Below are 60,948 nucleotides of genomic sequence, written 5' to 3' on the forward strand. Positions count from 1 at the left end.
AAGCAGGAACTGCAACCCAAGAGAAAGGCAAAAAGTTTCAATAATGACAACAAATGCAGGTTCGCAGATGGTAGTTCTGCAGTAGACCTCGGGAGAAATTAGCCCAAATAAGAGAAAAATGAAAGTCTCTGGTAAAGAGGTTTCTGGGAAAAAAAACTGGAGCTGCTATATTACGTTATGAAACTGACCTTGTAGAAATTGTATGGGGGGCTATTTGAGGGTACAGGAAGAATTAGCTATGATAACAATGAAAAGTAAGAAAAAGCAATTATTAACTTTAAAAATAACAAAAAATTATATTCACAATATACAACACTCAACTGTGAATATTTTTATTTCATAATAATATAAACACCAAATGTAAGTCTAACCCAAAATTACAGTATTGTTCTAATGGTATGGGAAATGGAAACAGTAGTGACAGAGGTGTGAGAAGTAAGTCTTTATCTAGTAAGAAGTTAACAGATAATATATCAATTTGTTAAATCAATAGATAGCATTACACAAATATGATTTACTATTATGAATTAAGTCAATGCCAGAAGAAAGAACAAATAGAGTCTAAATCGGTTCCCACTAGAAAGAGAGAAAGAAGTGGCGATGTGTGGAACAGGAAACTCTTTATTAGCCTTCTAGTTCCATTTGACTTTTAAAACTCTGTGCATGTATAATTTTAATAAGAATTAGTTTAGGCCAGGCCCAGTGGCTCATGCCTGTAATCCCAACACTTTGGGAGGCTGAGGTGGGCGGATTCTTGAGCCTAGGAGTTTAAAACTAGCCTGGGCAACATAATGAAACCTAGCCTTTACAAAAAATACAAAACTTAGCTAGGTGTGGTGGTGTGTGCCTGTAGTCCCAGCAACTTGGGAGGCTGAGGTGAGAGAATCACCTGAGGCCAGGAAGTCAAGGCTGCAGTGAGCTATGATCATGCCACTTCACTCCAGCCTGGGCAACAGAGTGAGACCCTGTCTCAAAAAAGAAAAAAAAAGAACCAGTTGAAAATCAATGTTGTATCAGATCTTACTAAAGTTAAGTTCTGTGAAATGCAATTTCACTGTAGTCATTTTGAAATGCTAATATACAAAAGCATTTCAACAAATTTGAGACAAATGATAGACTATCTTGAGAAACACTGAAATGATATTAGCTAGGAAAATCACTGCATGATGAGCATTGCTCAGAGAAGACTCCCTGGAAGAAGTACATTGTAAACTGGGATGATGTGTGTGCATAGAAAAAGGCCTTGGACAAAAACTTCTAAAGGCAGAGTATGAAAATCAAACCAGATTTTCCAAGGCTATCACTGTAGCTCTTTCTTAAATGTCCCACCAGGAACACTTATTCCTATTTCTCCACAGAGCTTCCTTGGGCTCCTCTGGACAATACTGGCATAGTATAAAAGGAATTTTTTCTTAGGTGATAGATTTATAGTCAAGGCAGGAATTTATGCTCGAAGTTATCTGAAAAGCATCATATATCCACTAATTCATCAACTCAACACATACCCACTGATAACTACAACGTGTCAGACCAGAGCAAGGCACCACAAAGATGATGATGAAAATAAGCAAGGTTTCTGGCCAAAGGACAACAGCTTGGGAAATGGGATTCCTACAGCAGCTGGCAGGACTATCATGGAACCCACCAAATCTTCCTATGCCATGAATCTTAGAGTTCCAAATGTTTCCTCAGCCTGGGAATGTGAACCCCAGAAAACACTCATACCTCCCTGGCCCCCAGGCCAGGAAGTACAGGAAATTCTACTTTCACCATGATTAATGTGGAGGGTGCATAAAAAAACAAATTGATGCTTGCAACAGGGAAATTAAAATGTGTTTGTGAGGAGGCAAGGCTAAAATGAAAGCAACAACATTTAATCTAAACCATTTCCTGTGACTTGGATTTCTTTTTTAAAAAAATTGGCCGCCTTATCACTTTCTTAGTCACCTTTTCTCTAGGCTTATTGGAGGCGTAGCCCCTCCTAGCAACTTCCCATCTGCTGGAAAACAGAATCAAGAGAATGAGGAGTGTGATGACGCATCCTTCACTGGATGAAAATATTAGGGGAAAAGCAATAAATGCACTACCATTTGCATAAAACCTATTAATGCCCTCTTCAGACTAATGAAATGAATTTTACATCACCAAGAAAGCAGCTGTGACCCACTGCTCCTAGTAATGAGAAGTATTTAGAATGATCTGCAAACCACTGCCATTCCTAAAAGCAACATCATTGACTTTAGTACTCTCAAATTAAAATACTTTCATTCTTGGACAGAGAAGACACATCTTGATCAAAATTCAGCTAACAGGTCTCCTCTTTGCTCAAAACTCTGTTAGGTTTCTTGTGTTCCTGTTTTTCTCATGCTCATGCAGATCCATGGCATTTCAAACCTTTAAAATCAAAACTAATGTCTTTTCTATTTTTTTCCTACTGGCAGTCACATTGGAGTGGTGGGGGCGGGTGGTACAATCTCAGTCAAGAGGTCCTCTCTCGTGTGGGTGCTGGGATAACATTGGCCGTATACAATGATCAAGCAAAGCGACCTTCTGTCCTGCTGTGTTCTACACGTAAATAGAGAACGGATGAGGTTCTCAGAGCCCAGGGGTCCGCGGCTTCCGCGAGGGTAGCGTCGGGGGACACTGCAGAGATTGGAAGAGTATCCGCCGAGAATGGGAGGGAAGACGCGGAGAAGGTGGAGAATAGGAATCATGTGTGTTCCTCGAGTGTACAACCCACATTTGAGTGACAAATGACGAGGACAATCGACAAAAACAACTAAGCGCAAAGCCGCCCGAATCCATCTCCCTCTCTGTGCGTGTGCCTTTTCAACTAACTTTGGGAACTCGTAGACCTAGCGTCGCTCGCCGCGCCGCCTCGCCTCCACTTTGGTTTCCCGCGTCCTGCCCGCCCTCTTCGGTGCCTCCTCTTCGTCCGGGGCAAGGATGGAGGATCTCTTTAGCCCCTCAATTCTGCCGCCGGCGCCCAACCTCTCCGTGCCCATCTTGCTCGGCTGGGGTCTCAACCTGACCTTGGGGCAGGGAGCCCCCGCCTCTGGGCCGCCCAGCCGCCGCATCCGCCTGGTGTTCCTGGGGGTCATCCTGGTGGTGGCGGTGGCAGGCAACACCACAGTGCTGTGCCGCCTGTGCGGCGGCGGCGGCGGGCCCTGGGCGGGCCCCAAGCGTCGCAAGATGGACTTCCTACTGGTGCAGCTGGCCCTGGCGGACCTGTACGCGTGCGGGGGCACGGCGCTGTCGCAGCTGGCCTGGGAACTGCTGGGCGAGCCCCGCGCGGCCACGGGCGACCTGGCGTGCCGCTTCCTGCAGCTGCTGCAGGCATCCGGGCGGGGTGCCTCGGCCCACCTCGTGGTGCTCATCGCCCTCGAGCGCCAGCGCGCAGTGCGTCGTCCGCAGGGCCGGCCGCTGCCCGCGCGTGCCCTCGCCGCCCTGGGCTGGCTGCTGGCGCTGCTGCTGGCGCTGCCCCCGGCCTTCGTGGTGCGCGGGGACTCCCCCTCGCTGCTGCCGCCGCCGCCGCCGCCACCGTCCTCGCAGCCCGGAGCGCCCCCGGCCGCCCGCGCCTGGCCGGGGCATCGTCGCTGCCGCGGGATCTTCGCGCCCCTGCCGCGCTGGCACCTGCAGGTCTACGCGTTCTACGAGGCCGTCGCAGGCTTCGCCGCGCCTGTCACGGTCCTGGGCGTAGCTTGCGGCCACCTACTCTCCGTCTGGTGGCGGCGCCGGCCGCAGGCCCCTGCGGCTGCAGCGCCCTGGTCGGCGAGTCCAGGCAGAGCCCCTGCACCCAGCGTGCTGCCCCGCGCCAAGGTGCAGAGCCTGAAGATGAGCCTGCTGCTGGCGCTGCTGTTCGTGGGCTGCGAGCTGCCCTACTTTGCCGCCCGGCTGGCGGCCGCGTGGTCGTCCGGGCCCGCGGGAGACTGGGAGGGAGAGGGCCTGTCGGCTGCGCTGCGCGTCGTGGGGATGGCCAACAGCGCTCTCAATCCCTTCGTCTACCTCTTCTTCCAGGCTGGCGACTGCCGGCTGTGGCGACGGCTGCGGAGGCGCCTGGGCTGTCTCTGCTGCGCGCCGCAGGGAGGCGGGGAGGACGAGGAGGGGCCCAGGGGCCACCAAGCGCTCTACCGCCAACGCTGGCCCCACCCTCATTATCACCATGCTCGGCGGGAACCGCTGGACGAGGGCGGCTTGCGCCCACCCCCTCCGCGCCCCAGACCCCTGCCCTGCTCCTGCGAAAGCGCCTTCTAGGTGCCCGGTGGTCAGAGACGGGTCATCTGTCGCTGAGGCGCAACCTCCAGAGAACTCGAGGCCTGCCAGGGTCTGTCCAGATCACAAGGGGCAGGAGAGTCTGTGAGAGAGTGACACTGAAGTTGTCCCCTTCCTCCACTCTCCTATTCCGTTCTCATGTTTACATTTCCCTACGCTCTTCCAGTTTCTCTTCTTCCCTACAGTTCCTCTCATATCTCCCCATTTGGAGGCAGCGAGACACTGGGAAGTTGTAAAAATAAAAAGTTATTTTTGCAGTTTTCTTTCACGCATTTATAGTGCTCTGGATAAGACCATTTATTTTTGCTAAATTACCCAACTTTCAGTATTTGCTGTGTTATCATCTGTATTTACTTATTTTGAATCGTGCTTAAATCAAATGTACCTTCGGCACCTGCAAGTTTGCCTTTTCTTTCCAGGACGAAAATCCCCACATTGCTCTCCTTGGGGAGGCTGAGAATTATACCAGTGCTGTCAGAAATGTAATCATGCTGTCATTTTAGAGCCACAGAGTATTTGTAAAATAAAAACCTTCCCAACGGAGCAATTGGGACTTTTTTTTTTTTTTTAACATGGTAATGTGTTTTCTCAGAAGAAAATCACTGTGGCCTTTATTTCCAGTCTAGTTTCCACTTCAACAGAAGCTGAGGGTGTAGGAAGGAAACATAAAAGCTTGACTTTGTGTCTTTCAAATATACTTGGTTTCTGTTGGAAATCGTCCCTGTGCCCCCAGCAGCCTCTAAAGGTATAATGCTGTGCCCGGATGTAGGCTCTCCATACAAAGTCCCCAGCAAACCAGAGAAAGGAAGCTTCAAGGTGGTGCATATGGGTGGGGCTCAATGTCCCAGATGGAGCCTCAAAGAGATTTGCAACTAGGAAGGAAGTCTAAACCTCAGAATGCTGCATGCGTATATAAAATTCCCTTGTTAAAAAAAATGAATTCAATGCCTATTGGTGTGAATAGCTGAGAACAAGGTCAAAGAGTGGATTTGATCAGTAACCTCTTCTTCTCAACCGTTCTTGATTCTAGACAGAAGTGGCATCACTTATGAACAATATATCCATGTGTTTATCAGTGACTTTTATATGAGGATCTAAAGCTTTCCATTACAATGTTTCTTGTTCATGCACAAATGCAGGCCTAAGATGCAGAAAGGAGAAATGATTGTTTAAAGCTCTTTGTAGCACCAATGCTCTCTGAGGGCTGTTTTGTTCACTAATATATTCCAAGTGCTTAAACAATGCTTGACATGTAGTAGGCTGTCAGTATATATTTGTTGAATAATTCATCATACGAGTTAGAGATAGAACAGATAAAAGATATACGAAAGAAAATCTTTACTAAGCTTGGTTTACCTTCCTCCAAAATTTTGACAACATACGTTACAGAGTTGTAGCTTTTCCTTCCTCTCTTTGCTCCTCCTTACCCTGTTGAGGATGCAATGGTCTGCAAAATACCAGGAATAAATCAGCCAAAGAGAAGATACAGTTGTTTTCATGAACCCAAGTCTAGATTATAGCATTATTTATTCATTAATAAACATTTATTACCTGCTTATTTTGTGCCAGTTAATAAGCCAAGCATTGGAGATGCTGAGATGAATAAGGCACATTTTTCCCTCAAAGACGTTATAGTCAAATGCAGGAAATTACACAACAGTGTCACCTGTGTTATAACAGGGGCATCCAGTCAGGGTGCCGGAAGCACTGAAAAGGAGAATCTGACAATCTTGGGGGACTAGGAGGGGACATTAGGAAAGACACGCCAAAAGAAGCTCTTGAAGGCTGGTTTGAGGGTGACCCTTCAAGTCAGGAAACATGTTCTAGGCAATGGGAATAGCACTGCAAAGCGTAGGGGAGACAGAATATAGCATAGTCAAGTAATGACAATAGCTTTAGGGTGCCTTTGGGGCCTGACCTAATGAGATATGTGGTCAGAGAAATTCAGCCTGGACCCAGTGAAGACAGGTCTGTGTGCCAAGCCAAGAAAGCAAAAAGTAGCCTTTGAAGAATTTAATCAGTTATAATTTGACCAAATTTGAATTTTAGAAAGGTCATCTCAATGATAGCATGAAGGGTCACCAAATGAAACGGTAGAGGGGAAATCTTAGATGCAGAAATCGAGGCAGAATCTCAGAGAGTCTTCAAAATACGATTCCTAATGTTGGACCGCTTCGAATGCTCTCAATGGAGATAAAAATTTAAAGCAGCTGAGACACATTTTCTGTTTTCTGCAGTTAAGACTACCCTAACAGAAAAGCTGACTCAGCTGGCTCCAACTTATTATTTCACATGACAAGAAGTCTGGTGGTAGGGCTGTGCCAGCGTTGGTTAAGTAAGTAGCTCAACTTCATAATCAAGGGCTGTGATGGTTAATTTTATGTATCAACTTGACTGGGTTAAGGGATGCTCAGATAGCTGGTAAAACATCATTTCTGGGTGTGCCTGTGAGGGTGTTTCCAGAAGTAATTAACATTCAAATCAGAAGACTAAGTGAAGAAGATCAATCCTCACCAGAGGCGGCAAGCATCATCCCATCTGTTGAGGGCCCACCCAAATAGAACGAAAAGACAGAGGAAAGGTGAATCCTCTCTCTCTCCTTGGGCTGCGACACCCATCTTCTCTTGTCCTTGGCAGTTCACTCCTGTTCTTTGGCCTTCAAACTCCAGGATTTATACCAGCAGCACAAACCTCCACAGCCCCCATTCTCAGGCCTTCAGACTCAGACCAAACTTTACCATCAGCTTTCCTGGTTCTCCAGTTTGCAGACAGTATATGGTAGGACCTCTCAGCCTTCATGGTCACATGAGCCAATTCCCGTAATACATCTTCTCTTATATATCTATATGAATGCTATTGGTTCTGTTTTTCTGGAGCAGCCTCACTCATACAAGGGCTCAGATCCTTTTCCTCTTTCCAATATGCCCTCTTGAGTGGTGGACTTGACACTCAGGCCAGTTCCCCTTGAGGTCACAAAATGGCTGCTGCAATTCCAAGCATCACATTCAAATGTAGCAATGTCCAGAAGAAGAAAGATTTCTCTTTTTTGTACCTTTTATAGAAATGAAACAACATGTCTCAGAAGTCCCCAATAGACTCTCCTAAATGACTCATTTGCCAGAACTATATCACATGTCCATATTTAGACCTATCATTGCAAGAGAAATGGAGCCACCATGATTGGCCTGAACATGGAACTGAACATATGAATTGTATGGAGGGAGGGATGAAAAAACTGAGGCTCTACAGTAAAGAAAGGAGAGGAAATGCCAGTTAAAAAGGCAAGACTAAAACTTTTAAACTATTGCAAAAGTGTTATCTAGATTGGTTTTTACAATACAATGGGTATTCAGCTGATTGTTAACTAGAAATTTTGAGAATTCTTCATCTGGGTTGGAAATACAGAATACCAACTTAAGAAGTTAATTTGAAATCCCATTAAACTGATGTTTTCCTAGATTTTGTAGATTTAGTCAAGCCCAATTTATATAGAAATTCTTCTCTTCTATAAATAAGGGACTTCCTCTAATTTTAGCCAAATCTGAAACTTGAATATATAACTAGATGACTTGGTTCCCATCCCTGGAGGCATTTGTAGGTTAGGAAATTTGAGACATTTTCCCTCAGGATGGCCATCCTATTGGTGTTGACCCTAATCTGCATTTCTATAGGCAACACAGAGATTCAGTTGTGTCCTAGGCAAGGAGGTCCCTGAAGGTTATTCAGATTTAGATTCTTGCTAGAGTAGAACATACTATTCACATCACACAGCAAAGGCAAATACACAGGTTGACCCCGAAATTTCCCTCCTTTCTAGGTTATCACCCAAATAGGAAATGACTAGAAGAGAAACTAGATCTACATACTTGCAGTTTGGAAGAAATCAAAGTTGCCCTGTAAAATAGAGATAAACCATCCCTCTATTCTGTACATTTTTTGGAGTTAGATTTTAACCAAACTACTGCACACAGGACTTCAGGGAACACTTTTCATATAGATGAAGATGTGAACATTACCAGCAGAGTTGAACAATGTGGTGGTCCTGATTTTATAGAACTTTAAAGACTAAATGCAAAGAATTCTACATCTTAAAAAAAACCTCAGTAACATAAGGCCAAAATAAGTAAATATGATTTATGATGTAATTTGAAATGGAAAGAATGCAGAAAACACCCAGGAGTAATAAACCACACTAGTGATTAGTTATAAACAATATACAAAAAATAGAATAGTCTGGCTCATTTGTGGAAGACAGATTTAAAGCATTTTTTTCCTAAGTTATGTCCTAAGAAACACAGAAGATGTTAGAAAATTTGAGGAGTTTCCCTCTGTTCCTAAAAATGTTCTAACTTGATCAAAGGGAAAATATTACAATAAAAATGAATGGTCTTCTTAAATTAAAATATATTTTGCTGAGTTGGGAGGCAATATAATATAGTGAAAAGAGTAGAATATTCAGAGTCTAAAGACCTGAACTAGACTTTCGTCTGTACAGTTAGTAGCTGGGGGACTTCAGGTGGTTTGCTGAATATTTTTGAGTCTTGGTTTTCTCATCAAGAAAATGGGAGCTAATACTATGTCCTTCATAGGATAATGTGTGTAAAATAATTGATTGGGTGAAGGTGAGGGGAATCTAAGTTTGTTTCTTCAGATTCCCTCAATACATGATAGCTAATGTTATCTTCTAACACTGGGCTATGAGGGATAAAAATCCAGTTGAATAATATTACATGAAGGAAAGCAATAGATCTTGGAGAATTGTCATGGAAAATTAATGCAGCAACAGTGGTACTTAAAAGTAGGGAGTTGGGCCTTACAGACGAGTAGTGGGCATTGTTCATTGCCTTCCTAGCATTTATTTCTCCTTTTCTGACAGTTCTCAGATTCTTATTAGAATGTCTATATCTTTTACAAACAGTCAGCACTTTGAGAAAACCCCAGTGCTCTCCAACTCCAAGACTGTGACTTGATTAGTCTATGCCATTGGAGTAATTTCTCATCCCTCTAACCACCGTATCTTGCTCAGGAATGGTCATGGGATGCAATGAGAGGGAGAGAAGTTTTTCAGGGAATCTAGGAAGGAACCTCTTAACTCTTCTGGGAAAGCCATAGAAGTTAGCGTGTTCAAGAGACCTTTAGTCTCTTCACACTAAAGGTAAATGAGGGAGCATGTAACCCTAATGGCTGCTGGCAGCCACTTCTCACCAAGAGGGAAGCCAGCCACAAGATGAAGTCAACATCATGGATATGGCAAAGTGGAGAGATGAAAAGAACTTAGGTCCTTAATGAACTCACTGTGGTGACAAGACCAAATGCCAGAGGCCTGGCTATTGGATGTCATTGGAAATAAGCCAATACAATTTCTTATTGCTTGAAACAGTTGAGTTGAATTTTTTGTTATTTGTAGCACCAAGCAATCTCTAACTGAAGTAGAAGTTTGGCAAGAAAAAGAGAGTCCCATTTTAGCCTATTGCATAATGGCTTATGTTCTTTATCAAAAAATAGGAATATTCCAAGTGTACTTTTATTTAGTCCATCAACCAGTATGTACTGAGGCACTACATTGGACATACTATATAGTGAGTTATTTCTCACTATATAGTACCAAGGGGGGATGGCTTTAAACCATTCATGAAAACTCCACCCCCATGATCCACTGGGCACAATGGGGCAAATCAGAGAAGATCACAGTTACAACTCTCACATTTTAAATACTATGTATTCTACAAAGAACCATAATTTTTATGGTGAGCACTTTGTTGAGAAACCTCAATCTACAATTATCATTATTTTTATTTTTAGAGACAGGGTCTCACTGCCACTCAGACTGGAGTGTGGTGGGGCAATCACAGCACACTTCAGTCTTGAACTCCTGGGCTCAAGCAATGCTTCAACCTCAGCCTCCTGAGTACCTTGCAAGTGTGAGCCACTGTGCCTGGCTTCAACCTACAATTATTAAGGTTACAGAATATTATTTGCAAACTCCTTCTATTGCTAAATTTGTTAATTAACTCATTCAATTATTTGATATTTATAAAGATCCATTCTATGCAAAGCACTATATGAGCTTTATTACATACATAGATATATATCACTTACACAGATACATGTTTCATTTAAAATAGCTTTTGAGTGAAAACTTAGGACCAATTATTGTTATTATGCTGCCCTTTTCCATGGATGGATTGGAAAGTGACAATAATAAAATGTGATGGGGTAGTGTATTAGTTCATTCTCATACCACTGTAAAGAAATACCTGAAGCTTGGTAATTTACAAAATAAAAGAGGTTTAATTGGCTCACAGTTCTGCAGGCTGTACAGTGAGCACAGTGGCTTTGCTCCTGGGGAGACCTCAGGAAACTTACAATCATGGAAGAAGGCAAAGGAGAAGCAGGCCCATCTTACATGACTGGAGCACGAGCAAGAGAGAGAGTGGGGGAGGTGCTGCACACTTTTAAACAACCAGATCTCATGAGAACTCATTCACTATACAGAACCAATGGGGGATGGTACTAAACCATTCATGAGAACTCTGCCCCCATGGTCCAATAACCTCCCAGCAGTCCCCACCTCCAACACTGGGAAATATAATTCAACTTGAGATCTGTGGTGGGAACACAGATCCAAACCATATCATTCCACTTCTGGCCCCTCCAAATCTTATGTCCTTCTTACATTGCAAAATAAAATCATGCCTTCCCAATAGTCCCCCAAAGTCTTGACGCATTCAAGCATTAACTCAAAAGTCCAAAGTCTCATCTGAGATAAAGCAAGTTCCTTCTGCCTATGAGCCTATAAAATCAAAAACAAGTTAATTACTAGCAAGATACAATAGTGGTAAAAGCACTGCGTAAATATTTCCCTTCCAAAAGGGAGAAATCAGCCAAAAGAAAGGGACTACAAGCCCTTGCAAGTCCAAAACCCAGCAGGGCTGTCATTACATCTTAAAGCTCCAAAATAATCTCCTTTGACTGACTCCATGTCCCACATCCAGAAGCACATTTGATGCCAGGAGTGGGCTCCCAAGGCCTTGGGCAGCTCTGCCCCTATGGCTTTTCAGGATTCAGCCCCTGCAGCTGTTCTTAAGGGCTGGCATTGAGTGTCTGTGGCTTTTCTGGGCACAGTCAGTGGCTCTACTATCCTGGGGTCTGGAGGATGGTGGCCTTCTTCTCACAGCATTAGCAGTGCCCCACTGGGGACTGTGTGGAGGCTCCAACCCCACATTTTCCCTCTGCACTTCATTAGTAGAGGTTCTCAATGAGGGCTTTGTCCTTGCAGCTTTTCCATACATTGTCTAAAATCTAGGCAGAGGCTCCCAAGCCTCAACTCTTGCATTCTGTGCACTTACAGGGTTAATACCATGTGGAGGCCACCAAGGCTTACAGTTTGCACCCTCTGAAGCAGCAGCCTGAGCTGTATCTGGGCCCCTTTTAGCCACGACTAGAGCTGGAGCAGCTGGGATGCAGGGAGGAGAGTCCTTAGGCTGTGCAGAGTAGGGGGGCCCTGAATCTGGCCCAGGAATTCATTCAGTCCTCCTAGGCCTCTGGGCCTGTGATGGGAAGGGCTGCCACAAGATCTGAAATGCCTTTGAGGCCTTTTCCTCATAGTCTTGGCTATCAGCACTTGCTTTCCTTTTAGTTATGCAAATTTCTGCAGCCTGCTTGAATTCCTCCCCTGAAAATGGGCTTTTCTTTTCTGTCACATGGCCAGGCTACACATTTTCCAAACTTTTACACTCTGCTTCCCTTTTAAATATAAGTTTCAGTTTCAGGTCATTTATTTGCTCATACATATGAGCATAGTTTGTTAAAAGCAGCAAGGTCACATTTCTAAGTTGCTTAGAACTTTCTTCCGCTAGATATCTCAAATCATTACTCTCAAGTTAAAAGTTTCACTGTTCTGTAGGGAAAGGACACAATGCCTCCAAGTTCTTTGCTAAAGTATAACAAAAGTGGCCTTTGCTCCAGTTCCCAATAGGTTCCTCATTTCCATCTGAGACTCCTTCAGCCTGGACTTCATTGTCCATATTACTATCAGAATTTTCATCACAGTAATGCTTATTTAAAAAGTAATTCCTGACCATCTCTTCTCACCTTGAGACTGTAAGCAGTTTTTACTGCAGGTTTCAAATATGGTAGACAGATTGCCCCTGAGGGACTGGCAAGGGGCAATCTCCCAGAGCTTATTTGCATAAGGGACCTTCAGGTCAAAATTTCCTCCTAAGGGAAGAGAAAATAGAGACAGGTAATACGAGGACCCAAGGTTAGAGGAGTGAGTGAGTCTAAATCAGTTCTATGTCTGTTGGTCAAATTGGGCCCATCCAGATCCACCATGGTATCTTCCTTGAGTGTTTTAGTAAAATATCTACAGAACCCCAAGACAACAGTATTAGAGACACACAAGCCAGCCACAGATACATGTTACTCCACCTGAGTTTATCAAGCTATTTTTTGGAGGAATTTAAAGGAAAGCTAGTATTCCCCAAGTGGTGAATTTGGGCTGGAATGGCTAAGTAGATGCTTTAATAAAAATTTTGTTTTTGTTTTTGTTTTTGCAACTAGACTTATAGGGCTGAGGAAACACGGATTAGCTAACATTTACATTGTAAAGTACAAAAAGCAGGATACTTTCTCCTATAAACAGCTGCAAAATTCCATGAAGATTACGTTGGTAATTATAATAATAATGAAAGAACATTATTTTTCCCCCCATAGTGGTCATATTAATTACAGTTCTTAATTCTATGATTTCATCTCTTTTAAATGTTTTTACTATTATCATCACTATTATTTGGCTATTTGAAGAATCAGTGCTTTCTTTTTTAAGTCACAAAAAATACTGACTGATACATTCAAATTTTGTTCTGAAATTGAAAATTTCAAATTTAGTGACTTTTTTTCTAAATAAAGAAATAGAGATGGAGTTTTTCATGTTGCCCAGGCCAGTCTGGGACTCCTGAGCTCAAAGGATCTGCCTGCCTCAGCTTCCCAAAGTGCTGGGATTACAGGCATGAGCCACAACACCTGGCCTATCACCAACTCATGCACCATCATGCCTGGCTAATTTTCTGATTTTTTAATAGAGACAGTCTTGCTATGTTGTATAAGCTGGTCTTGAACTACTGGTTCAAATGATCCTACCACCTCAACTCCCAAAGTGCTGGAATTACATAAGCCTGGCCCAAATTTAATGACTCTCTAAGAGGAAAATAGAAGAGAGTTTTCTATCTCTTCCTAATATATTTCAGGGCTTTTTAGTTGTCATGAACAAAAATCCAGTCAACTTGACTTAAACCAAAAGGAAATTTATAGGTTCTTGAAATCAAAAGGTCCAATAACACAAAATAGCTTCAGGCAGAGCTGGATCCAGGTGCAGAAAAATATGTCATCAGGAATCCGTCTCTCCCCATCTCTTAGGTCTCCTTTGCTCTTGGTTGGCTTAATTCTTAGACAGTCTACCTCCCTAGTGATGAAGGGACTTCCAACAACACATACAACTAGATTAATGAAGCCAGTAGAAAGGAAGTACCTTGTTTCACATAATTTCAGCAAAATATCTAGAATTGACTGCACTGAATTGGGTGCATGGTCAGATCTGCGTTATGTGAACCTCTTTTTATAAGAAAGGGTGGGGGCAGGGGTGTATATGTGGCCCACCTAGACTACGTAGAAGTGTTGCCCAAGAGGAATTCCCTAAAAAAAACTTTACCAGAAAAAGAGAAAGTGAATGACAACAGAGTCAACTATACATCCCCAAATCTCCACTGAAGGAAATCAAATGATACACATTTATAAATGCTATGGATTCAGATTAAAATTATAAATAATAATTTTATTAACCTTATTCTGTGTACTTTGCATCAATTATGCCTGCAAATTTTTCTTTACCTCTCTTCCTGAAAGTGCTCTGAGTGATCTATTATTTCCTGTAGTTTTTAAAGCACAGAGTATACAGATGATTAAAACTTTAGGGCCGGGCATGGTGGCTCACGCCTGTAATCTCAGCACTTTGGGAGGCTGAGGAGGGTGGATCACCTGAGGTCAGGAGTTCAAGACCAGCCTGACAAACATGGAGAAACCCAGTCTCTACTAAAAATATAAAAATTAGCCGGGTATGGTGTGCACCTGTACTCCCAGCTACTTGGGAGACTGAGGCAGGAGAAATGCTTGAACCGAGGAGGTGGAGGTTGAAGTGAGCCAAGATCATGCCATTGCACTCCAGCCTAGGGACAGAGCGAGGCTCCATCTCAAAAACAAGAACAAAAACAAAAAACAAAAAACAAAAAAACAAACAAAACTTTAGCCTGGATCATCATCCTTGAGGTTATACTAAGAGAAACATTTCGGGTTAATGCCTACTAGACATTCAGGAATCATTGAGCAAGCTTTGACCTTCATCTTTCTGGTCAATGAAGTCACACCACTATGCCAAGAGCATTAGACCTGCTCTTTCTGAGTTATTGAGATGGGCTTTTAGAGCGCATTTTGAATTTTCAAGAAGATTTTTATTTTTCACTTAGCATTTATCATTATTGTATATTTTTAAATATAGCTACTAAGAACTTGTCCTAGTCCCAGAGTGTACTCTAAGAAGCAGAAGATGCTTCAGTATTAATGTTATTGTAAGGGGTAAAAAAGAGTTTCAGAGTTAAATGTTTGGAACACTAGGTTAAATATGCTTCTTTAACTTCTTATTATAAAGCTACAGAAAAGCTAAGAGTAACACAAAAGAACACCCACATATTAACCACTAAAGTTCAGCATTGTTAACATTTTGCCATCTTCATTTATATATATGTATATAGTTGTTGGTGGTGGTGAATAACTTGAAAATCAGTTGCAGACTCATGATAACATTACACTTTGCCTCCAAATACTTGAGCATGCATCTCCTAAGACATTCTTACATAACCACAGAAGCATTATAACACTTAAGAAAATTAACAACAATTTTCTATAATACCATGGAATACCCAGTCCATGTTCAAATTTTCCCTTTTTTTCTGAATACTACTTGTATAGATAATTTTTTCTTTTGAACTAAAATCTAGAGTTCACACATTGCATTTGATTGTTATGTCTGTCTAGTGCCTTTTATTTTAAAACAGTCTTCCTGAACTTTTTAAAGAGTACTGTGTTTTTTATGAGACCAAGCCAGTTGTCTTGTATTAATAGAATATTCCACATTCTGGATTTTTCTGAATGTTTTCCCATGACATCTTCTCATTTATTCTTCCCTTCTCAACCAGGTTTCTTTACAGCAGAACCTCTCAGAGTCTTTAAAGGTCAATGGGCAAAACTACTCTCTAAATGAACACCTTCTAGCAGCCTCTGCCATCTTCACAATAACCTTCCACGCTCAATGAAGCACACACACGCCAGAAACACCAGCCCTAGCAGAGTGTCAGATGGAAACACGCATGCCTTACCCCTTGAGTCTCACGTGAAAGGACTTCCATTGGACTCCCGCTCCTGGACACTCTCCTCTGTTGGGATTAGAGGGACCCAGTTAAGAATGAAACAACAACAACTAAAAAACAAAAAACGAAAACATCATATCTGGGCTCTAAACTAATGTCTGGGGGAAATTGAGGCTCAGAGATTAAATTCTCTTGCAAGGTAAAGCCCAAAGCTATCAAAATCTGAAAGGTCAAAGTTCGAAAATCAAAATTTTCTGTACTTCTATGAAAAAAATCAGAGCTCTTCGTATTTCTGATTCTGCACAGCCTCAGCTGGGGGACTCCTGAAGCCTTCAGCAGTTGCATCTACAGTCTATCTCTGAAGCTGTACTTGTTCATTTTCCAGTTTCTGATGAGCCTCACTCTTTTTTTTTTTTTTTTTTTTTTTTTTTTTGAGACAGAGTTCACTCTTGTTGCCCAGGCTGGAGTGCAATGGCACGATCTCGGCTCACCGCAACCTCCGCCTCCTGGGTTCAAGCGCTTCTCCTGCCTCAGCTTCCCAAGTACCTGGGATTACAGGCATACGCCACCATGCCCGGCTAATTTTGTATTTTCAGTAGAGACAAGGGTTTCTCCATGTTGGTCAGGCTGATCTCGAACTCCTGACCTCAGGTGATCTGCCCACCTTGGCCTCCCAAAGTACTGGGATTACAGGTGTGAGCCACCGCGCCCAGCCGAGCCTCACTCTTTTAAAGAGTTAAAAGTCTTAGCAGAAGCCAGAACATTATTGTAGCACTAGCCTCTCACCTACCCACCAAAGTTAGGAAACAAACCATTCTCTGTCCCTGGAGCAACTGCCAAATAAAGATGTACTTCTAGAACCCAAAAACTCTAGCATAGGCTTAGAATCTGAGAGGAGAGACTGTGTCTCAACTTCCTCAGGGTGGCTGTCAGTCACTCAGTGCAGGAAATCCAAACCTATACCCTGTGCAGGTAAACTATTTGGGAGAAATCTTTTCATAAGAGGTTCGTTTGGGCATCGTGCTGAACAAATCTGGGGGACGGAGTGGGCAGAGGGTGAGCCATTCACAGACACAGGCAATAGAGTCATTCTGCCTTCCAACAAGTTTAGAAATTTACAAAGGTGAAGCCCCAGTCTCCACGTGTCTTTCACTTCTTATCAATTAAAATTTTCTTCATCGCCATTTCCATTCTGAGCTCTTGTACTTACTTGAGCAAGAGACATGGAGAGCTCTATTGACATGGAGCTCTCTTGGGAGCGTGTTTTCAATCCTGTGCCTCAGTGGCTGTTTTCAGTGGCAGGCTAAACAATCTGCCTTGAGCTACGCTTTCTCCAGAGCTCTCTTGACTCCATGGATGATGTGGAGTGACTCTGAACATGTGGACGTACTACAGGAATCTAAGGTTTGTCCTTCCACAGTTCCCTCTCTGGCCCAGAATGCAGAATGAAATCTGAAGCAGTGCTGCCTACTCATCCCCACATGGGCAATTTCCAGTTAGGCACACGCGAAGCTCAGCCGCCTTACAGTGTAAATGCAGCTGGGTATAGATTTAGGTGACAATGTGAGGAAGGGTTCTCTTTAAGAAAAAGATACAAAACAATACATTTAAAAATACATATAAAAGCGAATATTTAATTAGAATGATTAATCACAAAAAATACAAATAATTTTAAAACAGCCATAATAGCAAACATCAATTGCCAGACACACCTCTATAATAGCTTTTGCCTACAATCTTGTCTACTTACTCTCTAGCAATCCCTTCACACAATAATTTTATGATAATATTTTATATAAATGGAACAAATAGATAATTCAATCTTTCCTACAGTATTAATCTTTTTTTTAATTGACAGGAAGCATAAAACAAACTTAGTTTGTAGACCCAGTACAGGTTTGTGTACTTTAGACATAGGAATTCTGATAAATTCTATTTCACGTGATTCCCATCAAAAAAGATGTGGTGGGTTTATAGTTTACATGATGTTATTACTAAGCACGTTTCATGTGTACTGTCGATGAGAACAGAATCCCACACTTACAACATTACCGAACATCTGATGATGGAATTTTCTACAGCCTAATTTCTGGCTCCATCCATTTCAAATCTGGCTTCTGCTCTAGGACTCACATATTTCCATGTCCGGCACTGTCCCACCTTCACATTTTGAGAGAACCCTGGCCCTCACCCTCATTTGGGCATGCAGGGAGAGTCACCACAGTGAGCAGTTGGAGAATTATTGGAAGCTATAAACCATACAACTATATCCCACTAAACCCAAACTAAATGTGTTTCCAACTCAGAAGGCCCTTCACCAGGTCCCCAAAATGTCTGAGTGACAGAAGGAAAACAGACAATGGCCTTGATCCACAGAAGTTAAGTTACCTTGCTTTTACACATTTTACAAAAACATTATTATCACTATTCCTCCCTGTCTTCTTTCTCCTTTCTGAACAATTCAGTCCTAAAGTCAGCAGGTAGGACAGAGCGGGGTAGACACACATGCTAGCTAGGGAGATGGGAAGGAGGAGTGACCACAGTGGCTCCCAGAGGAGTGTCAGAGCCCTTGTGGGATAGATGGCAACATGGTGTGGTGATGTAGCGTGGCCAGCTCAAGCCCAGTGGGAAGGGAATCAAGGCGCAACCTACAGAGGCTCAAAGTCCAATCTCTGTGATGTGCTTTCATTACCCGACTCTAATCAGGAGGAAACATCAGACAAACTCAAATTGAGGGACATTCTACAAAATGAATGGCCTGTAATCTTCAAAAATGCCAATATCATAAATGTTAAAGAAAGACGAAGGAAATATCTCAGACTGAAGAAATCTGGAGACATGACAACTAAACATACAATCTTGATTCTGAGCTGAATTTGAGGATTAGATGGTAGTGTGTCAGTGTTAACTTCCTGATTTTGATGGCTGTATCGTGGTTATGTAGAAGAAGGTCCAGATTTGGAGAAAATACATACTAAAGCATTAGGGACTGATGGGGCATCAGATTGGTACTATACTCTCAAATGAGTGTTCGGGAATAGAGTTTCCCTGTACTTTTCTGTATTTTCGTGTATGTTACCAAATTATATATAATTATATATATGAGGGGTGGGGTGAGAGAGAGCAAGAGCACATGACCATGTGAACACATTACTAGTGTCCCTGAGGACCTCAGGATCTTGGAAAGGCCCCACGCAAGTGTGGGAACCTGAAGCTTCAGTTTCATTAATATCATTACCTCTAACTGCAGCAAACTTGACTCTACCCACTACTGTCTGAAAGGCCAAAGTCCTTAAAGACATAATTTAGTCCTTGTCTTCATTATACCTGCTCTCTTAGGTCTTTGTGGCCTCCCTGTCTCTGCTAACACTCAGTGTAGCAGAATGAATATGTTCTGAATGTTGATCAAGGTCAAGGAGCAGCAGCTTGCACCCGAGGCCCACATCACCTAAAAACCTCTGGGGTTTGCCTTTACTGGGCCCACATAGCTCTGTTGTGTGTGTTTGCTAAGCCTGACTTGGTTCAAATGGCCAGTGTTTTGCTTCAGGCTCAATGCAGGGTCAGTGGTGTTTGCTGATCAGACTCTCTTCTCCACACCCCTACTTACGTCAGCTGTGTATCATTTACTTAATGCTCAGGACTTGGCGTCCCACCAGGCAGGTAAAAATCAGGAGTGAACAAGAAGTGTTTCAGCTATTCAAATCGCCAACCTTCACTCACTTCTCCTGGTATGCTCAGCTTAGCTCCTTTCTTCTTTCTACAGATTTGTGTACCCGTAGAGAGGGTACAATCTAGTCTGTCCTCTAGAGAGGACAGTTTTAAGAGAGTTTTGATACATAAGTTTAATTCAGGAGGCTGTCAGTCCCTTTGGCTGGACATTTAAGCCACCCCAATTGAGATATTCATAATTAAATAAAGTTCACACCTTGATCTCTTTCTGTGTCTCTCAATTGGTTCCAAACTCAGGCAGAAAATAAAAGAAAGGTGTTACTGGGCCCTCTCAAAGTCCAACACAAATAAAAGATGATGGCATCTTCAGGGTGGTGATAGCAGATAAGGTAAGAAGCGGTGTAATTTCAGATACATTTTAGGAAGAATTGGCAGGACTCAGTGCTGGATTAGATATGGGGGGATATCAAGGGGTCCCTAAGACCCCTTCACATTCAGAGATTCACTAGATTCTGGGACTCATTACAGTTACGCTATTACAGAAACTTAGTAAGGATACACAGCTGGATTGTAAAGAAAAAGACTCAGGCAGCGCGTGTAAGACTTGTGTGTGCAGGATTCCTATGTGTTCTCCCCCTCACGAGGGGCCGCACAGACTGCATTCTTCCTCCAGAAATGGAAATGTAGAAACATGCCTGCAATGTTTTTGCCCAGGAAAGACTGAGACTCAGCAGCCAAAGTTTTTATTGGGGGTTGGTCACAGGCACCTCTGCTTAGCAGGTACCAAGTTCTAGAATCTCAGAAGGAAGGCAAGTGATCAGCATAGAACACATTGTTTGTACAAATAGCTTAGGCACAGTGAGTCACTTTTATCATTTAGGGGAAGCTTTATATGTGTAGGTGTAGGTGTCAGGTAAACTCACCTGATAGCAATAATTTATGCATACCCTCAGAATGACCCCGTATGGCAGATGCACCTGAATGCATGTTCTGAGCTAGGGAATCTGGGAGTAGCCAACCTGGAGAATAATTCTTTGTCTATGAGAAACATCTAATACAGGGAACTGAGGCCCTGAATTTTGGGATACATGAAGGTTGCCAGGTGGAGATTATTAGGGGGAGGGTATAAAGTGAAAATACCATATAAACTGCATGATGGTTGCAGGCGGTTGCAGTTTTCCTGCCCAGCCCACCACCACTGGACTCTGTAAGCACCTAATAAAACACCATGTTTTGTTTGCTGGCTCTAGGTCTGTTCTTCAGCCTCTTGAACCTGGTTCCTTTCCTACTGAGGTTAATGGGGCTTTGGCACAACAGTAAGAGACTGTTTACCTGCCAAGTTCTCACAAGTCAGCGAAGGGCCAATCTTGCTAGCAGACCTTTTTAAGGATAGCAGTCTCAGGTCAACTATGTGAACTCCTTTCTGTATGGGCGGGCAAGAAGGGGTGCGGTAAGGAAAAGGGAGGAGTCAAGGAAGACATCCAGATTTCTCCCTTAAGCCTGAAGATGGACAGTGTTGTCACTTATACAGATGGAGAAGACAAAGAAATGCAGATTTATGGGAGAGAACTAATATTTCGATTTTGAACACAATGAAATTAGAGATAGCTATGAATTATCAGGTCAAACTATTGTATGTTATAAACAACCTTAAAATTCCAGGGACCTTAACATAATAAAAATTTATTTCTCACTTAAGTTATGTGACTTTCACGGCTTAGTGGAAGTTAGGGAATTGGTGGGGGGATGTGGTCTCTGTTCCGCATAGTCACTCAGGGACCCAGGCCGGTGTAGGCTCCACCATGTAGAATGTTGTTAATTCTTATGATAGGAAAAGAGGCAACTGGAGAAGTCTCATCTCAGCTTTTCTATGCTTCTGTCTACAACCCATTGTTCAAAACTGGCTATGTGGCCGCAACAAACTGTAAGTGGAGCTGGAAAATGTGTGGTAGTTGATGGGATGTCTGGTGAACACCACTGTTTCTGCCACAGTAGCCCCATGGAAATATCAAGTAGGCATCGCCAACAAATGTATGTCTGGAGACATTCATTTAGGAGTCATAAGCACATAGGTGGCATTTAGAGGCACCCTCACGGTCTCATAATCTGAGTTCCAGGGCCTAGTAAGGGCAGTATTATCCCCCTTTTCTGGTGTAAAGGAGTAGGAAATTCAGATCGGCGGACACTCTTCAAACTTCCCTATAGTGAAACTAGCAGCACACAAGTGCCTTCACTAGCAGTCAAAACAGATTTTGGCTTAGGATTGAAGGCAAGTTTTAAACTTCTCTAAGAGGGGAGTCTTGGTACCTGAAAAGTCTGCAGAGAAACAGCCTGATGCTCACGGCAGAGGGACTAGACTCACAGTGTTCAGTTGAAACCATATATGAAGATATTGAGAGCCAAAATCAGGGGGAAAGCTGGCCACAGGTACCACTAGGTGTCACTAATAGGCCAAAGTTAGAAGCGTAGAAAAGGAAAGGCTAAAAGAACAAATGAAGGAAGAAAAGAAAAGGTAAAACATGCCCCAAGTTGGCCACAGGTGAAACTTAGTGGTAGCATTGCTCACATTGTTCTATTGAAAAAAAAAAAAAAAAAGGCAAAATAACAGTAGGAATCATGAACTTTATTCTGAACAATAATGACTTCCAAATAGACTGGATGGGTTCTTGCTGTTACCTAATGTGCATGCCTGTGTGTGAATGGTTTTGTGCGTTTTTGTGTGTGTGTGCTTGGGAAATGAAGAAGGGTAGTTTATTCTGACCTCCATTATAGCTTTCCAAACATCACACGACTAACCATATGAATACTTTTGGTAGAGATAAAAGAAAGTTTCTCTTCTTTCATCCTTCTTGTGTGCATATGCATGTATAACTACTGAGGTCTTCAGTTTATTCAAAATCAAATTTAAGGTCGATGGATGTAAGATGTGTACTTTTTTAATGTCCAGAATATGACAAAGTGAAAAAGGATTTCTAAAATGGCAAACCTTATTTAGTCCTTTGATGACAAGCTGGGGACTGCTAACACCTTCCATGTGCCAATAAAATCATTTGGGATGACTAACAGATAATGGAAATTATAATAAATCAAAATATATTTTATCTCTTTGATAAGTGATAGATCAAAACTAGATAGTTAATTTGTGTTTGGGTCAGTGAAACAAATGGCCAAAAGGGTAATGACCCTATAAAATATTATTGATCACCCTAAAACTATACTGAAAAGAATAGAATCAGAAGAAACTAGCACTGGAGGCAAATTATTCTGAGCTATTCAACTTCTTACAGGTTGAGGCTCATTTTAAAAAATGGCATTTATATAGCACACTGAGGTAAATGGACAAAGTTCCTGGGTTTCAGCTGCCCTAGGTTCACTGGGCCACCCTAGAGCCGGAGATCAATATGTCACCATACTAAATACAAGTTGTAGCGTTCAACCTGGGGTTCACACTGGAATCACTCAGGAAGTTAAAAACATATATTGAATCTGCCCACCTGCCTCCAACCCCAAATAAATCTGTGTTTTATTTTGTTGGTCTGGCATACAGACTGGGCATCACGACTTTTCAAAACTCCCAAGCGACTCTAAGGCATAACCAGGGTTAAAAACCACTGCATTGGAAGGTAGTCAAGGAAACTTTTAAAAACTTAGGCTCATCTAGTTTCCCAGCTCGGAACACAGATATGAAGGTTTGGTGGTTTTCTTTGTTGTTGTTGTCAATTCAGGGAAGTATAATGAGAAAAAAGCAAAATTGCAAAGTTCAAAATATGAAAGTGAAAACTCTCCATCTCCTCCCAAAGCAACCACTATTGTTTCTTTTGATTTTTCCAGAAAAAGTTTATATACATACCTGCATGTTTGTATTTCAAAAAATAATTTTTGTTTACATTAAAGACAGCACACCGCATATAGTATTCCATGCTTTGCCTTTAATATTCATTACATCATGGACCTGTCCTTTGAGTATACAGTACACAGCCACGAAGTAATTCACGTCTGTACTGTTGTGCTGTGTTTTATTGAACCATTCCTCCGTGTTATCACTTTAGTTATTCTGATTATTTCATTGCAAAAAAAATCCTTTTTTTTTTTGAGATGGAGTTTCGCTCCTGTTGTCCAGGCTGGAGTGCAACGGCGCCATCTCGGCTCACCGCAACCTCTGCCTCCTGGGTTCAAAGCTCTTCTCCTGCCTCAGCCTCCCGAGTACCTGGGATTACAGGCATGGGCCACTACACCCGGCTAATTTTATGTTTTTAGTAGAGACGGGGTTTCTCCATGTTGGTCAGGCTGGTCTGAAACTCCCGACCTCAGGTGATCCGCCCGCCTCGGCCTCCCAAAGTACTGGGATTACAGGCGTGAGCCACCACACCCTGCCTTAACATCCTTATACATGGATTACAAGCATCGCGAAGACCTGCAAATATTTGTATAGGGTAAATTCCTGAACGAAATCGCTGGGCGCATCTAAAATTTGAATAAATGTAATGAGACCAACAAACATCTAAAAAGTAAACTGATGCTATCCACATTTGTCAAGCACACGAGTAGGCCTGCCCGTTTGAAGGTGCTGGCTAGGCGCTGCTGGCCAGCGATCTCTATCAACCAGCGTCAGGGTTATCTGCCCGCAATGCCATAGAGGCGGTCCTGGGGGCGGGCCTTCTCCGGTCTCGTGGATGACCTTGCCCCGCCCCGTCGAGGCGCCGCGCGAGTCTGGAGCTCTGGCTCGCGCAGTAGCGTCACGCGGAGGCGGAGCGAGGACTCGGGGACAGTAAGTTCTGTTCTCCCCGCGCAGGGGGCGGGCTCGCGGGACCAGCTGCTTCCGGCTGGGCCGCGGGCGTGGACTCAGCATTCCGGCTGTGGCGGGGTTGCTGGCCTGTGGCCTTTGCTCCGGGCCGCTGCGAGGCCTGAGGCCCTCCTAGGTTTCGGTTCAGCGTTAACTGTTAACCCGCCAGAGCAGGCTTCCGCCCAGGCACAGGAGACCCACTAAGCTTGTTCACCTTGGAACTTGGGCCACACCTGAGACCTGCCACCTCAGGGGGGTATGCGGGTCGTTCTAACAAGCTTTCATGGCATTTGTGCGTTCTAAAGTATAGAAGCTGCTCCAGGCTACCGCAGCCCCGGCCGTCCTGGAGACAGTCTCTCCTGGAATCTTAGTGGAGAATTTACAGCACCTGGACAGCCACGTGCAGTCTCCAAACTGCAGGCCGTCTTTACCGAAATGTTAAACACAGCTTGAAGTTAGGCAGGATAACTGCCAGAGCTGGATGGACCTTAGAGGTGCCAGCTAACGCGCTTTGAGCTTTTTCTGCGTTAGGCCTCCTCTAAACATTTGACGTGTGTTAAAGCATTTATGTGCGTTACCCTATGTGCACCCCGATGTGGCAGGCCCTTCTTACAGTAAAAGAACTGCAGCACAGCGAAATTAAGCAACTTGCCCCAAATCACGCAGAACTGGGATGCAAACCCAGGTCTAGCTCACTCGTGATCACATCTTTGGTGACATACATAAATATCAGTACTATATATATCACCATTTTTTTTTTGCTTTGCTAAAATTTTGCTTTGCTAAAAGGTTTTTGTGTCTTCAGGGTAGTTTACTTGCAAGCCCCATGTTTTTATAAAAAAGTGGGTGCTACCTGAATAAAACTAATGCCTACCCCTTGGTGGTTTTGTGAAGACTGATGAACTATTATATTCAAAGGGTCCAAGCAGTAAGCATTTACTGAAGGACAGCTAGTTTTATCCATTATTATTCTGCCATTGAGAAACTACTAAGACATTTTTCTTCCCTGCACCTAAAAGCAAGGGTGTCAAACTTGAGATAAGCATTCTGATAATGTGTAGGCAAAGTTTCCAGACTTAGTAAAAGCACCTTAGTCATGGCTCAAGAGGAGTGACAAGTAAGTACGTTTCACTTCGTGTCTCTTTTATCTTCAGTGACTTGTGGAAATTTGAGTTACACTAAATATTTTTAAAAATTCAACTTGAATTTATTTCCTGTGTTGGAAAGGGATCTAATAGTGACTGATTATCCATTCAGCTGATTTGTAATTTTATATGGAGTTAAGCACCTTTAGAAACCAATTTTAGGGACAGGCCAAAAATTTTTCTCGACGAGAACATGGAACACAACAACTAAATTTTTCAGGGGGAAGTTTTCATCTAGCCCCCAAACTGGATGAGTCCTTTAATTTTCTGTTTCATTCAGTTAAGATTCCACTATCTTAAAGTAGACTTGAAATACATTGGGAGTTTATGAATAGTTCATCAAAATAACGATAATTAAGGTGAACACATGGGCTTTTCCTGTTGTCTGAATGGTTCATGATATTCACAATAGTAAGAATAATATGGGTGTTAAATGTAAAAAGTCATCAGATATTATAAATAGTACCATTTAAGATACATAGAGGAAACTATTATTTGACATATAAAATAATACTTTCTAAGCAAAATGCAAGGCCATAATCATAGTTCTCTGAAGCCTTTATCGTTTAGCCCCAGTCTTCTCTGCTCCTTTTTTATCAGCCCCTTCAAAGTTCACCAGTTTTTCGGGTTGGAGGCAAACCTTGCAAAGACTGTAAGTTTGTAGTGACTCAAATTTGAGAAAGGCCTGTATTTGGTTCTCATTTATTTGGGAGTTGGGAAAACATAATTAACTTTTGATATTATACTACATCTCTTGTATTTCGTTACTTTTTGATAGTACTTTTCTATTTTTTGCCTGGAAGGAAAAAAAAAGAACTGTTCATTCCTCCTTTGGTGCCAACTTTTGAAATTAGCTGTACAAAAGTCTCAAAATAGTCCATTCATGATCTATGCACAGGCACATTCTCTGAGGATAGAAAGGGCAATTTTATTCCATTTTTCTTGGGTTTGGGGTCATTTGCTACATAAATATAAATTAGGATACAACTTAAGTCTTGAAAAGAGTAATTTTAAATATAAGAAATAAGTATTTTTAGACATTTAAGAAATGTTTATTATCTCCTTGCTTTTCTTTATATATTTACCCTATAGTACATATATCCATGAATAATATACTGTTTTGTTTTGCCGCTTTTGTGATAAAAATGGAAACATACTCTGACTTTTTAAATTTTTCACTTGCAATTATGTTTTTTGAAATTAATCCAACTTGATGTAGAGATACATTTTTCACTGTTGTACAGCATTCCATTGAATGAACATACACACATTCCATTCTACTGTTGATGGGTTTTGTGTTGTTTTTGTTTTTTGCTGTCATAACTATTCTTGTGTATGTTTCCTGGTATATCTGTGCGCATTTCTGTGGCATATACCCAAAGTGGGATTATTATTATTATGTTTAACTTTACTAGGTAATGCCAAACTGTGGTAGCACAAATTTATGTTATCACTAGCAGTTCCGTATTTTCACCAATACTTGGTATAATTTTTTGTCAGCCTGGTGGATAGAAAATAGTATCACATTAATGACTTTGCTTTGCATTTCCTTTGCGTTTTCCTGCTAATGAGGTTGAATGTCTTTACATATATTGGCCATTCAGATTTCTTTATTTGTGAAATGTTTGTTCATGTCTTGCCCATTTTTCTATGATTATTTGTTATTTTTTTTACTGGCCTATAGGAGTTATTCATATATTCTGAATCTCAAGCCTTTGTCGGTTATATGTATTGCAAATTCCACATTTCTTTCTTTTCTTTTTCTTTAGCCTGTTTCCCCTTCTTTCAGTTCATTCCTTTGTCTGTTCCCATTTTTCTTATTATTATGCCTCTGTTCTGTCACAAAATGTGATGAAGGCTGCATGCCCAACTCTGAAGGTAAATACTGCCACCTGAGCAATTTATGTTCTTTGAGTACCTGCCCAAATCAAATAAAACCAGATGACCATTCAGAGACAGTATTCCTGCCTCCTGTCAGCCATAGCTAACCCAGAAAATCATGGCCCTGGTCCTCTTTGCCTTTGCTTTAAAATAATAAATTTTTCTTTTTTATTGTGAGATAATTTTTAAAAACAGCATATGTATTTTGTATCCCCCCATTTTTAAAAAAATTGGTTAGAGCAAGAATTAAAAATGCAAACTTCAGAGTGCAAATTTGACATCCCTATAATTTTCTAAGCTTGATGTGTGTGATGCTTTCCTTTATACATTGAATTTAAAGCCCCTGCCTCTCCCCATCAACACACATGCACACATGCACAAACATGCACACACATACCTCTCTATCTACACCTCTATTTTGGAGCCTAGACTTACAATGATATCGGATATTTGTCTTCCACATGGCTCAGAACTATTTCTCTCAAAATAGTGACCTATAAATTCTCTTTTTCTAAAGCTCACTCGTAACACACTAACATAGAGATTTTACTCTTAATAATTTTTGTTTTATAAACTTACTTTTTAAATGAACCATGCTCTTTTTCTTTTAACATTTTAAAACTTCCAATCAGTTATACAGGCTTAAATAAATATTTCGAGAAGCCATCAGGAAAATTCTCTGCAGAAGGCCTAAAGTCACTTGGCACTTCCATGAAAACATTTTCTCTTTTTTGGGGAAGGGACTGGCCCATAGTGTGTAACCATTCTAAACTAGGTACACTGAGGTACAAATGCCTTCTTTAAAGAAGTTGGATAGGGCCGGGCGCGGTGGTTCATACCTGTAATCCCAGCACACTGGGAGGCCGAGGCGGGCGGATCACGAGGTCAGGAGATCGAGACCATCCTGGCTAACACGGTGAAACCCCTGCCTCCACAAAAATACAAAAAATTAGCTGGATGTGGTGGTGGGCACCTGTAGTCCCAGCTACTTGGGAGGCTGAGGCAGGAGAATGGCGTGAACCCAGGAGGTGGAACTTGCAGTGAGCCGAGATTGAGCCACTGCACTCCAGCCTGGGCTACAGAGTGAGACTGTCTCAAAAAAAAAAAAAAAAGAAAGAAAGAAAAAGAAGTTGGATATATGTGTTTTTATGTAAAATGGTAACCTAAGACTTGAGTGGAATTAAAATGCAGATTCCTGTTGATCAAGAAAAGGTACATTATATTGTTTAACTTCCTGTGAAATACTACAATATTACTATATTTGAAAAAGGCATGGATGATGAAGTATCTTCCGAAAGTTAGAATATTTATTTGAAGTTGACACCTGGTTTGTAATTTTGTTAAATATTTGTAGATAAGTGTGTGTTTAATATCTTGAGCATTTCACAGCAAACTTGTTTCTTAAAAAAATATTTTTAGAGACAGGGTCTCACTCTGTTGCCCAGGCTGGAGTACAGTGGTATGATCATAGCTCACTGAAGCCTCAAACTCCTGGCCTCAAGTGATCCTCCTCCCGGGGCCTCCTAAGCAGCCAACCCTACAGGCAAGTACCAACCCACCTGGGTAATTTTTAAAAAACATTTTTATGTAGAGCTGGGTCTCGGTATGTTGCCTAGGCTGGTCTTGAACTCCTGGCAACTGATCTTCCCACCCCGAAAGTGCTGGAATTACAGGTGTGAGCCACTGGCCTGAGTCATTATTTTGATGCAAGGACAGGATCAAACCTATAACCCTTAAGCCTGTTCCTAAAAATAATATTGAGATATTTCTTAGTCTTGATTTTTTTCCCACCTTTTAATTTCTATATTTGGCCAAAAGGATACTAAAGAGTAGACTAGGGGATAAACTTTAGAAATACAGGGAAAAGAGAGTAGTAATGGTTATATTCTGAATATAAGCTCTTACTTGGATACTAATCAGTATTTGATTTCTAGGAGGGTGGATGTATAGGGAGTAAATGAACTTACAAAGAGAAAAGGGTACAGGGTAGGCCCAACTCTTTATAGAGCAACCATAGTGTCAGGACAGTTTCCTAGGATCCTTGAGTTTTCTTCATGTATTATTTATTGTTTAGTACACAGACATGACCAGCATTGGAATTTATTTGGCCTCATTGCCTGCCTTTTTTTTCTAGGTTACCACCTATTTGCAATTCAAGGAGAATATAAGATAGAGAAGAAAGCTGTGAATGAATTTCATTTGATTAGCAATAGATTGGATACTCTACTGGTCTTGTGTCTCTACAACCACTCTTCCACCTGACCCCTAAATGTTGAAGTGCTTCAAGAATTGTCTTAGACCTTCTTCCTTACATACACTTCCTCTCCAGGTGAGTCCATAGAATTCTATAACCTGGAAACTCCTCAATTTTTCTCTCTAGAAATTCTCAACTTTAGTCTCTTATATCTGGTTGCTGACTTGATATCTCTACTTGGATGTCTCTGTGATACCTTAAACTCAATATGTGAAAAATGTATATAGCTCTTGATTTTCCATCCTGCAAAAATACCATTGATTTCTTGGCCTTTCTCATCACAGTCTTTCGCACTACAGTTCACCTAGCTGCACAAACCTAAAACTTGGGAGTCATTATTTATTTTTCTATAGCATCTTCATTCTAGTTCATCAACCCAACTTCTCTGTACTATAAAATTAAAATAATGATACCTTTTTAGTAACATGGAGGATTAAAGAAGTTAATAAATAAATGTAGCCTTAGAATAGTGCCTGGCACATAGTTAACACAATATAATTGTAGCTACTGCTACTACTGTTACTATTACTTTTTCTCCCCTACAGCGTCAACCCCCTGGGGCAAACCACCATCTTTTTCATGGACCCCTAGCTTTCTGATTTCTGTGCATCCATTGTTGTTTTGCTATAATCCATTCTCCACAGAGCCGGGGCATTCTTTCAAAAAGAAATCAAGTCACACTTTCCTGCTTTATACTCTTTAGTGGCTTTCCTTTGCTCTTAGAGTAAAATCTGTACACAGCACTGCACAACCTGGCTCCTGCCTATTTACCAATCTTGCACATGATGTTCCAGTCTTCTGGAACACATTCACCAAGCCTTTTCTTTCCTTCAGGCTTTTGTATTTGCTATTCCTTCAGTATGGAATTCTCTTCCCCCAGCTGTTGGCATGTCTAGTTCATTTGCATTTTGGGCATTTCAGCTCAGCTGTCATCTCAGTGACCAGTTTTTATCTGAGGTAAGAAAATGAAAAGTTTTCATTCATACCCATCTTCTCTTGCTGTAATAGCTATCTGGTTGTGCCTGTAAGAGCCAACTATGTACTCTAGGCAAAACCAAGTGGACCACCTTAGCCAAGAGGCTGAAGACTATTCAGACAATCAAAGAATCCTGCCTTCAGCAGAAGGCTGAGAACAATGCAGATAAGAACTGAATGTTGTTTAGTGTTAAATTTGATAGGAAATAAAGGGATAGTGAAACTTAAATTTCTATGTTTTACAGGTTCTGAAATTTCCTTCTTGACCTCAAAATGAATCTAATATAACTCTATCCTCAAAGTGAGGAATCCTCCCTAATTTTGGCAGTCTTTAAGAGTCTCTAACGCAAAGTAATGACCGTCTACTTAATGTAATCCAGTATTTATGGCTGGGCACAGTGGCTCATGCCTGTAATCCCAGCACTTTGGGAGGCTGAGGTGGGTGGATTACTTGAGGTCAGGAGTTTGAGACCAGCCAGGCCAACACAGCGAAACCCTGTCTCGACTAAAAATACAAAAATTAGCCAGGTATGGTGGTGGGCTCCTGTAATCAGAGCTACTCAGGAGGCCAAGGCAGGAGAATTCCTTGAACCTGGGAGGCGGAGGTTACAGTGAGCCAAGATCATGCCACTGCACTCCAGCCTGGGTGACAGAGTGAGACTCTGTCTCAAAATAATAATAATAATAATAATAATAATAATCCAGTATTTATAAATGTTTTATGTAGCTACAGAAAGTGCCTTCATTAATCTTGAAAAGTCCAAACTATTCATTCTTATGGTTATCTCCATTAAGTTGGAACCAAATTAGTGAATACTTCTTGTAACTTTCCTTCTTTACGTTCAACTAGCATGAATCTTGATGGCTCTGCACAAGATCCTGAAAAGAGGGAATATTCTTCTGTCTGTGTGGGCAGAGAAGATGACATTAAAAAATCTGAAAGAATGACAGCTGTTGTCCATGATAGAGAAGTGGTCATTTTCTACCACAAGGGAGAATATCATGCTATGGATATTCGCTGTTACCGTAAGATTTTATTTTTCATTTGTAAAACTTTAAACCATAAAACTATCAAAATTTCAGTTTTTTAGTGACTGCAGGTAATATCTGATTCCTTTTCAGACTCAGGAGGACCTTTACATTTGGGAGATATAGAGGTATGTAAAATTAAATTTATTTTCAGCAAATTCAGCATATACATATATTCAAAACTAATTTATAGTTGGTTTGAACTATATTTTAATGCTTTGAGTATAATTTCAAGTATTCTGGGAATTCATAAGATAAATATGAGAAATATGCATATCTTTTGACCTAGCAATTATACTCTATATCTATTCTATGGCCATAATTGCACAGATGTTTAAGTATTTGTATAGGAATGATTCATTGTAGCATTATTTATTATAATGAATTGAAGGCAATTATTCATTATAATGTTTTAACAATAGGAAACTGGTTCAATAAATTATGATACAGCTATGCTGTGGAATAACTGTACCATGCAATCATTAAATTAATGAGGCAGATCTATATGGGTATGGAGAGATGTGAACAATGTATTTGTGGCTGAAAAAAGCAAGTCATAAGATAATAATCTTATGAGATCTCATTTTTTTCATCAAAAAGAATATTCGCTTTTTACTTTATACACTCTACATAATTTGATTTTTTTACAATGAGTATATATTACTTTTAAAACAAAAATATACAGTATAAATATATTTTTAAAGAAATAAACCACACGGTAGTCTTAACTGAGGAAGAAGTTGTCTTTGTGTCCTTGGATTCCAAAGGTAGTCACCTAAATTTCTTCTTTCTTCATGAAATTGGTCTCTCTCTCTAACTGATGCAAAGTACAAACTTGAACTTAGCATTCCACTTTCTCTACACTTGATAAGTGTACACACCTGTCCTCATGTTAAAGAACATATGTGTGTTTATTTTTTCTATTTTTTCCCGTTGTCCAAAACCACATATGTGAATCTTTGCTGACAGTTTTATGTAATGTAAATTATGAAAATGTGAATCTTTGCTGACAGTACAAATCAGTCACCAAATGAAAGTACGAATCAGTATTCCTGCACTTTTGGATATAGAGGGGAAAAATGAAAGCACCCACTTACATTTGTGAGCTGATAATAGTGTCATAGAATTTTCCCTAGTTTCAGTCCATAATGAGAGCTTGAAGACCTTGCTCCTCAAACTGTTGTCCATAGACCAACAACTTTGGTGTCACATGGGAGCTTTTTAGACATGCAGAATCTTGTCACCCCAACCCCTTAGACGTACTACATTTAAACAGAGAGATATACATTGAAACCAGATCCAGGTGCTTCCTGCGTTTGAGAAGCACTTCACCAAGACAGTTAAAAAGTTGAGAATTAACTACTTTGGATCACAGATTGCTCTTCTATTATCATATGCACTCATGCCTTTAGTAACTCCTTTTGAATTTATATCCGAACCTTACAATTCTTCTAGAAGCTAGTGAAAATTCCAGAAGCTAGTGAAAATTCCTATAGAAGCACTTGAAGTCCTTGCCCCATTTCTGTCAAGGAGGTGACATTAACATCTGATAGATAACCGCACAGCTGCAGTCACATGTTTTAGTTGCCTGAGCATGTCAGTCTTCTGATAGAGCTCTAACTGCCTTTCTAATCAACTGTAAAAGAGCTTGATGACTCTTCTCAGATTAGGATCTGCTTTATGCTGTATAATTTGTAAATAGGAGGAAAAAAGAAAAGCTAACCTGTTTTTTAACCTGGTTCTTCTGCAGCAGATTCTCTTCAGAGTCTATGGTGTATCACGAACATTTGACATGTCAGAATATTAAATGAGTTATTCTCTTCCCCAGGATTTTGATGGACGACCGTGTATAGTTTGCCCCTGGCATAAATACAAAATTACTTTGGCAACAGGAGAAGGTCTGTACCAGTCTATAAACCCTAAAGATCCATCAGCAAAACCCAAGTGGTGCTCCAAAGGAGTAAAGCAAAGGATTCACACAGTGACAGTAGACAATGGGAATATTTATGTGACTCTTTCTAGTGAACCTTTTAAGTGTGACTCTGATTTTTATGCCACTGGAGACTTCAAAGTAATTAAGAGTTCTTCTCGATAAAAAAAAATATATAGAAATGAAAAATATTGTGTATGCTTGAAAACATTTTTAGAATAACTGCTTCAGTTTTAAAGGTGATGAAATTTTTCAACATAGGCACAACTATTTAAAACTCATATAAATTTGAGAGGTTTAAGAGCACACATACTTAGTATGATGTAAGGATTATCAGGATCAATAGAATACATTTTATCTAATCTTCTGGATTAATTAGAACCTGAAGGTTATAGGTTTAGGATGTTCTGTTTAAGAAGGATGAAAATAAATTTGGATTAAACAAATAATAGGTAAAAATTAAGGTTTAGTAAGAAAATTTTTTAATTTAATTTTTAAAATAGGAAAAAATCCCTGTTTGATGTAGCAGACTTAATTCTGAAAAAGTTTTAATATATACAAAGTAGACTATATAATGAACTTCCATCACTCAGCATTAACAGTTATCAGCATTCTTCCATTCTTGTTTTATTTATACCTCTATGGATTCCCTACCTCTTCTATTTGATTGTTATTTTTACATTTTTAGGTAAAGTTTAAATACATTGAAATGTTCACATCTGAACTGTACAACTTTCCCAAATAACATAGCAGACTTTTTATACTTTAAAAATACCTCCAAAAATGAGATAAGTTTACCTGCTGAACTTGAAAATAAGAAACTTAACCGCTGTGCTAGACATCAAAACCAAATAAACCTTGGCTTAGTTTCTCTATGATCAAGGCAGATCTTGAAGTAAGGAAGCCAGACACAGCTGCTGCCCAGCCATGAGAGATGTAAAATCTCCTATTCAGTGAGCCAGTGTACTTCGAATGCCTATATGAAATTTTCAAATAAAGGTTTTTAAAATTTTTTTAGAACTTTATGTGAATGTATGTACAACTAAGTGTCTCCTATAAATATTATAGAGAGGAGATCTAGGGTTTTGTTCCTTGGAGTTCCCAGGCAAGGTTGATGTTCAGCTGGTTCACCCTGGTTTTATCATGTCAGTTATTTATGGTCAGTACTGTTCAGTTACCTGGTGCTCATACCATACTAGCTGTAATGTATTTAAAATAACACCCCAGACACCCACCATGCAAAAATCAGCAGCACATAGTGGTGATTTTTGCATCGTCAGTGCTCACGCAAAAATCACCACTATGTGGGACCAGAAATAGCCAAAATGAGTAGATGATGTATTCAGAGTGAGAAGAACTTTTTGTCAAGATTGGAACCTATTCGCAAAGCACAGTAATACGTTTAGAGGAGGAGAATTACATTAAGAATCTAAATCTAATACTTAACATTCTAAGGAGCTGACCTGGACTCTTTCCCTTGGTTATTATAAAAAGAGTAAATGAATAAGGTCTATATAGTAAAGACTCTGCTTACAGGGACCTTTGCTGCATATTATTACACTTCCTTTTCTGTTGGAGTATGGATAGCATGAGTAGCACTTGGTCCTCATTTCTCAGACAACCAACGAACCAGACTTGTGCTTTTTATAGATACTGTTTGTGGCAGCAACTACTCACTAAGTACAGAAAATATACTGTCTCTCAGGAAGGTACATCCCAGTCTATTCTATCATGTGATAATCCTTCAATGCCCAGGCAGGTCTTAACACGTGTCCAGAATATAAAATATATAGAAGAAAATCAAAGTACTTTCTTCAGGCAAAAACTGTAGCCCTGGTTTGCAGGAATAATTACAGAAATATTTTCTCGTAAGAGCCACTGGGAATAATGAGTAGTGTGCACTTGATTTTTCATTCTAAATTTGTATCTCTAAATGTAGAAATAAAAAATATCATATCATGTACTGTCTTCATATACAGAAATCTTCTCATCACATTTGTAAATATTTTGTTTTATAAATTTATGACATCTGTGAATTGCAAATCCTTCATAACTTTACAAGTGATTTACAAAATAATAATAGGCAGACTCAAACTCTCCAGTCTGCATATAAAAAATAATTATCCTTTTATTTTGATATGCAGCATCTTGATAGGGCTTTTTTTTTTTCTCCCAAGTAAAGAATTAGACTCTCAAAACAAGTCTTTAATAAAAACATTAATGTATTATAAATATGCTTATATTATAAACCACAGTGTAAAGTCTCACCCACCAAAGGATGGATTTTCTTGTTCATTAAAAGTATATAGTCAGTACCTATATTCCACATCAATATTCATTTTATTTACTCTATCATGTAAATACTAGAAAATGACATGTTAATAGTAGCCTCCTCTTTTTTTTAAGAAAGCAGAGCAAGTCAGAATATGTAAACTAGACTCTGAGTTTTGTCAGATGAAATGTGCCATTAAATAGATAACTCTTAGGTTCTGTTCAGTGATATCTGTATTCAGATTTGCTCATTCATTTCAGCTGATTGGTCAAACACAGAATGTAAAACTTGGATCTTATTACTCTGCTTATTAGCAAGAAGCTTGGGGTAATCTGAAATGTCTGGCTTCTCCGGCAGTGACCTGTAAGGTTTTGCTTTGATTTCACCTTCAGCAAACATAGGCTCCGAAAGCACAGGCTCAGAAAAGGCTTTTCTACAATTTTCACTCTCCTCTCTGTTTTGCCTTATGGATTCTTCTTCCTGGAAGATGTTCTTTATCTTCTCCAGCACAGCATTAGCACAGACCGCCTATACAATAAAAATAGTTTGAAAAGTAAAGTTTCTTTTTAAGCTACTAACCACAGAATAAAACATACAATATAGTGTTTCACATAAAGTCATTTAATCTACATAATCTAATAAAAAACACTTCTTTTCAGGACCTGCAGGCACATAATATAATAAGCATTGCAAGATTGTTCTAAATAATACAATCTAGAGAGCAATTTAAAACCTAGTATGCTTCCCATAAATATGTTTTACATCTTTTCCCCCGATTCATTAGATGTTTTGCATCTTTATTCTCTTGATGTAATTACATGAAACATTTTCTGAGAGATGGAATTTGTCCTCCCAAACATGTTTTTCTCAAAGAAGTTCCTTTAATTTTCTTCCCCCTAGACTTTGCTTATACTTACATGTACAATGAAAGGACATCAACATATCAGTAAGAATTTAGTAAGCTACTATCAATGGTTTCTGAGCAAATATGTGATCACCATCCCCTCCAAAACTGCCACTCAGTACTTTAAGGAGAGGAGTGTCAAAAATAAAACAGAGAAAAATAACTTCAAAAATTCAGAATCACTAAGGACTGCATTAATTAAACTTACTCTGTAAGTTTACTAATGATGAAGATGATGATGATGCTAAGTATGTAAGGCAAGCAATGAGAACAGAAAATTTATGAAATATGAGAAGACTTAAACTAGTTTATTTCACCAAAAAAATGCCTCAAGGTAATATAAAGGATTATAAACACATACAAGGTTTCCTAAATTAGAGGTAATAGCCAAAGGATTGAGGTCCTCAAGCTTGAACAGCCTCAACTTCCTCTTGCCCTCCTGCCTCCTGCCTCCTCCTCCTTGCCTGCCTCTCACTATAGAATTGAGGAACACAGACAGTTTTCCTCACTTCCCTTCAGTTGGTTCATTAGCTATCTTGTAGCTAATGAAATAAAATGATGTCTGCTGGGAAGTAACTCAGAAAGGATTTTTGGAAAAGTTTTTCCTCCTGTATAGACTGTCTTTTCCCTCTCTCTCTCTTCCTCTTCCTGCTTTGAACACTGATGTGATGCTTGATCATGAGGCAACAAACCTAAGGACTGAAAACAAGTTTTTAGAAGAAAAAGAGGGAAAGACCCCGTTGTCTTAGGCTTTTAGGGCTGCTGTAACAAAATACCATGAACTGAGTAGCTTACAATAGAAATTTATTTCTCACAGTTCTGCAGAGTGGGAAATCCGAGATCAAGGCACTGGCAGATTCAGTATCTGGTGAGGGCTGGTTTTCTATGTCCTCATATGGTGGAAGGGACAAGGCAGCTCTCTCAGGGCTCATTTCTAAGGGCACTAATCCCATTCCTGAGGACTCTGTTCTCATTACCTAATCACCTCCCAAAGGCTCCACCTGCTAATACCACCACCTTGGGGTTAGATTTTAACGTAAGAATTTGGGGGAAGCACAGACATTTAGACCGGGGCTTTGATAATATTTTGGACCTAACTGTACAAACCTGGGAATTGCCTAACTCCTAACTTCTAATTAAGATATTTAGGTGTTTTTATTGATTAAGGTACTGTCATTCAGATATCCTTTGTTACTTGCACTTTTATGTATCCAAACCCGGTGCTAGAAACTTTTAAAGTCATGACCTTTAGCTGTAAACAGCCTCATCCATTTATCCCAAATACGATCATTTTTTATGAATGTCATGTTGTGAAAAAGATTGGAAAGTTCTGTCCTATTTGAAACATTCTCTCTTCCCTCACCAACAAAAAATTCTATCTGTGCACATTCTAACCACCTTTTTTCCCAGTCTCAGAAAATGAACGGTCTTGATCAAGGTCAATATCCTTCTATATTTGTTTTTAACCTACATCCTACCATCTTCTCTGTCAATTATTCCTTGTCTCTTCAGCCTCTTTACTCTTGACTGGCTCTTCCCCTGCAATCTATAACATGCTTGAGTATCTTCCATCCTAAAATTTAAAAACTAAAAATCTCTGAAAATCTGCTTCTCTATTGACTGCTACACACTCTCTCTTCTTAGTTAAACCAGATTCTGTTTCCATGTTATTACCTTCTGTCACTCTGAAACCTGCTTATTTCCGTCTTCGTTTTCCAGTTATGCTGCTGAAATAATTTTCGAGATGGTTAACCTCGACATCTTTACTACTGTATCTAATGGACACTTCAAATCTTCATTTTACTTGACTTTTCTGCTTGTATTTGACACTTAACTACTGACAACATCCTGAGTCTCTATTTCCTTGGCACTATTTCTCCTGATTTTCTTTCTGCCTTTCTGATTGTTGCTTCTTGTGTCCCAAATGGATTCTTTTTTAGCTTACCTAAATATTGCTGTTCTTCATATTTCTGTTGACTTACCACCCTTTTCTCTTGACATGATTCCACTCATAGGACATTAACATCTAACATATATATTGTTTTCAGAACCAAAATTCTAACCCTGACCTCTCCCAGGCCTTAGATACATATATGACCAGTTATCAGATCATCAAAAATTTGTTTCTATTACCTACTTACAAAGTTCATGGCATGACAAATTGTGTGAGATGATTTCAACAGCCTTTGAGAAACTGAAATCTAATTTTTGTGTTAGTCTAGTTTTTATTTCCCCATAGACATGTCATCCTGTTCATTTTGTGCAATGTATTTGCATCCTAGCTTAGTTGAATGCCAATTTTGTGTAAGTTTCACATTTAAGATATTGAATACTTCTTGAAAATTTAAAACAGTGGCAAAATAGTTGATAAATTTAGTTTTGTAAAAACTGAATTAATACATTTAAAAGTAAGTTCTACCTTTTTTCAAGGGTATTTAGCTATTCTTGACCCTATGTACTTGCCTGTATATTTTAGATCTAGTCCACTTACACACACACACACACACACACACACACACACACACACCTGCTTGGCTCTTAATTGGGACTTCTTTTATGTTTTAATGTGATATAAAATATTAACAGAAATGTGTAAGAATGCTAACAAAAAAACCATAAAAATTATTAAAAGAAATTAAAGAAGACCAAAATAAATAGAAGGAATAGTACGTTCGTGAACTGGAAAGATAACTTATTCTCCCAGTTATTAAGATATATTATAAAGGTCCTGTAATTAATACAGTGCTCAGTTGGTGGAAGAATAGACAAATAGACCAACTGAATAGAACAGAGAATCTATAAACAGACCCATATAAAGGACACTTGATTTATGGGAGAAAAAAAAAAAAAAGTATTCTAGGACAATAGGAAAAGGGCTTTTTTTAAAGAAAAAAATAGATTAATTGGATACTCATAGGGAAAAATTTGACTCTTACCTCATATTAGTTCAAGATGGAGTATAAATCTAAAGGTGAGAGGTAAACTAATAAAGCTTCTAGAATATAACAGAGGAGAATATTTTCATGATGTTAGGTGTAAGTCAAGATTCTCTTTGACATAGAAAGCACTTAACATAAAGGAAAAGATTAATAAATTGGATGACATTAAAATTATGATTTGCTTTTATTTAAGACTGGATCTCACTATTTTGCCTAGGCTGGTCTCAAACTCCTGGGCTCAAGGTATCCTCCTACTTCAGCCTCCCCCATCAGCCTCCCAAGTAGCAGGGATTATAGGCACACACCACCATGCCTGGCTAAGAATTTCTTCTTTAAAAGACATTGCTAAAAGAATGAAAAGGCAAGTCAAAGAATAAATTTCTCCATATGTAATCAAAAAAGGCTCCTAGAATATGTTTTTTAAAGTAAAAATCAAATTTTTTTTAAAAAAAGGTATCTCAATAGAAAAGCAAGAAGAGGGCCGGGCGCGGTGGCTCAAACCTGTAATCCCAGCACTTTGGGAAGCCGAGACGGGCGGATCACGAGGTCAGGAGATCGAGACCATCCTGGCTAACACGGTGAAACCCCATCTCTACTAAAAAATACAAAAAACTAGCTGGGCGTGGTGGCAGGTGCCTGTAGTCCCAGCTACTCGGGAGGCTGAGGCAGGAGAATGGCGTGAACCTGGGAGGTGGAGCTTGCAGTGAGCCGAGATCTGGCCACTGCACTCCAGCCTGGGTGACGGAGCCAGACTCCGTCTCAAAAAAAAAAAAAAAAAGAAAAGAGATTTTAACAAATTCACAAAGAGGATATCCAAATGTCCAATTAATATATGCAGAGGTACTCAATCTCATTAATAATCAAGGAGATGCAAATTAAAACCACAATGTGATAATACTACATTCCCACAAAAATGGCTAAAATGCAAAAGATTGACAATACTGTCAGTAATGATGCAGAGCAACTGGGACTTTTATAAAATCTGAGATTTGCGTTAATTGTTAAAAAACCACTTTAGAAAACTCTTTGGTAATATCTACTAGGTATCAGCACATGCATACCTTATGACCTAGCAGTTTCACCAAAAGATATGTACAGGAATATTTATAGCAACCTTATTCATAGTAGCCAAAACTGGAAATAAACCAAATGTCCATCAGGAGTAGAATGGATAAATAAATGTTGATACAGTCAATCAGTTGAACACTGTACAGCAGTGAAATGAGCAAGCTACTGCTACAGGCAATGAATGATCTTAAAACAGTGTTGGGCAAAAGACAAACACAAAAGAATATGTACTATATGACTTTATTTATATAGAATTCAAGCAGTCAAACTATCAGTAGTATTACAAGTCAAAATAGTGATATCCTATATAGGAAAGGGAAGTGATTGTGGGAGGCAAGAAAGAGGCTCCTGGAATTATGGTAATGTTTCTTGACCTGGGTAGTATAAAGATTAATAGATTTTGTGATAATTCATTAAGCTGTACACTTTCCTTTTTGTGTGTTATAGTTTTTTTAAGTGGCTATTAAAAGAAAATAAAACCCTTATAATATAAAAAATCTTTTACATTTTTCTCATGCACGCATTTGTCATCCAAAATACACTAGTACCTGTGTTCCCCAAAGTGAGAGACCCCAAATGACAGAATACTGAACTTTAGCCAGCCATGGCACAATGGCTGAAACAAAACAACTCTAGCTAAATGAAAGTAAAACTAAATTTCTTGATCAAAATATGCAAGTGGTAATAATAAACTTTATAAAAAAATTTTTTTAGTTATTTAAGCAAACTGTTTTTTGGTAGATTGACCTGGCTTATCAGAAAAGGAAATTTTAAAAATTGTTTTGTGTAATGAGACTGTGAATGGCAACATGAAATATTGTACACTATACTATTGCACAGTATTATTAACATTACATAAGATAAGTAGATTTATTTCTAGATTCTAATAATTTTCTTAACTTACCAAATAAATTAGTGCTGCATATGAAGCATATATTATGCTAGTTAAAGCAGTCTTTGCTGGAAAGGAGATGATTTCAAACAAAGAACCCTTTCTGACCTGCAAAAACAGAAAAGATTTTCTTAATAAACAAACATTTTGAATGTTTCAATGTCATATTTTACAATGTTACTGTAAAATGAGATTTTTTTTTTTTTCTAAAGAAAGTCATCTACTTTAGACTATCTGGGCTTTTTCACATTGTGAAAATTGTTTACTTTTCCTTTTTTAACAAGAAGACACTTTCTTGTGCTAATCAAAACCTGTGACAAATCTGTAAAAATCTTGCATTTCTGCGATCTAAATGACTAACTTCACACAATTACCAACCGTGCACACTAGGAGGTGCTGCTGTGCATATGAGAAAAACAGTCTTTCCTTTGTTCAAATTCATGTAATCATTCTTTACTAATTATTCACAACCTCAGGTAAACAGCAATCAAAATAATAAGCTTTTCCTAGAGATTAATGACCTGCTTGGAAATGTTAATCATGAGACTGCTGAAGGCCAGCATTCACCTTAGATGATCATTAAGCTTCAGAAAATGTTCTGTGCTCATATGCAACAGACTCTCATGAAACACAGAGAAGTTTAACACCAATAATGAAGTTGCCTCTCCTGTGTTTCTAGTTTCTGGCAGTAGGTGTACCGGCCTGAAACATATCATCGTAACATATTCAGTTTATACTGTCTCATGGGTCACCTCTGTTGCCTTGAGCAGGGTATGAAATGAGGACTTCAGGAAAAACATTCCCTTTCCACTCAGCAGTGAAGTGGCAGTTAGCCAGGCTCCTCTGAAGTATGAGCCAAGCAACTCAATGGCTTCAATGAACTTCCAAAAGGTACAGGCTGTAGCTGATAAAATCATATAAATGCATGGTAAAAACATGCACATAATGTTCATTAGACAGCGTTCATGAAAGAGTTATAACAATGAAAAAACCAAAACAATCAATGATTCCAGAATAGTTAGGAAAATTATGTTATATCCACTCAGTGGAATATTATGCAATCTTTTTATTTTTTCAAACTTTTTATGTATTTTTAATTGACACATTGTAATGGTACATATTTAAGGAGCACAATTTGATGTTTCCATAGAAATCTATGTTATATAATGATCCAATCAGGGTAGTTAGCATCTGTATCACATTGTGCATTTATCATTTCTTTGTGGTGAGAATGTTAAAAGATCCTCTCTTCTAGCTATTTTGTAATACACAATATTTTATTATTAGCCATAGTCACCCTACTGTGCAGTAGAACACCAGAATTTATTTTTCCTGTCTAGTTGTAATTTTGGACCCATTTAACAACCTCTCACCATCCTTCCCTTTTCCCCTTTCCCCACCCAGTCTCTGGGTAACCACTGTTCTCCTCTCTGCTTCTATGATATCAACTTTTTGTTGTTAAGATTTCACGTGTGGGTGAGATCATGTGGTACTTGTCTTTCTGTGTCTGGCTTATTTCATTTAACGTGATCTCCAGATTCATCCTTGCCATCACAAATGACAGAATTCTTTTTGATGGCTGAATAGTATTCAATTGTATATGTAAACCACATTTTCTTTATCCATTCACCTGTGGTTGGACACGTAGGTTGATTCTATGTGTTGGCTATTGTGAATAGTATGCAGCCTTTTAAAAGGTACTTCTGGGCCGGGCACAGTGACTCACACCTGTAATCCCAGCCCTTTGGGAGACCGAGACAGGTGGATCACCTGAGGTCAGGAGTTTGAGACCAGTCTGACCAACATGGTGAAACCTCATCTCTACTAAAAATACAAACATTAGCCGGGCCTGGTGGCGCATGCCTGTAATCCCAGCTACTTGGGAGGCTGAGGCAGGAGAATCGCTCGAACCTGGGAGGCAGAGGTTGCAGTGAGCTGAAATCATGCCATTGCACTCCAGCCTGGGCAACAAGAGTGAAACTCCATCTCAAAATAAATAAATAAAAGGTACTTCTGAAGAACATATGATAACCTTTTGCTGAACGAACATTTATATGGCACTGTCTACCAAGTCCTGTTCAATGTACTTTATAAGTATTCACAATTCTTAAAACAATCCTATGAAGTTGGTATTATTATTATCCTCATTCCACAACTGGAAAGCAGAAAAAAGAAAGGTAGGCAACTTGCCCCTGGTAATATAGCTGGTAAGTAGCAAAGTGAGATTTAAACTGGAAATGGTACTCCAGAGCCCAAGCTGTTAACCTGATCATCAAGCTATGCTGCCTTGGGATACCCTACTGCTCATGAAGAGTGGTAAAGGACTGCATTACAAGGATGGACTCTGGAGTAAATAGATGTAGTTAATCTCTAGTCCCAGAGTTCTTGAGTAATGAAATCTTGGACAAATTAATTCTTCCTCTAAGCTTTGGTTCTCTCATCTCCAAATTGAGAATAATTGCTGTAAAGATAAATAAGAAAATACTTTTAAAGTTTTTAGTAAAATGTGCATGGGTACCAGTAAGGGACATTATTAGTCCCTTATTAGAGAGGGAATGTTAGTAATAGTAATAATAGAAAAAGATCAAGGTTCAAAATAGTAAGTACAAGTATTATTGATTCCATTTATATAACATGTAAAACCAAGCCAAACTAATCTATGCTTTTGGAAAAAAAGGAAATGATTATCCTAGCAAGAGTGAGAGTTAGTGACTATAAGTCAGCATGAGAAGATTTCTTGAGTGCTGCTTACCAAGATTTTCATAGATGTGTTCAATCTGAAAATTTATGGAGCTATACACTTAATTTGTGCACTATTCTGTATACTTCAGTATAAAAGCTTAAAAATTCTATGTCCAATGTTTATATGATTAAAATAAACACAACATTGCATAGAAGAAGTTTGGACAGAAATGCACCAAAATTTTAATTGCTGTTATGATTTAGTTATGTTACTTTGTATAGTTAACATTTGTAGAACACTCATTACATGCTAGGTTCTGTTCTACTGGCTTTCCTTGCATTGTCTCATTTTATCCTCTAACAAACCTATGAAATAAGAACACAGGTTCAGAGAAATTAAATTCTTTCTTGTTTTCTATATTTTCTATGTTAAGTTCAAAGTACATAAGGTATTTTTGTAAATGAAATTATTAAAATATGTCTACATCCTGTTCTAGTATTCTCAGTGTTTGCTTAGTGCTGCCACTACTGAATGCAGAACAAAATTGCCCACTGCAATTTCCTTCTTCCCTCTTAAGTGATTTACAGAACAAGGAAACCAAGAATAGGATCTAGCCTAGTAGCTAAGAGTGGGGGGTGGGGTGCTGGGGGTTGGGGAAAGGCTGTTTTCTTTCTTCCTCCTTTCTCTTCGGGCCATACTAACTCCTACATGTAGAGATAGGTAGGGAAAGTTTCTGCCACCTCCCTCCATAGGTCACCTGCAGTATTTCCCAGAATTCCTGGCTTCTGGAAAGAGTTTCCAGGAATGAAGCAGCTGCTGCTTTTTCTCTCTTGCTAGAAGAATCAAATTGATAGTATGCCTTTGAATCCTACTTTTAGCTACATGGAGACAAACATACAAGTAGAGAGCAGACTCTCTAGGAGGAAGAAAAGCAGATATACCTCCTAGCAGGTGAAAAGGTTCTTGAATTTGTGAATATATGAACTCATAGTGGGAGGTCCATGTTCAATCATTGGTAGGCCATATACAATAAAAATAAAAGTGGTGTTGTATGGGTTGGATCTGTGTCCCCACCAAATCTCATGTTGAAATGTAATACCAAATCCCTGAGGCCTCCCCAGAAGCTGATGCTGCCATGCTTCCTGTACAGCCTACACAACCATGAGCCAATTAAACCTCTTTTCTTCATAAATTACCCAGACTCAGGTATTTCTTTATAGAAGTGCAAGAATGGACTAATACGGGTATCTACATGAGAAATTATTCTTTCCGTTTTATTACATCTTTCTTTCTCAGGTTTTGTCCTTCACCTAAAAGTAATTAAAGCTGATTAGTTTCAAAATAAGTTATGTACTTGATATATGTTATGCTTCTGAATAATTAATCTTTATATTGTTTAAAGGTCATTTTAAATTATTTTAATGCTTTTAATAATTACTTTTTATTCCTGTAACAAGAAAATATATTTCCTCCAAAATATATGTGGTTACTGGCAAGTAGCCATTTTTCAACTTTATGACTCACTTAACAAACATGTTTTTCATATTATAAACCATGCTGTTTCATTTTTGTCTTGCTTTGAGCAGGAATAGTATACTGTAAAAGCTAATATAAAAAACAGGAGAAATTTAGTAAGTGGCAGTCTTTAGATGATCTTGGCCTATTTCAAAATTTTTATCTCAACCTTGTTATATAATTTCACTTTATGTGCATATTTGAGTTAAAAAATATCTTGGTATCAGTGTTATGTTCATACATTTCTTTTTAAATTTGGTCATGTAAAGCGTAAAATATATGGATATTTGAGCAGTAAAAACATTTTGAACCTTTAACTCAACTTTTTCCACATAATTTTGACTGCTTTATCTCATAAAAGAAGGATGTGTGTTCATCTTATTTTCACTATTAAGATAAATCACACAAAAAAGTCAACAGTGAGCAGTTTAGAAAGTAAAGATTCACTTATACATGACCTGAAGGTTGGAGAATTACCAGGCCCCATATAGTTTACATTGTCCAAAACCACCCTGATGAGAGTTACAAGGGGAGTCATAGGGGAAATTCTAACTCTCAGACAAATGTTGCAGGAAACACTGACTGCTACTTACAGAGAGGTCCAGGAAAAAAAGTATTCCTGTAAGTTTGGAAAAGCTACACGAATGTGTCTTTGCTTAGCAACTTACAACACCTTTGAATACAGGAAAGACTCCTGACTTTAAAGAAAGCTACCTGAATTTATTAACCCCAGTATTAACAGTCTGTAGAACATTGTTCTTAAGCAAGTTTTTAATCCAGTGGTCCTGTAAAGACTCAAATGTCCTAATCCCTTTGCCAAAGTGGCGGAGTACTGTATGTCTTCAAGAGCCCAGGAGTTCTACTATCTAGAAAATATCCTCTTTCCCTGGGTCTAGATTATACCAGCCAAGTTAGCCTCATGGCAGGCCCAAGTAGGACCTATAGAACTTCCGGATATTTATGAGGTTTATAGTTTAAACCCCAGATTGGAGTCTAACTTAGAGGATGGGGTAAGGAAGAAACTTTACGTAGATACGTTTCTGATCCTTGTGTTCCTGAAAAAAGAACACAAGTTCACTGGGATCCACCTACAGTCCAGGCATTGTAAAGGCTGAGGATTTTCTTCACTTTGGTCCCTATCTTATACCATGCCACGATGCATATACAAAGTAGAAACAGTCAACTCTAATGCCATTATAGGGATGAGTCTATCACAGGAAGAGCTCTTGGTCCTGTGGCCCTGCATTGGCCTGCCAGAGTCAACAACGATGTCTGGGAGCTGACGTGTCTTGGCTGAAGTCAACATTCAAGGCGATTATCTAGGTCACTGCAGCCTAGAGCAGCTGCGGGTTCCACTCAGGCAGGCAGCTCACAAGACTAAGCAGATGCACCATTCTGTAAGTACTGGCACTGGAGATGTTGAAAACTACCAGGAAATTCTCCACTAAGAGTTTTCCATTCCTGAAGCTTTTTATAGAACTAGCTACAATTCTGTCACTGCAGTCTCAGTCCTGTAGAACCTGGAGGGGTTTGAGGAATAATTTTACTCAGCATCCAGAGAGCCAGGTCCAAAAGAACCCTCTTCTAACAAGGTGGCCAGCTGGAAAGGCTTGACCCCAACCATCTGTGCACATGTCACAGGCCATTAGAATCGCTTTAGGCCATTCCTGTTGGTTGGGTCTTTGGGAGGCTTCTATTTGGCACAACATTTCAATACGCTGTGACATATTAAGCATGCTCTAGAGCTGAACATCCGATCAGAAAGTCCCGGGTGGATGGTAGGGGGAGCTCCTGAGCCAGTGTCCGTTCTTCACCTTGAGGAGACCATTACTGGATGCTGCATCTCAGAACTCCCCATGTCAAAGAGCTGAAACACTATTCTAGTTATTGTTTGTGTCCTAATGAAAATGTTAGTCTATTTCTTTGTTTCCAAAGGAAGTCACCTGGCCTCACTGGTATTCTCAGCCATATAATAGAGAGTTTTGGGAGAGCTATTTAAGGTGCCCCAGCTACCAATGCATTTTTTCATCATTTGTCATCCACAAAACAGTGACCAGACAGAACACATCCAGAAGGTATTTGAAAGATACCTTCAGATAAGTTAACCAGGCCACTTACCTTCTTACAGCTAAGTTTTCCTAGAGTTCTATCTTTCATGCGTCCACAAAGCATATCCCCTTGCATAGTCCTTCCAGCTTTCACCCCTTTTACTTCCCCACACAAAGCTCCATCTGAGACAGGCAGTTTGACAGTTCTTAAAGGAATTCACACTGGAATCCACTCTGGGTAAGCTGAACTCTGTCTGATGTGGCTTCTCCATACTACTGCACTTTCCTCTCAGCACACTCTGGTACCATGGATACACTCCATTTACAGACCAATCCATTGACCTCTGCCACAATTCATACATTCCTGTTGTGGCTTTGACTCTCCAGGCCATTGTCCTCATAGTCAGTTCTGTTTCTGTCCTCACTGAGCCTTTGAGATTTGAGACACATTGTTTACTACAACTTAGTTTTCCCTCACTGGCAATTCTGATTATCAACCCTAGCTACTGTATATTCCCCACGTAAACCTTCTTCCTAACCCCCAGCCCTCAAGGAGGACCCTGGAACCTGTGACCTGGGACTGTTCTCACTTGTCTCACTCTAGCCATATGGAACTACTTATCTTCTCCAACTAAGTCATGTTCTCTCTCACCTCAGTATCTTCATATATACTGTTCTTTTCTTGGAATGATTCTCCTACTTCTCATCTGGCTAATTCCTCCTTCAAGACTCAGATACAGTATCCTATCTCTAGAATGTCTACATGGACCACTCTTTGGAATTATATGTCTCTTCTTGATGCTTCTGTAGTGTACTTTCCATACTCTGATCATGCACTTGCTGCATCCTACTGACACTGCTTATTTGCCTGTGAGCCCCACAGTCCATAGACAAGGGTGAGACATCTCTGAGTCCCTGATACCTAATCTAGTGATTTTTCATATCAGGTTTTCAATAACTTTTTGTTTTTGAGATGGAATTTCGCTCTTGTTGCCCAGACTGGAGTGCAATGGCACGATCTTGGCTCACTGCAACCTCACCTCCCGGGTTCAAGTGATTCTCCTGCCTTGAACTCCTGACCTCAGGCTGGTCTTGAACTCCTGACCTCAGGTGATCCACCATCTAGGCCTCCCAAAGTGCTGGGCTTACAGGTGTGAGCCACTGCGCCTGGCCGCTATTTGTTGAATAAATAAAAAAGTAGAACTATACTTCACTTCCAATAAATTTAATCATCTTAAAACTTGTAAAGGGAGATATTAAGAAGTGAAGCTGAAAGACATCGGGTTCCATACACATGGCAGACTGAGCTAATGTGGAGCATCTCACACAAAAAACACCTAGAAATGCTATAAAAATGAAACTCAAAAGATGTAATACAAAACTGAGCTTACAAAAAGGAAAGGGACCTTCCCCCTCCGCCCCCAATGCCAGGAACAAAAAGGGAACTAAAAGCCAGAGCAGCAAGTGTGTGAGCTTATATCCCAGGAACTCTGGAGATGCTACTGGACCCTAAGATAATGGTTGGGTGCTTGAGTATTAATACAGGGACTGGATATGATACTTGGATAGATGTGAGGTGGGGATCAAGCCTTTGCAGAACTGCAATTTCAGTGAAATTGGGACTCAAACAATTGCATCCACCAGTACAGGAAGAAAGTAAGGAAGCTGGTCTCCATGTGGGACTCCCATGAGAGATTAAAATTCCAAGCTTGCCCCTTATAAAGAGATCTGAATTTACCCTATCAGTGTGATGCAGGGAATCTTAAGCTGAAAAAAAAACATAAAGACTGGTCTCAGGTTGCTGGTATCCCTGGAGCAACAAGCACAATTTCTCTAGAGGGACAGTTTCGCCCCTAAGGCCAAAAGGGATTTTTTTTAAAACAAAACAAGACTCAGGTTTTTTTTTTTCTTTTCAAGTTTCAGTTAAAATAAAATTATAAGAAAATTATCTATAGGTGAGATGCAATATAGATCACAATAGAAAAATTAGCACCTCCAAATACCTCAGGACAATCATTAAAAAGACCACACATAAATATGTTTAAAATAATTAAAGAAAATAGTTTAAAAGGAATAAACTTGTAAAAGACACTTTGAAAAGAAAAAAGCATGAAATTTGGGGAAAAAGCATTAATATATGCATACAAATGTAGAGAAAATATAAAACTATGCATGTAAATGTTCACATCAACTTCATAAAAGTGATTACCTCTGGTAGAGAAGAAAGGAGAAGGAATTGGGCATGGTTAATGATATTTCTTTTTATAAAGGAGAGATCTGAAGGCAATATAGCAAAATATTACTACTAGTTTAAATTCAAATGGGACTTCTAATCAATTAACTTCTATACATTTTGAAATGTTTCTTTGATAAGAATTTGTAAAATTAAAGCTAGAACATAAGACAATTAGAATAAGGGCAAAGAAGAAGAGATTTCATAGTCATGGACTTTAATGTCAGAAAAGATAGTCACAGTTAACATCCTGACCTTGCGCAAGTCACTTAGTCCCTAAGCCTGTTTATCTTAGGTTCCTGGAATAAGTTATCACACTTGATCTCTAAATTTACCTCAGAAACTCATTATCAGTCAAAGTAAAAAGGCAAACAGATTATGTCTCTTAGTTCTTACTGCTGGATAAAAACACACAAATGCTACTGGAAAGACTTTTCTTTTTCTAGCCACTGAATTTTCATGAGTGTTGGGAGATAAGTCGTCATGGATTTCTCTCATTCCTGTGCAGATTGGCCCTTCTGAGCAAACGACATGTTTGAATAGCAAACAGCCTTGCAAAGTAGAAAAAGTATATCCCTCTAGAGAGACATGTACCTCCCTGAACATGTCATAGGCCACTAAAAATAAATCCCTCTCCTTTTTCCCTGAAACATTTACTTATATTCCAGGGTAATGAATAATTAATCTCTCTCTCTTTCTCCCTCTCTCTGTCTCTCCATCTGTATATCTTTTTGGAGATATGCCAGTGTCCCCAGAGTCCCCTGATTTCAAGGTTCCCCTCTCCTGTGATGCAACATAGTGTGCGCACAGGCACCATTTGGCCCGCATCGCATTGCCCTAAGGAATTTAAGCATAAGGAACCAGCACAAGATACTACTCTGGCTGACGCTTTTACTGTGAATAATAAACCATGTGTTCGTGACCCAAGGCTCGTGTGTGTGTTTGTGTATGTGTGTGTGCATGCGCATATGTGTGTGTACAATTGTAGCAGGCTAATTTGTTAGCTTGCGGGTAGTGTAAGATCTCAGATCCTTCCCAGTTCTGACTTAGTAGAGAAGCAAAAAGGAAGACCCTGAATAGCATAATGACCAGTGTCTTTAAACATGATTTCATATTAAATACAGAAATATTCTTCAAAAGACATTTCTTCTACCAACCCTCTATAAAAACTATAGGTTTGACAATGCAAGGAAGGGAACATGAAGTCAAAACGTTAGGTTTAGAAAGATATTTCAGTGGGGATTTAAGATAATATGGTTTAACTTTGTTTCTTTTTTGCTTTTTCTTCTTTCTTTCTTTCTTTCTTTTTTTTTCCAGACAGAGTCTTGCTCTGTTGCCCAGGCTGGAGCGCAGAGGTGCGATCTTGACTCACTGCAACCTCTGCCTCCTGGGTTCAAGTGATTCTCCTGCTTCAGCCTTCTGAGTAGCTGGGATTACAGACACACTGCCATGCTGGCTAATGTATTTTTAATAGAGATGGGGTTTCACCATGTTGGCCAGGCTAGTCTCAAACTCCTGACCTCAAAGGATCCACCCGCCTTGGCCTCCCAAAGGGCTGGGATTATAGGCATGAGCCACAGCTATGTTTCTTTTCAATGATCTAAAGATACAGGATTAAGGCTTGTAGTTCATAAAGAATCCAGTGATTGGCAAACACAAACCATTTTTTACTTTCTCAGACATCAGAAATCATAAAAGCCTTTTATAAATGCTGCTCTCGGGCAATTTGTAGCTTAAATATATGATGCTTTCTAGAAATGTCAAAATCTTTCATTAAAGAGCGACTCCTACATAAAGGGTATTTATTGATTTCAGCTATCCAGGATCCATTTTTTACCTTCTTGAAGAAACCCAGAGTTTTGTTTGAGGATTTCCCCATTCCACACCACTCTCAGGTCATGTGGTCTCGACAGAGCTCCAATCCCAGCTCTAGGGATAAGCAGGTAATCAAGTTCTAGGCCAATCAGTGCATCTCATGTCCTTGGTTTAGAGGTAAGCTCTGAGAACACAAGCCATGCTCTTGGAATGGACCTGGAGACTTTGCTAGGGAAGTGGGGTCAGGGGTTTTCTCTTTCTTTTTCTCTGCTGCAATTGAACCTGGAAGAATATAGCCAAGGAACAGCTGCAAATTATCTTGCAACTATGAGGGGAAAGCCAGGAATACCTGTATGCAGACATGTCAGGAATCTTAACAGCTCTGGGTTGTTTACAGGAGCTAATACATCTTCTTTTTTGGTTTAACTCAATTTGAGCCTCATTTTCTTCTCCTTCAACAGAGAGTTCAAATTAATTCATCCTGCAGTTTAGATGCCAGAATTGCAAAATTCTGAATCTTTTGTAGTGAAATTTAGGATGATTTGTATAATGCCCAGATTGAAAAACTCTTGAGTTCTGTGCCGTGAAGTTTAGAAAGCAAGAAATTGATTCCAAAAAAGTTTTAAGAGTTGTGGTCCTCAACAAAATATAAGAGAGCCTCAATAAGACAATGTAGAAAACGTAATTTGAATTTATAGGTAAATATGCTCAATATATTATGTCAAACAAAGGTTATCTTGGAAACATAACAAAGTTATGAGGAAAAGGGAACAAAACAATAATTTTTAAGGCTAGTTGTAAAATTTCTGTTAGATTTAACATAAATGGTAATTTGCATGCATATATTTAAATTGCACCATTTGAAATGGACAGTTTCATATAGTTCAATTAAACAATAAGGTACAAAAAAGTCCATGTTGCTTTCCTTTTCAAACTTATTTAAACCAAAGATTCCACTGTATTTTAAAAAGGCCCAACCATTCATTTCTCTTATCCAGGTATATCTGTTTTATACATAGGACAATCAAGTTCACCACATTTTATTTTTCAAGTTTTGCAAATGTAAAAGTTTCTTAAAAAGGGGTCCTTGTGCATATGCAGTATTCCCTTACCTGCGTGTTATATAGGGGTTGCCTTGGCACATTAACTTCCCTCAGCAGATGACCAGATATGTCCCTTAGCTCTAAAAGTCTGCATGCAAGCTGAGGATGCAGAAGTTTGGCCACTGATTTGGAGGATCTGGATATGCTGTTTAATCCACGAATTAATGTTGTTCGATTAATCTTAGCTAAAGCAATAGCCATCCTGATTTTGGATGTTTTCTGCGCAGGTTCTCTTTTCTGAAAAATAGGCCTTTGAAAAGTAACTGATGTGTAATACTCCAATGCATTATTAAAACTACTTCTGGCAGAGACTGACTACTATATAACTACCTTGTGCATGGTGTCATGCATATATTCAATGTCCAATGATTCTGTTGCCCCATGAAACCCCTTGAATTCCCTGCCATGTACTTAAATCTTTTTTTTTTTTTTTTCATGGAATTTCATTCTTGTGGCCCAGACTGGAGTGCAATGGCACAATCTCAGCTCACTGCAACCTCTGCCTCCCAGGTTCAAGTGATCTTCCTGACTCAGCCTCCTGAATAACTGGGAATACACGCGAGCACCACCACGCCCAGCTAATTTTTATATTTTTAGTAGAGACGAGGTTTCACCATGCTGGTCAGGCTGGTCTCGAACTCCTGATCTCAGGTGATCTGCCTGCCTCAGCCTCCCAAAGTGCTAGGATTACAGGTGTGAGACATCACGCCTGACCCTTAAATCTATATATATATATATACACACACACACACATACACACACACACACACACACACACACACACACATATATATATATATATTTGGTTTTTTTCCCTGGGATAAATATCAAGAATTGAAGTAACCAGCCAAAAGATACAAATGTTTCATTTTCCTCCTAGATTTATATATTTTGTGTACTGAATTTTTACTTTAATTTTTTTTTTAATTTCAATAGGTTTTTGGGGAACAGTTGGTATTTGGTTACATGAATACATTCTTTTGTGGTAATTTCTTAGATTTTGCTGCACCCATCACCCGAGCAGTGTACACTATAACAAATGTGCACTGAATTTTTAAAGAGCTCTTAAGTAAACAAGAATTCTTAACTGACTTCTCCATTTGAGCTCTACTCTTTAAATATATATCTTGCTTTTCTTTTTTTATTTTTTTCTTGCTACAGCCATACCCATTTCTTTGTCATTGGCAATTATAATGCTGAACTTTACTCTTCTATATCTGTTAAACTAGCCTGTCAGAAAATCTTACTAAATTCTTTCTCTACCTTGTCCCAGAATTTGACCACTTCTCATTACCCCCAGTACAGCACCCAATCTATTATATTTGAATTCTACCATCATCTCTTTTCCAGATTAGTGAATTTGCCTCCTAAGTGGTTTCTCTGCTTCCACCTTTGCCTATTTTCATTCTGTTCATCAATACGCCAGCCAGAGAGATCTAATTAAAACTTATGTCAGATCATATTTTCCTTCTATTCCACTGCTTCAGTGGCTTCCAGTTGCTGTCAGTGTAAAAGCCAAAGTACATACTGTGGTCCACAAGGCCCTACAAAGGTTGTTTTTTCTTCACCTGTTCAGCCTCATCTTTTTCTCTTCCCTTCCTTCCTCATTACTTGTTGAAGTTTTTAGGTGTCTGGGATTTTGCACTTAGCTATGCCATTTGATTCCTCAAGCATCCCAAGGTTCACTCCCTCACTTCCTTCACATCTTCATTCAAGAATCTCTTTCTCACTAAGACCTTCTTGGTCACTCTACCCACATCATCAATTGTGCTCTCTATCCCTGCACTTCTATTTTGCATCCCTTCTCTGCTATAGTTTTTCTTCTCCTTAACGCTTACCACTAATGTACTATATTGTTTATTTTCCTTGTTCATTGTTTTTTACTTGACTGGAATATAAACTGTAAGAGTTTTATATCCATTTAGCTTGCTTCTTTTTCTCCAGAGCCAAAGTAGTGTCTGGCACGTAATACACACTCTATCTTTGTCAGAATGAATGAATGAAGAGTATCAGAAAATAAAACAAATTAATCTTGAGAAACATCAAAGAAGTATACCAAGTATTACATTAGAAACCACACAGAAAGTTTTCAGTGCACAATTCTATAACTTTCACAATAATGGTAATTCTCCACAAGAAACAACTCACCAAAGACAAAAATATAATTGAATTACAGAGCATTCTAGTGACAGTCATAGTCTCATTACTTTCAGAAACCTAAATGCCATTACAGGTAATTTCCAAACATCATTGGTGCCTTCTTAGCAGTTTTTTTTCACACTTTAACAATAACCAACCACAACAAAAAAGCATAGAGAATTCAGAAAAGTACATCTAAGGGCATAAAACTCCAAAATTTTTGGCATGGATCCTAATATGTCCTGTCTACAACTTCTATTTTGTAGTATATGATTAAGTACAAGACAACAGAAAAAAGATATATTCATCTTTCATATTTAAAAAACTCACAAAAATTGACCCTGTTTATCCTAAGATATTTTTATCTTATTCCAAGAATGAGCATCTGAATTAAAATTTTTTAGATACCCAACTGTAGTACATAACTTAAAGGTTTACTATTTTAAATTCATCTTATGGAAATCTTTTGAAATTTGCAAGTGTAAACCTTTAAAAATTACTCTTTCTAAAGAAGTAGATACTAAGGCTGTTGTCTGGGCTGGTTGGGACAGAAGAGGTGGAAAGAACTGAATCTCAAAAGCCATCATCTCAAGCCAGGATTCTAAAATTAACTTTCTGGCCAGGCACCATATAAGCCCATGTACTTTGGGAGGCCAAAGCAGGCAGATCACTTGAGGTCAGGAGTTTGAGACCAACCTGGCCAACCTGGTGAAACCCTGTCTCTACTAAAAATACAAAAATTAATCTGGCATGGTGGCAGGCACCTGTAATCCCAGCTATTTGGGAGGCTGAGGCAGGAGAATCACTTGAACCCAGGAGGCAGGGGTTGCAGTGAGTGGAGATTGTGCTATTGCACTTCATCCTGGGTGACAGAGGGAACCTCTGTCTCAAAAAAATAAGTAAAATAAAATAAAAGTAACTTTCCCAGCCTCAAAAAGAAAATTTCCTTCAAAATCTATCCAGGAAGAACAATTTAGTAATCAGTATTCTGGTTGTATTCTAGGTATATTCCTCTATAAAAATTCCATCGTCACTCCCATCAAATCTTTTTTGTTCTAGGCCAGCAAGATGGCCTTTTCCTAAATAAATACATGCCTGGGGGCAGGGAGAGATTTAAATACTAATCACAAAATTTAGAATTTTAAGATACAACCCAATTAATAAAGCCCTCTAAGAATTTTTAAGACCATTCCTTTCCCTGTGTTTGGGAAGTATGGATCATCCTGGAAATAAAAAAAATTGCAGCACTTACATTCTAACCTTTTAAAACTCATCTGCTTAACAACTGAGTATTAGGAATGTTTTCCACATAATTTATATTTGAAGGGCAAATAACTTCAAGTATGTGATAATATCCCCTAACTACTCAAGTTTCTTGCCAATCTCAGCAACACATTCTTCAAAGGAAATAGTGGGAAAAGACCAATGTTAAGTGTTTTGAAAATGAGAAATAAAGTAACTAGTTATGTTCCTAGTTGAGTTGGGTAAAGTTCTATAAGTAAATTCAATTAGTTGGAAATAGGAACTCACAGCTTTATCTTTGGGGATCACAATATTCAATCAATTGATGTCACCATAAACCATGCTTATGGTTCTAATGATAATGAGGCTATTCAGAAGGTAGAAATGAATGAATGAAGTTGCCATTTCTTTGATTAAATAAAACCCCAGTTTCTCTGATTTCAGCAATGGTGGGAGAATCAAAACTTGAAAACAATAACAACGTTTTCCATGCCTGTCTCTGACTTCCTAGGATTCACCCTGAGCCTTTCTCAATAATTACTACTGTGCTGGCCTATTTGACATTGACCAGGCATGTACATCTGCCCATCTCTTTCCTTCCTACTCCACAGCATAGCCAAAATAGTCTCCAATGTTTCAAAAGACTTTATACCAAGGCTGGGGGAATGCAAAAAGGGGGAGCTACTGGATGCCAAGTCTAAGATACAGTATTAGAAAACCCAGTTTGCCCTCAGAAACTCTTAAGCCTTACCCTCTCCTGCTTAGCTGATCTGACCAGCATTTGGATGCATCTTACCACTGTGCCTGCAGATTCCTACACTTCAGTGTCACACCTCCTCAAACACTAGACCCAAGAGAGGGCTGGCCAAAGGCAGAAAGCAGTTGTTTCCCCTGATACTAAGGCCAACCGTCCGAGTTCTGGTGTGCTGTATCTAATATGCCCGCCTCTTCCTATGAGGACTGATACTGGGAATGTCCTCTTTCCCCAGGGCTATTATCTTACAGGCTAAATCAGTATTGTGCTCTGTTATACCATCTGGGAGTCCATTCTACAAGTCTCAGAACTCTACTACAGCTAAGGGAGTTCAGCAAGTCCTGACAGTTAAAACTCATCCGATTCAATGGTAAACGAGAATGCATATCAACTAACTGGTTTGTTTTTTTTTTTTTTTTTTTGAGACAGAGTCCTTCTCTGTCACCCAGGCTGGAGTGCAGTGGCGCGATCTCCGCTCACTGCAACCTCCGCCTCCCAGGTTCATGCCATTCTCCTGCCTCAGTCTCCCGAGTAGCTGGGACTACAGGCGCCCGCCACCACGCCCGGCTAATTTTTTGTGTTTTTAGTAGAGACGGGGTTTCACCGTGTTAGCCAGGATGGTCTCCATCTCCTGACCTTGTGATCTGCCCGCCTCGGCCTCCCAAAGTGCTGGGATTACAGGCGTGAGCCACTGCACCCTGCCCAGTTAATTTATTTTTAGAAATGTATGGGCTCAGTAATTTGAATCATCTGCATATATAACAATTACCTTCTATTCAGAACAGAAAATTATTTTTGCTAAATAAGAGTTTAAGTACACAGTGAGCATTATTGGTGGATGAGGGGTTCCACATAAGTAAATTTTCTGGGCAACTAAAATTTTACCCACTGAATGTTGGCTAAATTTTTACTGACATGAAAAATAACTTTAAAAAATATATCCCATACTTGACATCTTTGAGGATTCTGACTGCTGCTAATTCCTCTCTCCTTTTTCTCTCCACTTCTGTGGCTTTCATAGAATTTCATTCTCTTCATTCTCTTCTTTTCTCTGATGCCCTGCTAACCCTTTAAACAATGGCATTGGCGGGGCTCTATCCTATGCCCTAATGTTACTACACAATCTTCTTGAGCAGTGATGATTACCATTTTGGTTTAAATGTACACTATAGTTAAACACATGGTTTAACTATACACTATAACAACACACTATACACTGATGACTCCCAAATGTACATCTTCAGGTGGGATTCTCTTGAGCTTCCAACCTACATATGCAATTTATTACTCAACTCCAAGGCTTGGACAGGACGTGGCATGGCCTCTTAAACTGTGATCCAATCAAACTCATTATCTCCAAAGCTGCTCTTCCTCATCTTGTCTTTGGTCTTAGTTAACAGGATCACTATTCTTCTAGCCACCCACGAAATCCAGAATCTTCCTCAACCTTTACACATTCTCTCTCATCCCCCACTGTCAGTTTCAAAATATGCTAAATATCTCTTGTGCTCAACTCATTCTATTCCCAATGCTAAGGTCCTTGCTCTTAGCTGTCATTTGCAACAAAATCTTCCTAGAAGCTCTGCCTCCATTCAGATCTCATTACCACTAAAAAAGTATTTTTGATGTGCAAACTGAATGTCATTTCCAAGCCCAAAACCTTTCTGTGACTGGTATTTGTGTTACCTATAAGGGAAAGTCCAGTCTTTTTCACATGGCATACAAAGACCTCCACATTGTAACTCCTTGTTACATTTCCTATTTTCTACTATTTCCTATCTCAGCCCTTCTATCCTACATGCCTTTAATTTATATTTATTTGACATTTTGGAAGCACGCTTGCTGCTTCCTACTTTTGGGCCTAACCCACACTGCCTATGGAATATGCTTCCCTTCCCCTACCCACTGATCCCACTCTTTTCTTTACCTTGAAAACTACTATTCATCCTTTGGGACCCAACTTAAAAGCATCCTTTCTCCATGAAGCCTTCTCTGACCTTCCTCAGTAGAGTAATTCACTCCTCTAAATTAGCTATAGAGCTGTAACACTTACCATATTCTAATGCAATTACTTGTTTACAACTATCTCCATTAGATTAAGCTCATTGGTGGAAAGGATCGTATCTTGTATATCTCTGTATTTCCTCTCTCCAGTCCCAAGCAATAGTGAGATATTTAGTAAATGTCTGATGGCTGGTTGTCTGTAGGCATGGTTAAAGGTAGCTCTAATAACCTCTCCTTTGGAATGAAATATGCATACTTTGTGATTACTGTGTTACTCAGAGTGCTTTTTGTTAACTTCCAGGTTTTGGCTATATACCTCATGTTTGACATTGCCAAGAGCCTGACTTCTGGATAAGTGGATTGTTACTGTACCACGTACCTTCACAGCATATTCTATTCCGACTGTGATCAAAATGACCGAACCACATTTTTCCATTAAGAGCTGTGTACCGTTGAGTAAATGAGGTTACATGTGTTCACTAAAGAAGTTGTTACTTCTTCCTAATTTTATGTCTCTTCAAAATATATACCTCCTTCCTCCTTCACTCCCAATATTTTATCTGTTTCAAATCCTTTTTGGAACAGAGGTTTAAAAAATATACATGTATACCTTATTTAAATTGATACTACTGTTTTCTTTCCACATTAAACACACATCCATGTTGTATTTATCTTTCCATTGTTAAAATTTATCTCAAGTTTTTGCGCTGATTTAATTGACATAGATTTTTGCTAAGTCTATCTAGGTATTTTTCTGATTTTTACATTGCAATTGTAGCAAGGAGAGACTGCCACGTGTTTATCCTAATGACATAGTTATTGTCTTTAAACTTAATTCTCAATCTACCTCACTTCTTGGTCCACAATCTGTCTGCTTCCCAAAGACCCCTCTTAATGAGTAATATTTGAAATTTGTTTTTCTTTGCCAAAATTAGTGTTTTCTTAAGTTTTGAGCACTGATCTCAAAATCAAGCATTAAATAATTGGTATGATACTAAAAATAGAATATACTTTTTCTATTCCTTTTGAAGGTTATAAAATCACATTACCTGATTAGACTGTGATAATCTTAGGATGGTGGGAAATTCATCTTTAAACTCATCTACAAGGTCCATGATTGCTTTCTGGATCCCCTCGACTAAGACAAAAAGAGGTTAGGAAAAAGAAAACTTTGAAAACATCCCCTAAATGTTTCAAAAGAACATGAAACACTTGATCAAATTCCTAGATGACTGGGAAAGTAAAGGAACTCTAGGGGACCTTATTCCCAGTTGTTCCCACACCCATATGCCCTTTACAACAAGATTGTGTATACTTCTTCCAGAAAAGTTCTTCAACACCTGCCCACATATCCACCCAACAGGTTTGATCGGCATGGTGAGTTCTTGCTTGGGTTCCTAGTGCTTAACAAGCTTGCAGGCCTGGTTAATGCTTGTCCTAGTCTGCCATTAGTGAAAGATGAGGGTAGCCTTCCACTTGGGAAAGCCAGCAAGGACAGAACTCACAGCTCACTGCTGGAATTCTTTGTTACTGCACAATAGGCTTCCAAGAACCTGCTACAGAATCTTCTGAAATCACTCTGGCAGTGAGAGGAAGAAGAATGTGTTTGGAGGCATAAGGGAAGGAGCGAGGGGACTGAATAATAAAGTACACTAAGGAGTTCTATGATATAAGTTGAAATTTGTCCCCAATTCTGCAGTGATACCACAAATCATGGATCATCTGAGAACAAAGGTCCCTCTGAAAAAAACTGGCATGTGCTTTAAAAGAAATGCTTTATATATGATGCCAAATAGAAAAGAAATACCAGCAGTGATTCAGAAAGACTTCTGAACAGATTGTTTTTGCTTCACCAATGAGGATCACTAGGTCAAACTCGGGCAAGACTGTAAAGTCTTTGGTTTGTCTCCTTTATAATCTCAATCTTTTTTCTTCATCTTTTACCCTCCTACTACCCTCACACGTCAGATGACCATTAG

The 60,948-nt window shown here is 39.5% G+C and overlaps 3 protein-coding genes across 6 annotated transcripts; 2 read left to right on the forward strand and 1 right to left on the reverse strand.

Moving 5' to 3' along the window:
- Positions 1–2,756: 2,756 nt before the first annotated feature.
- On the forward strand, positions 2,757–4,809 carry GPR150 (G protein-coupled receptor 150). Its single transcript, XM_025389072.1, has one exon. It carries the CDS (start codon positions 2,947–2,949, stop codon positions 4,252–4,254), a length of 1,308 nt encoding a protein of 435 aa, XP_025244857.1. The 5' UTR covers positions 2,757–2,946; the 3' UTR covers positions 4,255–4,809.
- A 19,260-nt stretch (positions 4,810–24,069) lies between these two features.
- RFESD (Rieske Fe-S domain containing) lies at positions 24,070–34,080 on the forward strand. 2 transcript variants are annotated; one of them, XM_025388249.1, is made up of 6 exons: positions 24,087–24,129; positions 29,305–29,499; positions 30,284–30,381; positions 31,250–31,425; positions 31,522–31,556; positions 33,257–34,080. In XM_025388249.1, the coding sequence occupies exons 2-6, from the start codon at positions 29,440–29,442 to the stop codon at positions 33,521–33,523; spliced, it is 636 nt and encodes a 211-aa protein (XP_025244034.1). In that variant the 5' UTR covers positions 24,087–24,129; positions 29,305–29,439; the 3' UTR covers positions 33,524–34,080. The 2 variants fall into 2 exon arrangements, with proteins under 2 accessions (XP_025244035.1, XP_025244034.1); XM_025388250.1 differs by lacking the exon at positions 30,284–30,381 and having other exon boundaries at positions 24,070–24,129; positions 33,257–33,591.
- SPATA9 (spermatogenesis associated 9) lies at positions 29,349–60,611 on the reverse strand. 3 transcript variants are annotated; one of them, XR_003119859.1, is made up of 8 exons: positions 60,310–60,611; positions 60,019–60,107; positions 52,840–53,067; positions 41,446–41,541; positions 36,017–36,158; positions 33,152–33,288; positions 32,526–32,690; positions 29,349–30,376 (listed from the first exon to the last, which is right to left on the reverse strand). XR_003119859.1 is itself a non-coding variant. In XM_025388247.1 (5 exons), exons 1-5 carry the CDS (start codon positions 60,343–60,345, stop codon positions 35,868–35,870), a joined length of 765 nt encoding a protein of 254 aa, XP_025244032.1. In that variant the 5' UTR covers positions 60,346–60,611; the 3' UTR covers positions 35,563–35,867. The 3 variants fall into 3 exon arrangements, 2 of the variants coding, with proteins under 2 accessions (XP_025244032.1, XP_025244033.1); XM_025388247.1 differs by lacking the exons at positions 29,349–30,376; positions 32,526–32,690; positions 33,152–33,288 and having other exon boundaries at positions 35,563–36,158; positions 60,285–60,611; XM_025388248.1 differs by lacking the exons at positions 29,349–30,376; positions 32,526–32,690; positions 33,152–33,288; positions 52,840–53,067 and having other exon boundaries at positions 35,563–36,158; positions 60,285–60,611.
- Positions 60,612–60,948: the final 337 nt, after the last annotated feature.

Source organism: Theropithecus gelada, chromosome 6, assembly GCF_003255815.1.
Source record: "Theropithecus gelada isolate Dixy chromosome 6, Tgel_1.0, whole genome shotgun sequence".
Lineage (NCBI taxonomy): Eukaryota > Metazoa > Chordata > Mammalia > Primates > Cercopithecidae > Theropithecus > Theropithecus gelada.

Bases quoted from the DNA above. Each gene is read 5' to 3' on its own strand.
- GPR150 (XM_025389072.1), top strand. From the start codon at position 2,947: ATGGAGGATCTCTTTAGCCCCTCAATTCTGCCGCCGGCGCCCAACCTC.
- RFESD (XM_025388249.1), top strand. From the start codon at position 29,440: ATGTTGAAGTGCTTCAAGAATTGTCTTAGACCTTCTTCCTTACATACA. The intron at 30,382-31,249 runs GTAAGAAAATGA...ACGTTCAACTAG, and splicing joins GTGACCAGTTTTTATCTGAG to CATGAATCTTGATGGCTCTG. The intron at 31,426-31,521 runs GTAAGATTTTAT...ATTCCTTTTCAG, and splicing joins TATGGATATTCGCTGTTACC to ACTCAGGAGGACCTTTACAT.
- SPATA9 (XM_025388247.1), bottom strand. From the start codon at position 60,345: ATGCCGATCAAACCTGTTGGGTGGATATGTGGGCAGGTGTTGAAGAAC. The intron at 60,108-60,284 runs GTATACACAATC...TTTTTGTCTTAG, and splicing joins GAAGAACTTTTCTGGAAGAA to TCGAGGGGATCCAGAAAGCA. The intron at 36,159-41,445 runs GTAAGTTAAGAA...TTTATTGTATAG, and splicing joins ATGCAGCACTAATTTATTTG to GCGGTCTGTGCTAATGCTGT.